The following is a 65,893-nucleotide window of genomic DNA, read 5'->3' as shown; positions in this document are numbered from 1 at the left end:
CAAATGTTTGTATTTACTTCATACTTGTCAACTTCTGAGATCTCCCATCCGGGACGGGAGATCTCGCTGACGAGTCCAAGGGCGTGGCCAAGTAAACAGGATCATTAGGCCCCACCCTTAAGCTGGGCATTACCATTTGCATCCTATTACAGCAGGGGGCGGGGCTGTGAATCACGTTGCTAAGCCCCACCCCTACCCACTTCACTAACGAAGTGGGAAAAAAGCGGGAGATTGCTCCTCTCTCCCGGGAGTCTCCCAGACGTTCCAGGAGCGTAGGCAACTATGACTTTTTGAATTTATTTTAATTTTTATTTTGTATATAGTAAATGTGATTTAAAATGTATTAATAACTGTGAATACACTATTCTCTCTTGTGTTTATGAGCATTATTTGATTGTATACAAATAGGGAACTGTAACATTAGCATTATCTACTAACACTATTAGCCACATCTCTACACTAGACTTCTGATTTCTTTACACATGTCTGACTTGTGACATAAACCTGGAGCACACGCTACTTATGTACAACTGAATGCATCTTGACATGCGCCTGACTGAACATATTTACGCAAATGTGCATAAGCAAGTGGCTTCAGTAAAGCAAAAATATATTTACATAACTATACTATAAAAAGTCCTATCCATCCACACAGGGGCAGGTTAACATACCTACCAACATTTAGATTCCCGAAAGTGGGACAAAATAAGCTCCACCCCTGTTCAGTCAAACTCCACCCACAAATGGGGACATTTATGTAAAAACCGACACACTTCCCTGTGTAGCCACACCCCTTTTGCGGTCTGCAAATCGGGACGTCCCGCCAAAATTGGGACCACTAGCAAAATAACACAGATTTTTAAAAAGTAAAGAAAGGTAAAGTACACATCACAAAAAAAAGTAATAAAGAGACCAATCTAAGTGATAAATTAATTAAAAATGAACCTCTAACAATAATACCTGTATCAGCTGTAAATTAATAGTAAAACCAAGGTGGCAAACCAACACTACAGTTCTTTGAAGCCCAAACAGTTCTATACCTCGTGATTCAGCCTCATTTCAGATCAAAATTAGTTAATTTCATTCAATTTGCATTGTGTAATTTGCAACACAACCAGGGCCGTCTCTTCCATTGGGCACGATGGGCAGGTGCCTGGGGGCCCTGCAGGCAAGGGGGGCCCGTCCGAATCTTTTTTTTTTTTTTTAAAATACTTACCTTGCGGTCACATCAGCGGTGATCCAGCTCTCTCCCTGGTCCCCTCTTCCGTGCTGTGCTCGCAGTGAATGCTGGGCGTGATGTCACATTCACTGCAACCACAGCACGGAAGAGGGCAGAAGAGACTCAGCGGCGCGGAAAAAAGAAGAGGATCGGACTTAAGGTAATTTAAGGGGGCCCCTATATATATATATATATATATGTGTATATATATATATATATATATATATATATATATATATGTGTATATATGTAAAAAAAGTGATTATATATATATAGTCACGTTTTTTTTTACATACATATATATTTTTTTTACACACACTATATATATATATATATATAATTATTTTTTTTTTTTCAGGGGCCCGGTACACTGCATTGCCCGGGGGCCCATAAAGTTGTTAAGGTGGCCCTGAACACAACATAGCAAATAAAATCTAGGTGCTTAAAATTTAGGATTTTGTAGCGTCTGCCTATAAAGAAGGTACAGCTTTGCCTAAAAAAATAATATCGACTAGGTATTTGCCATCAATTCATGAAATGATGTAGAGTTTACAAACTTGAAATCCATGATTTCTAAAGCTATTCTTTTTTCCTATGTGCGCAGCTTCAGTGCAAGAAAATCAACATGTACATCATCATCAACAATTAACATGCCTATTTTTATTTCTGGAACTGCCGTTTGGTTTGTCAATCACTAGGGGGTGTATTTACTAAACTGTGGGTTTGAAAAAGGGGAGATGTTGCCTATAGCAACCAATCAGATTCTAGCTGTCATTTTGTAGAATGCACTAAATAAATGAAAGCTAGAATCTGATTGGTTGCTATAGGCAACATCTCCACTTTTTCAAACCCGCAGTTTAGTAAATCTAGCCCTAGATGTTTGTCCCTGTGAAGGAGCCACAGCTCATATATATGCCCTCATGATGACATCATCACAGGGGGTGGATTACACGTGGGGGCATGATACACATCCCCAGGTGCAAGTCGTCACATTGTGCAATGATGTCATCAAGCATACGTGGGTGTAAGGAGCGGTGGGAGCGCAAGCACTCCACTTACTCCCTGGTCTTGCTCTACACTGAATGACCTCTCCACTTCTCTTCCCTGAAAATATATTTTGTACTATGTAGTTGTGTGTCCATGAAAACTGAGAGAAAGGATGTTTGAAAAGTTTGTCTTCACATACATTGTGATTATGGTGATGATAGCTTGCATTCATATAGCAATTAACACGTAATGGTGGGTTGCTTAGTGGACTTGCTTAGGGATGTGTATAATCTTGGGTGGATGTGCCTGGTTGAAAAAAGGAAGTCATGGGAGTAGCTATCACAGGCTTCTTGTTAGGACACATTATGCGTATAAGTGGAAACTCCATGCCTGCTGGTTTTTGCCGTATAAGATGATAGTTAGAATGGCTGCCTCTTAGAAAATTTGTATTGCATAGCTGTGGATCTGTTTATGTGATAGGACTTATAATAGCGGAAAATGTGAAACTTGTATTATTCAATAATAATTAATAAGTATATAAGTTTTTAATAGTTATTATGAATTTACCTTATTATTTTCCTATTTCACTCCCAAATGTCTCTGGCTTAAGCACAGTTTGTCACGTTTGTTGGGGTGGCGGCAAGGCGGAGAGGGGGGATATTTTTCTTAAGTTGTGATTCTCTATATAGGAACTGGCAGTCAATACAAAAAAATGAATATTGGGTCTTCCCAATACAATAGGAGCTCTAATTAAAGGGGATGGAAAGGCTGACTACTAGTGATAGTGGCTCATCCAGAATCAAATATTATTTTTGTATGCCAGCAAGTACATTGTAAGAAATACAATAGTTAAGATGACTATGTATTGCTTGGGTATTTTTCCATTTGTTTTTACTTCCATGTAAATGATGAATAAGATGCTAACAAGTTGGTTATCTGGATTTTATTTTTAAAAGCACATTTTCATACTTAATTAACTGCTTAAGATACATGTAAATTACACTATTAAGGAACATCAGACTGAAACATTTCTGATATTTAACTGCTTCATGATTGGCAAGTTTACCCCCCCTTTCGTGACCAGGTAAATATTTAGATTTTCTGTTCTTTTTATTAGGTTTAATAGTAAGAGAATAGGTTAATATAAATCTCTTTTTAACTTTATTTATACACAGTAGGTACAAATGCATATCACATGTAAACGAAGTTAATGTGCCATTTTAGTAGCGTTTTAGATCTCACTGTAGCCTTCCCGTTGAATTTACTATAGCAAAAAAAAAAGGACTGAGCTACTGAAGCACTTTAACTCACAAACACGCACACATAAGCACACATAGGTCACAGAAAGGAAAAGCAGGATACAATAATTGTAGGAAATAAGAGAAAAAGACAATACACTACATTCATTAACCCAGACTCATATGACAGGAAGCTCTGTATCTGCACAAACAGATGTAAGAGCACTAGAAAATAACATCCAATATGGAAAATAGTGTATAGGAATACACTCTATATAGTTGAAGTAAGAGAGAATTGCACTACAGAAGGTTACTCTAGAGGGGAGATTCAATTTGGTGCGAGGTACCTCCAGAACGTACGTGGAGACACCTTGCATAGGTGTTATGCCAGGAATCCTACAGTAATGATGCTCAGCCGGACATCGCGGTTATGTCCGCGTGCCACATCGTTGGCAATTGATTCTCCTTCCTGGAGTCTCGAATTCAGTAATTACATTTTATTTTGCTTCCTTAAAACATAGTAAGTAGAGACAGGCCATAATCCATTGAACTACTTGAGCTTTTAATCATAGTTACAAGCACATTTTGCTATTCACAATAACTAGATTAACTCCCATTGCCTCACCTATGCACATAGGAGTGTGGAATTTAAGAGCAATCGTCGCTCTGGGAGAATCCCAGGGCCTCGGTGCGCTCAAATGTGATTGGCTGCCAGTGGGAGCTACATTCTCCAGCACCCTGAGAGACAGGAAATGTGTTGTGAAGAGAAGTTCAATGCCCCTGTGGAAGCAGGTATTGCTTCTCTATAGCAAGACCAGCAATGAGTGAGGAGCTGGAAGGACGACCTGCAAGAGAAGAGAGAAGAGAGATGCAGATCAGTAAATTGTAACAGTATATATATATATATATATATATATATATATATATATATATAAATGATTAAAATATATTGCAGCGCACGACCAAGGAGACAGACTGAAATAGATTTATATTTAGTAAACCACTACTTCCTTCGTCCGTAAAAGTGTCTGTCTTCTCTGACGACTGACCTCCCCAGGTGTAAAAAAACCTGTTCTAATGAGAAGGAAAGAGAGGTGCCCTAATACTATAGTTTTTAAATGAAATATGAATGTAAGCACGAGCATAATGCTATGGGCTACTGGACATTTTCAACATCTTATTAAATACCCCCATCATTGTCTCACATAACAGTGGCAAATTAAAAAGTATTCTTTTATAATATCTTAATTATTACTTAGGTTTTAGGTTTATGTAATACCAGAGAGAAAGTCTTTACTTGCAGGTTATTAGGTAACTAAACTGTAACTAATCTCTATGGGCCTCATTCAAATCCCGATACGTGACGTATTTTGCATTAAATTTCTGTGTGTATGTCCATAAAACGAACTATGCGCCAGAGATTGTAAGTGTATCCAAGTAATCTTCGAGCACAAAGGACCCTTACTACAATCTGCGCTTTTAGGGGCACAAAGGGGCATATGCACGTAGTCAATGTACAGTAATGGAGTGCCAAGCTCGAGCATGCGCAGCAGTGTCCCGATACAAGCTTTGTGCATCTCTACGATACATGTTTTACAGTCGTATCACTTGCACCAGCTACAGGTAGGGTATAAGTGCTGATACCTGACGGGCTTGTTCGCTAGATACAATTAGGATCAAATGTAAAAATGCATTGTATGTAGACATTCATAACATCCTAATAAACATTTTTTTAAAAAAAGTTTTGACATTAATTACTATATTATTATTAACAGGTGAAATTAATAGTTTTTGTGTTTTACTGTTCATTCTTTTATGACTTAATATTCCACATATGTTTTGGACGTATTCTGCAGTGTATTGTCTGTTAGTGGACCTAGACCTGCATTCATCAACAGATGTATCTTCTGATCCGCTCCTTGTTGATCACGGAAGTGTATGAGCGTTTTTTAAAAAAAACCTCACAATACGTTCGGTTTGTGTGTCGGAATGAATCAGACCCTATATTTTCAGAAAAATATCCTTTTTACATTCTCAGAAATAAGTTTATTCTGCAAGGTATATCATACCTAAAAGTAAACCGACAAGTTGTACTTATTATAGGAATTCCTTTGCTGCAAACACATGAATTAAATTCCTGTTAATCCTCAATTTAATCTCTGTTTGTTCTGAGGGGGTTATGTTAATCACATTTTTAAATGTATTGTAAATAGTGTTTATTCCCTTCTATGCTCTCAGCTTTGCCCGGTGCTCTGTTCCTGAGTAGCTTGTGATACTTCTGCTGGTATTCAGAAGTTGTGCTACACACAGTTTTGCAGAAGCACAGTGAGCCCCTGTTCTGCAGTTTGCCTGAATACAACTCAGCACACGTACACATGTCATGCATCAGACCACACTGTGACAGCTCCTCCCTCTGTGGGTGTTGATGCACAGCACTTGTTGAAGAAGCCCTCGCCCCCTGAGTGCGGGACAGCCCCGTGACAGCTGCTACCTCCTTACCGGGGCCCTAGCACCCAGCTCTGATCACTGTACACAGAGCTGGGAGCCCGGTGAGTACCAGGTTAATGAGGGGGAAGAGGGTGTCTTAGGGAGGCACATAGGAAATGTGACAGCTCTGCACAGTATACGTCTGTGTGAGACTTAAGCATGCATGTTTTATATTGTGCAAAATCTTGTGCAAGTTTCACCAAATCCTGCTCATGTCTTCACAAGACAAGCAGGATGACAGTAACGATTCTTCTATACACTAAGACAAAACTTTGATTAGAGCACTTAGCTGACTTATTCAGAGTGCATTGAAACCATGGTAACATGGAAACTCCATGAAAGCCTGTACTTGTTCCACTTACTCTGACACTTGTCCTGTCAGCCTTCCCTCAAAACAGCGTAATTGCCGGAATGCTGGAATGATTTGGCTCCCTGAAGCGCCCTCTGCTGCTTGGTGTCTTGAGTGAAGCTTGTTGTGTTTTCTCTCCCTATATAGTGCATTCTGTTCTGCTAAACAGATATGTTCTCTGTAATACAACAGATTCCACATATTATATTGCATATATATTGTATTGTGTGCATGTGTATATATGTATAAACATATATGTATAAACATATATTTATATATATTTCTGTAAATCGTAGCTATATATTGTAGTTATCTGTTCTGCCTGCCTGAATGTATGTCGGAATGGAGCACTGAGCGCATTACCCATTCCGGTTGCCAGAATGGGTCTGGCAGTACCTTAACCATCCATTCCGCTGCCGGAATGGGTCTGCAAATACCTTACCCATCCATTCCGGGTGCCGGAATGGGTCTGTAAGTACCTTACCCATTCATTCTGGCTGCTGGAATGGAGCTACGAGGACCTTAACCATACATTTAGGGTGCTATAATGGGGCTCTGAGCACCTTACCCATCCATTCCGGGTGCCAGTATGGGACTCTGACCACTTTACCCATCCATTCCTGGTGCCGGAATGGGTCTGCCAGTACCTTAATCATCCATTCCGCTGCCGGAATTGGTCTGCGAGTACCTTACCCATCCATTCCGGGTGCCGGAATGGGTCTGCAAGTACCTTAATCATCCATTCCGCTGCCGGAATTGGTCTGCGAGTACCTTACCCAGACATTACGGGTGCCTGAATGGGTCTGCGAGTACCTTACCCATCCATTTCAGGTGCCTGAATGGGTCTGCCAGTACCTTTTTCATCCATTCCCTCTGCCGGAATGGAGTTCTGAGGACCTTACCCATCCATTCTGGGTGCTGGAATGGGTCTGCCAGTATCTTAGCCATCCATTCCAGCTGCCGGAATGGAGCTATGAGGACCTTAAACATCCATTCCAGGTGCCAGAATGGAGCTCGGAGCACCTTACCCATCCATCCCAGGTGCTGGAATGAGTCTGCGAGTACATTAGCCATCCATTCCGCTGCCGGAATGGGTCTGCGAGTACGTTACACGTCCATTCTGGGTGCCGGAATGGGTCTGTGAGTACCTTACCCATCCATTCCGGGTGCCGGAGTGGAGTTCCAAGGACCTTACCCATGCATTCTGGGTGCTGGAATGGGTGTGCCAGTATCTTAGCCATCCATTTCAGCTGCCGGAATGGAGCTCTGAGCACCTTACCCATCCATTCCTGGTGCTGGAATGGGTATGCGAGTACCTTAGCCATCCATTCCGCTGCCGGAATGGGTCTGCGAGTACCTTACCTATCCATTCTGGGTGCGGGAATGGGACTCTGACCACCCTACCCATCCATTCCTGGTGCTGGAATGGGTCTGCGAGTACATTAGCCATCCATTGCGCTGCCGGAATGGGTCTGCGAGTACGTTACACGTCCATTCTGTGTGCCAGAATGGGTCTGTGAGTACCTTACCCATCCATTCCGGGTGCCGGAGTGGGGTTCCGAGGACCTTACCCATGCATTCTGGGTGCTGGAATGGGTCTGCCAGTATCAGCCATCCATTTCAGCTGCCAGAATGGAGCTCTGAGCACCTTACCCATCCATTCCTGGTGCTGGAATGGGTCTGCCAGTACCTGAACCATCCATTCCGCTGCCGGAATTGGTCTGCGAGTACCTTGCCCATCCATTCCAAGTGGTGGAATGGGTCTGCCAGTACCTTTTTCATTTATTCCAGTTACCGGAATGGAGTTCCGAGGACCTTTCCCATCCATTATGGATGCTGAAATGGGTCTGTCAGTATCTTAGCCATCCATTCCAGCTGCCAGAATGGAGCTCTGAGCACCTCACTCATCCATTCCAGGTACTGGAATGGGTCTGCCAGTACCTTAACCATTCATTTCGGCTGCCGGAGTGGAGTTCCGAGGACCTTACCCATGCATTCTGGGTGCTGGAATGGGTCTGCCAGTATCTTAGCCATCCATTTCAGCTGCCAGAATGGAGCTCTGAGCACCTTACCCATCCATTCCTGGTGCTGGAATGGGTCTGCAAGTACCTTACCCATCCATTCCGGGTGCCGGCATGGGTCTGCCAGTACCTTAGCCATCCATTCCGCTGCCAAAATGAGTCTGTCAGTATGTCTGAGTACCTTAATCATTCATTCCGGCAGCTGGAATTGATGGCTAAGGAACTGGCAGACCCTTTCCGCTACCCGGAATGGATAACTAAGATATCGAGACATCCATTCCGGTAGCTGGAATGGATGTGGAATGGAAGGCTAAGGTACTCATACATTCATTCCCACACCTGGAATGAATGGCTAAGATATTGAGACAGCATTCCGGTAGCTGGAATAGTAGCTAAGGTACACTGAGCCCCATTCCGACTGCCAGAATGGATGAATAATGTACTCAGAACCTCTTTGCGACACCTGGAATAATTGTCTAAGATACTGAGAGCCCAATTCCGTCAGCTGGAATGGATGTTTAAGGTCCCCAAAGCTCCATTCCGGCAGCCGGAATGGATGGGTAATGCACGCAGAACACCATTACGACATACATTCAGGCAGGTTGAATGGTTAACTAGAATATATAGCTATGATATACAGAAATATATATAAATATATATATATATATATATATATATAAATATATATATATATACATACACACACACAGTACAATATATATGCAATACAATATGTGTAATAGTTCCACATATTACAGAAACCATGTCTGTGTAGCATAACAGACTACACTATGCATGCAGAGAAAACGCAGCAATCTTCACTCAAGACACCAAGCAGCAGAGGGCGCTGTAGTAAAATGACGATTTCTGGCAGTTACGACTTTTACCTAATCCCCTCAAAACATTGTATGCTTGTCTAGGGGGTCAGGGCGGAGCTGATGACAGGTACTCTACATATATGTGCTGTACTCCACAATAAGTAGAATCTATCCCACAGCTCCAAACAGGTAACAGAATCACCTTGCTTTATTACAGTATCGTAACGTTAAGTTTTATACACACATTATTATATATTTTAATATTTTAGATTGTTTATGGCAAAGATTGATATTTATCGTTCAGTAAATGCAATTATTTACATTTATTGTTTAGTAGATGCAATGATGGATATACAATAATATGTAAATGGTGTATTAATTATATATTTAATATTTTTATTTCAATAATAGTTTTTATTCTCTATAGCAAATGATGCCATCATTTTTGTTTATATAGCGCTGGCCTGGCATTATACCATGATGAAGTGTATATATTATTCTGGGGGGGACAGTGTACCAAGGTCCACATTTACATGTACCAACCCAATAGCCATGTTGGCAACTATGATTATGTAAATACAAATATTTGTGTTCTCATCCAGACAACCGCTTAAAGCAACCTGGATGTACTTAGGCATCGAAAATCCTGGTGCTACGTTGCCAGATGAGTGTTTGTGTATGCCCTAAAACAGCCATGGGTATACAGTGAAACTCCAAACAGGTTGTGACATTACTGGTATTTGTTCATTCATTTCTGCACAGCTATGTTGCTACTTACAGTAATATTACAAATATGAAACCCTGCAAGATTTTTGCTTAGGCCATGAGAATATTTTCAAACATGTGACACGATGACAGGTGATTTCTGCCTTCATTTCCCCCAGCTTATCTGAAGATCGGTTTGCGTTTTTGCAGTCCCTACTTCCTTTTTTGTTCACACATATTGTGTTGCTGATGGAATGTATTTTCTTTCCTCTTGCAGAATCTTTCACAATGTGATTCTGTGGCTGTGGCTTTTGTCCCTCAGGTGGTGTGTATGTCAGAGCTATGTATGCTGCTCTATTTTTGAAGTTGTAATGGTGAAACAGTATAATCCTTTTTCACTTGTTGTTTGTGTAAAAGTTCTCTGAACTCTAGTTCATTATTTAGTATATAATAGTGCACGGCTGTATGAACATGATGGAGAGGGCGACTTAATATTTACTAATCCAAGGGTCATTAGTTACACTGACATAAGTTGTAGCGTAAGCTGCACTACCACCTAGGAAAATATATTAATAACGCAACCCTTCCTGTTGCCGGGGCCCCAATACAGAACTGTCAAACCAATAAAGCTTGTTATCTTCAAATGACAGTGTAGGGGGTGTGTGAACGGGAAGTATCAATCACAGGTGGAAATCCCTCTGTGTTTGTGAGGGGGAGGGGACATTTTAGTACAATATTTTCTATATATTTAAGGCAATGATGGGCAACGGTCGGGCTTAGGGCTGTATACGGCCTGCTGAGCCTTCATCTGGGCTTCATCAGCTCCTTGCTGCTTAATTGTGAGATTTCTTTGTTATAGCTTGTAACGCTTTTTTAAAATGCTTGCTGATATGATTTTTGAGGTATCTCTTTCTTTGACTAGATGTATGTTTTAGCTTATTAAGGGTGATGAAGCACAGAGGGCTGCACCATGCAGCCCTGGAGTGCTTAGGTTGTCTGTCACTATCTTATGGGTTCCTGCAAAGTTACAGTTTTTCCTTTTCAAAGAGGAAAAAAACTTTAAGCAAATAATAATACATCATTATTTAGCAAATATTCCACAGTTCAAAAATGTGGTATCAGCTGATTTTATTCCAGACTGAATGCAAAATCATTTGCAGTTTATTCCTCTTCTATGCCATGTAAACTGGTTGGGCCACTACTGCTGCACCAATAACATTGCTGCAATCAAAGGTGTAGCAAGGATGGCTCCTGGGGCAAGACCCAAATTCCACCCTCCCCTTCCTTTCAGGTGTTACCAGAAGCAATCTTTCTTTATTTTGTTTTATACCTCTGACTTTTAATTTCACCGTTGAAGAAAGTTTGTGGTATACAGAAAGTAAGATGGGAGAAGCTATATGAATACAGCAGCATACAGGCATTGTATACCAAACAAGAAAACAAACAGCAAGGGGGTGAAAGGTAGAAAACAAAAAAAACTATGCTCAAAGTAAAATAAATTCAGCACATACAGTATAGGCTTATACACAAATACATAAGTATGTAAATATAGAAAATAGACTTTTCTTAAAAACTGTCATGTAGCAGGTATTTTACTTAAAATTTGGTGGCATGTGCAAAAGGGAAAAATGTTATAGATTAAAGTGGATAAATTGTCTCAGCATATATTTTATCATCATCATCATCATCATTTATATAGCAACACTAATTCCGCAGTGCACTCACATCAGTCCCTGCCCCAATAGATCATGCCACTATTTACATAACACCACGGGTTTCCTTACTTGGCACAGCTATTAAAATATGTCAAAGTTTCAGAACATGTCAATTAAATATAATTGCTTAGCAGATGCATTAAATTGGCATTCTTATCATTGAAAATGTAATTAAATAGATTATTATTATCATCATTTATTTGTTAGGCGCCACAAGATTTCCGCAGCGCTGTACACAGTACAAACAGTAGACTATACAGGGTGAAACAGTACAGAACAATAAACAAAAAATACCAATACTTCAGAAACTCCAGGCAGGCTGATGCAATAAGCACGGAGTAGAAGAACAGGTGAGGAGACAGGAGGGAAGAGGGCCCTGCTCATGTGAGCTTACATCCTAAGGGAGGGTTAAACAGACCAGGCACAAGGGGAGCCAGAAGAGAGAAGTGACAGCGAGTGGAGGTGGTGAGGTGGTCAAGTAGATGGTTGGTAAGCTTTACGGAAGAGGTGATTTTTCAGTGCACGTTTGATGGAGCACAGAGTAGGAGAGAGACGGATGGAACGAGGGAGGTCATTCCAGTGAAGGGGGGCTGCACGGGAAAAGTCTTGGATTCTGGAGTGGGAAGAGGTGATAAGAGAGGAGAAGAGGCGGCGGTCGTTGGCTGAGCGCAGGGAGCGAGCAGGAGTGTGAATGGTAATTAAATAGATTAACAATACTTATGAGTAAGAACATTTGGCAAATGAGTACACGGATTTAAACAATATGTTTGATGTTTAGATATTTAGAAAATTAAACTAATATGCAATTTATTAATAATAAATCTCTTCAAACGTATATAAGCTGAAAGATGGAGTCATATTTACTACCGGCCTGCAAAATATTTATAGATAGTCAACAATTACTTGTACATTATAGATAAGATATATTCTGTTATGGGTTTCATTACTTTATTTTTTAAATAATCTTACATTTAGACTTTGTTGTATGTTTATTTATAAAAACTATGTATTTTGTAATGTACATATAAAAATATATATATTTTTAACTCAATAATCTTTTTAAAGAGCTTTAGGGGGGTATTCAATTGTTAGCGTTAACCGGAAAAAACGAGCGCTCAAAAAATATTACCGTTTATACGGTAATATTGCGCGAGAAAAGCGTTAATACGGTAGTTTACTCGCGGAATTTCAGCTCGCCGCTCAGGGAGCGGCGAGCTGAAATTGAGCGAGTAATTACCGTATTAACGCTAAGATTTTTTGAGCGCTCGTTTTTTCCGGTTAACGCTAACAATTGAATACCCCCCCTTAGAATACAACCAGCCATAACAGAAAAATAAAAGGGAAGCAAAAGGACTAGGAAAACCATCAAGTGGACCAGGAGGTATGGGAGTTACAGTAAGGCATTTTGAATAACAGCATACTTGCCTACTTAGGCACTGAAGTCCGGGAGAGCCCGGACAGGGGGCGTGACTAGAGGGTGGGAGGGGGCACGGTAAAGTGTGGGAGACCAAACTTTATTTCGGGAGTCTCCCGGACATTCCGGGAGAGTTGGCAAGTATGAATAAAAGTGAGACATTAAAGTGTTGCAAAAGGCTTAATATAATTGTTGCACAAGGGAATGTGTCGAGGATACGTGTCCAATGTAGTAGGTGTAGCATTGGTGCCATTTAGTCAGAGGAGAGGATGCTGATGAGGAGTACTTAACACCAATGCTTTCCATTTAAAAGCTTTTCTGTATTTTTGCTATGATCTTGGAAAGAGTGAAACGTAAGGATTTTCTTGGTATTGGGCACATGAGCATGTGTCCAGTTACATAATTATTATAAGATAGTAGCTGTGGAGGGTGATGGAAATGTGCCATCTCGGGTGGATTGCAAGTCTTCAATCCAGAGTTTTCTTATTATCGGGCAGTTTCAAAATACATGAAAGAGGTCCCCAAATTCGTCACAGTTCCTTCAACAGAACTGAGAAGCAGAGAGCCAGATTTGGTGAATTTTGTCTGGCATTAGGGATAATCTGTGCAAAAGTTTACTAAAATTTCGGAATGATTAATACATTTAGGCATATTAGAGAAACTATAAAGGATTACTCCCCAATAAGGATCGGCCAGAGATATTTGCAGGTCTGTTTCCCATTTGTTTTTTTGGTTTGGACTGACAATTTATTCATCAGTGGAACATAGTAAGATTTTATACTAGAAGGATATGCTCTCTATGCTCTCCTATGGTTAAGTGATGTGAGTTTGGATAAGTGGGGGGGGGGGGGGGGGGGCTTAGTGTGGGAGTTGAATTATCCTGGGCTAAGACCCAGTGGTGTACTTGTAATAACTTGTAGATGTCTTGAGAAAGGATTTTGTGCTTTTCTTGTAGCTGAGCGAATGGCTTGAGTGAATTATTTTAGAATAGGTCTTGAATTTTGAGGACAGCTTGGTTATACCAGGTAGCTAGTTACATATCTCGGGTTAGTTTTGAAAGACAGAGGTGGGAAAAGGGAAGGTTAAATTATTGGGTGCAGTTTAGTATTTTATCCTAGGCTTCAAGGGTATCAAGCAAGATTTTTAGGGTAATGCTTCTTATTGGTCAGTGCGTTTTGCTAATCAAAATAATGTTCTCTAAACGAAAGGGTTTGGTCAGGTACCTCTCAATATCTACCCAGTGGTTTGGGGGGTAGGGGGCAAGCCAGTCTTTACACAGACCTAGTACAGGTGCAGGTTGGTAGTTCTCTAATTTAGTTGCTACTAAGACACCTTACATTTTGGATCTACACATTTGGTTTGTGGATAATATGCAGAAAAACTTTAATACTATGGTGTACTTTGTTAAGTTGCTGTGGGGAAACAGTATTAGGGATAGATATGAACAGGTATAGGATTTTTGGAAGGAGCATTATTTTCGCTACCACAATCCATCTAACCACAGGAACTCATAGTTGGACCATGATTTAGTCAGATAGTAAAAATGATTTAAGAGCATTGAGTAATTACAGTCTATAACGCATACTTGCCTACTCTCCCGGGAAGCTCCCGAATTTCAGGGAGTCCTCCCAGACTCCTGAAAGAGTAGGCAACCCTCCTGGATCCTAAAAAAATGTCAAAATTCACAGCATTGAATGGTGAGAGGCGGGGCTTTATTTGTGTCATTAAGCCTCAACCCCCCCCCCCCCCCTGCTATTCAATGCCGTGAATTTAGGCATTTTGTAGAGGGGCCGTGGTTATGGTGACGCAAAGACGTCATCGCCCCCCCTCCTATCCCTATTATGTGATCTGTCCCCCCGCAGAGGACAGAATCAAAAAGTCGGTAGCTATGCTGTAACGTCTTGCGAATTTGATGGGATTGATGGGATGCGTATTGCTAAAAAATGAAAAAATTTATTTATCTTTGAGTATTTGAAGCGAGTTCTGCTGCATTTAGGCCTTCTGATTTAGACATGTTTGGTTTGATTCATTAAGGAACATAAATGCCAATATGTGATATATTTTGCGTAAGATAGATCTGCGCATGCCAGAACCGGACCAAACGCCAGTGAATGCAGCAACGTCCAATTCATCTTCGAGCGCAAAGGACCCTTGCTACAACATATGATTTTCATAGGCGGAACGGGAAGAGGAATGTACGTAGTTTATGTACATCAAGGGCGTGCCAAGCTTGAGCGCAGGCAGCGTCATCTGATTCAAACTATGGGTATCTCAATGGTTTGGGGCAGCACGGTGGCTAAATGGTTAGCACTTCTGCCTCACAGCAGTGGGGTTATGAGTTCAATTCCCGACCATGGCCTTATCTGTGTGGAGTTTGTATGTCCTCCCTGTGTTTGCGTGGGTTTCCTGCGGGTGCTCCGGTTTCCTCCCACACTCCAAAAACATACTAGTAGGTTAATTGGCTGCTATAAAAATTGACCCTAGTCTCTCGGTCTGTGTGTGTGTCTGTGTGTGTATGTTAGGGAATTCAGACTGTAAGCTCCAATGAGGCAGGGGCTGATGTGAGTGAGTTCTCTGTACAGCGCTGCGGAATCAGTGGCGCTATATAAATGGTGATGATGATGATGATGATGGTATGCGTTTTTCTATTGTATCACTTGCACCAGCTACAGGTCAGGTGTAAGTATCGATTATTATTGATGACAGGCACATTTGCATACTATAACATGTGTTTGCTATCAGGAGCAACAGTAAAAATGCATTTTATGTTCAGTAGACATTCATAACATCCTAATAAATGTATTTTATGGAAAAAAAAAAACAACTTTTTAAAAATATTTTGTCATTAAATATTATATTATAACAGCTGACATTAATAGAATAGTTTTTTTTGTGAGCTCTTTTTTTATTTATATTCCACATATGTATTGGATGTATCTTGCAATATACTGTCTATTAGAGCAGAGCGAACCTAGAGCCCCATTTAACAACAGCTGTATATTTACATCTGCTCCTTGTTGACTACAGACATGCGTATGCCCGATATACGTACACGTGCATTTTTAAAAGAAATGCACAATAAGTTTGTATTGCGTGCCTTAATGAATCAGGTTGAGTTGATAGTAGGACGTCTCAGAGTACTCCTGGAGAACTTTATGTAGGTACAGTAATGAGGGCTAAAATATATGTTTTGAAAAAAATTGGAAGTTGAAGCATCAGTTCAGAGGTGTCCAAACTCCGTCCTCAAGGGCTACCAACAGTTCATGATTTCATGATTTCGTTAATCATGCACAGGTGAGTTCATCTATTTGGCTGGGTCAGTAATTATCCCACCTGTTTCTACAGGCAGAAATCGAGAAAACATGACCTGTTGGTATCCCTTTAGGACTGAGTTTGGACACCTCTGATCTAGGTGACATTAAGGTCAGGCATTGAAAATAAGCCTATTCTGACCCCAAATCATTGGTGTGATTCATACCACATGTAGTTTATTCTCAATAAAATTTGTCAATTTTACATATACTTATGTTTTGCAACCATGATAGAGACAAAAAAGATTCACACACTAAAGCAGAGTTTCCCAAACCCAGTCCTCTGGGACCCCTAACAGTGCAGGTTTTCCATATCTCCTTGCTGGAGCACAGGTGTATCATTAATGACCTGTACATTGTAACAGATCCACAGATGGTATAATTATGGCACTTGTGATCTGGAAAACTGCACTGTTTACTATTTACTATTTTATGTTTATTTTTATGTTTATATTTTTTGTTTACTATTTTATATTTACTCTTTACCATACTTGCCAACTCCTGGAAACAAGTTTCCGGGAGAGGGGGCATGACTGGAGGGTGGGGCGAGGCCAATCGCGGCATTTTGTCCCCGCCCCCTGCAAAAACGTAATTTACATGGCGGGGGTGGGGGGGGGGTTGGGGGGCCAGAACGGCGCCATTGGCCTTGCTGATATCCAGGATCCGGGAGAAATGTCAGCTGACCCGAATTTCGTGAGTCTCCCAGACTTTCCGGGAGAGTTGGCAAGTATGCTCTTTACTGGTATGTGCAATAACTAATATTTTATATCATTGCTTATCACAGTGACGGGCACAGGGACAGTTGTCTTACTGCTTTGCCAGCCAGTCCTGCATGTATCTGCGCATGCATAATCTGGCTTTGTCGATTCACACTTGTGTAGTAGAACTGAAACTCCTGGCTTGGGATTCTAGTTGCACCTTCAATAAAATAACGTCATTGGTCTGTGTTGTGGGAGGGCCTAATATCTAACTGGGGTTTCCTGCTTGTCTTTGTTCCTCTCTTCACATTACCATACCTCCCAAAACTGTAATTGTGTAAGTCTGGAAAGTCTGTGTACTCTGCAAAAAAGGAGCCATCATGGTCACACAGCGGCATAACTGCATCATGTTGCCTAGCACTTCTGAAGAGCTAAGCCACCACCCCCCTAAAAATACCTCCGCATAGCAATGGTGTTCACGGCACTCTCTCGCATTGGTGAGCGGAACACACCACCCAACAGTCCAGTCATTTGGGGACAATTACTGACCGTCAGGATGACAGGACAGTACCATAAACTGCTTACTACCCCACTTAAATTGAGACATGTATGTATTATGGCACTTCCAGTGTCATGTGCAGCTCTGTCCTCACTAACATTATCACATGTATAGGAAATCACTGCTACTCACTAGATCAGCTCATTTATCTCCTGAAACACTTTGTGCTGATGTGAACACTCTCTGCTTGTATAGTCACCTTTAGGATAAAGGATTGTTTGTGAACCATTCATGGTTATTAAAGTTGTCAGAGGCTGGGCCATATATAATAAGAGATTGCAAGAACTGGTTTTATTTTAATCAAACCCGTTTCTCAGCTCTGGACAAAAGTATTTAACATTTGTTCTCATATATGTATGCATCTGGTTACGCAATCCATAGCTTTAGTAGGTAATGTAATGATATTCACCCTAACAGTGGTTTTCTAGAAGTGTAATTTCATCTCAGCGAGCTTCCTAATAGAAGTCTATTATGCTTTCTTGGGGAATTGTGAAATGTGGGAATTTGATGTTGCTGCCTTAAGTTCTGCTTTTGTTGGCTGTAATATAAAATTATTCACTTTGCAGATCAACACATGGCCTGTTTAATTGTTTAAGAGAAGGTCATATATTTTAAAGAGACACCTGGGGGTAAATGTATCAATATGCGGGTTCTTCAACACCCGCGTGTTCAGCCTCTTCCGCGATTAAATTTCAAGTGGCGCTGCATTGTAAAGGGTTAACTTCCCTTTACAATGCAGCGCCGCTTGAAATTTAATCGCGGAAGAGGCTGAACACGCGGGTGTTGAAGAACCCGCATATTGATACATATACCCCCAAATCTTAATGTACTAGTGGTGGCACTACAGCATACTTGCCAACTCTCCCGGAAAGTCCGGGAGACCCCCGAAATTCGGGTCAATCTCCTGGGCTCCCGGGCAAGCTGGCATTTCTCCCGGATCCCGGATGACGCGATTCTCGGTGAATCATGCCATTTTGGAGGGCGGGAGGGGGTGGGGCGAGGCCAATTGCGTCATTTTGGCCCCCTGCGCCCCGCGATGCAAATTACGGTTTTGCAGGAGGCGGGGCCAAAATGACGCAATTGGCCTCGCCCCGCCCCCTCCCGCCCTCCAGTCACGCCCCCCCCCCGGGAGTTGGCAAGTATGCACTACAGCAGCCCAGAACTCTGAAGCGGAAGAAAAAAATAGAGCTGACAAGTACCTTCAAAGAGCTTAAAATATTGTAGCAGGCTCTATACCATACAATCTGTATCAGCTATAAGATATAATGGAGCGGCATTTCCCAGGCATGCGTATGACACCTCTTAAGGTCCATTCCTGTCAAATCCATACTGCCCATACAGTCCAAAAAGGAGGCGTGCCTAATAAAATGGCCACTAAGTCTATCTGTGGCAACCCAAAGAACGTGAAGGAATTCTTCCATTACAGTTTTGCTGGCAATATTTGTTTGACTTTAGATTTATTTGCCTATATACAGGATGTACCATTATGTTTTATATAATACATACTAAGAATACTGTCTGCGCAATGCAGTCAGACTGGCGGATACTGTCCCTATTAAGTCATGTTTACCAAACTTTAGCCAAATTCCAAATGTACAGCATTTTCCTTATCAGTGTTAGGTGCACTAGAATCTCCACACTCACATATGGTTGTGCAGATAAACAGTTGAGACCGATTAAAGTATGTCAGCAAAAATATGTTTACAAAGTATGTCTACACATATGATCTCTGTGTAGTGGAAATCTTTTTAGGGTATGTGACCAGTGTACCCAGATCATATGTGTAGGGACACTGGATTAATATTTCCTTACTCATTTTCTTTTTAAAAGGGTGTTTCCACACTGCATAAGTGTGTACCCAGCTTTAGTATTTGTCAAATGTAAATTGTAGAAGTTACATTTTTAATCATTATATTTTAAAATAATAGTAATTATATTTTTCAGGATTTTATGTATCTCATACAAGAATTAATTCATGTTCTTGTTGGTTTATTCCTTACTAGCGTGTCATTGTCTTTGTCTTTATCCCATAAATCGCCCATCACTTTCTCCTGTCAATAACATATATGTGTGATAATCCCACCTGAAGAGAATGGCTTGGGGGTGTGGCCTTGTGTTAGAGGGCAGATGTAGAATCACTGTGAATATATCATCACTGGGTGAATTAGGTCTTGGAGGTCCAAGTAAATCTACACTTTATTTGCTGCTTGTGACATGTGTCACTGTGTTCTGCTCTGTCAGACTAGCTTTGCTGAACACAATGAATAGGGCTTTAAATAAAGCATAACAAAATAAAATAAAAACAACCTTTACATTTTGACATTAATGTAACATATTCTGCTTTTTAACAAGTTTACTTAGCAAATGTCAAACACATAAAAACATATTATATATGGAGTAATGCTTTCCCTCCTGTAAATTCTAAAGCTAAAAGAAGTTACAGTTGTGTTCTTTAAACATATAAATACAAGGCAGAAGTCCGATAGCCATAATATTTTCCAATAGGAGGTGCATTATTCCTTATAATACACAAGTTTACCTAATGACTAGTGAAATAATTACATGAAAACCCACAAATTATAAGAGAAAATATCAGAACTCACCATATATATAAATATTCAACTATAGTTTTATGTCTTAAATAATAAGATGCTAAACTGTCAATACAGTACAGAAGTTCAGCTTGTGCTTATGTGACTACTTTGTTTTCATTATTATTTCTTATTTACACCTATATCAGGACCCCAGTCTAGTGTAGCTCATACTTGCCAACTTTGGCAGTATGATCTCCGGGAGGGGCCCCCGTCATGGGGGTATGGCCACACGGGTTGTGTAGTTAGGCCCCGCCCCTGTCAAACGTTATCAATATCAGCCTATCACAACAAGGGCCAGGGCCAGGATGCCTTGTTTAGCCACGCCCCCACCCACTTCACCAACGAAGAGGGTACAATGCGGAGGTTTTCCTGCTCTCCTGTGAGTCCGGGAGAACTCACAAAAATTTGGGAGTCTCCCGGACATTCCGGGAGAGTAAGCAACTATGGTGTAACTTGTTGAGTTGAGTCTGTGCTTATTTTATTACTGTGTTATTCACAGTATCACCAATAGGCTGTTGAAATGGTGGTGTACAGGGCGAAGGGAGCTATTATTATGTAGTTCACTTGTATATTGTTGCCAACTTTTAAGTTTACATTTCATTTCATTTGACCCCATAGTCCTTGTGTTCATGCTGCTCAGCATGGTATAACAACCAAATATGTAGGTAATTAGGGTACACACATGCATAATGTATTTAGAATTGGTGTTGCCATAGGTATTGTGAGTGAATACGCCCTAAATTAATGCTGAGGATGCTTATTCCCTTTTATTGAACGCCCTTTTCCTCTGTCTTTTGTAATTGGTACTTAAATAGGTCATTGTTATACAATATTTACCATACAGAGAAATTTAAATGTACAAGTGAATATAAACCAACTTCTATGCTTCCTCTGCCCAGGGCCGGATTAAGGGAATGGTGGCCCCTCGGCTAAGGGGGCCTCCATTCCCCCATGAGGGCCCCCCGTGATCCGGGCTGCCCGCCCCCCCTTCCCCCCCGGCACTTACCTCCTTCTCCGGCGCGCTGTACGCTCTTTACTGAGGAGATCTCGTGAGAGAGTAAGACTCACGAGATCTCCTCAGTAAGGAGACTACAGCGCGCCGGAGAAGGACCGCAGTGAAAGTGCTCAGCAGCACTGATCGCGCCGGGGGCGCCCCCGCCCCTGACCGATCAATACTGCTGTTGAGCACTTTCGAGGGCCCCCTGGATGCCATAGGTCCCTGGGCTGTAGCCCAGTTAGCCCTATGGTTAATCCGGCCCTGCCTCTGCCCAAATAATGTTTTATTGTCCTATGTGGTAAATATAAATACAGTGCTTAGAAAATAGAACAAAAAATACAGAGCTTAACATGTTATAAACCACATTCCACTGATCCACTTGTCTGGTAAATCGGGGTTGTTGCATAACCTTGATTTCCCCACATAATTAATTGAATCTGCATACTGTACCTAATGTACTTAGAGTGCACATAGGAATTACATCCAACATGCTATACAAGAGAAGTTCTACTGTGTATTTTAGTGATGCACTTCAAGTGATATAACCTTAAAAACAAGGAGTGCCCCTTAAAAGAAACTTCCAGGCAAAATATAATTTTAAGTTTTAGACCCATCACCGACCCCAAACTAGTGGAACAGTTAGGTCCCAGCTATGGGGTTTTTATGGTTTTAGAGTCACTAGAAACTGGCACCTGGAATGGATGACCACTGGTTGGGGTAGCGTGGTTCAGATTTAAAATGGAGATTTTTCTTTATTGTTTACATGTAGTGTATTTGTGGGATTACTTCACAGTGACAGTAAGATTATGATGATGGATAGGGGTGTATTTAATGGTTTACTTCTCCATTCTTCTTACATTGATCCTTGTTCCTAACAGAGCTTCTTCCAAGTACATGTAGGAATTGCTCTCCCTTAAGCTGGGTACACACTACACAGTTTTCATCCAATAATCGGCTAAATCAGCCGACATACGACCACTCGTTCAAAAGTCGGGTCAGTGTGTGCAGTGACACGATGGTTGAAAGTCTGCCCAAATGTACGATTGTCGCCTCATTTGGTTGGTCGTACCGTTTAATATTTTCGTTCCAAACTCATTGCCGTTGTGTAGTGTTTATAAACTTCCGACCGATCCACAACAGTGAGTACGAAATTACAGTCATTGCTCACGACAACATGGCTGTAAAAAGTCGCTAAAGGGACGTCCGCTCTTCCCTTTATCGTCCTAAACTAGTAAACTAAGGCTAGTGTGTATGCAGTCCATGGACCGAGTGATCGGAACATCGATCGCATGTAAAATTGATTGGCATAAAAAGTTGGTGGAAAATTCTGTAGTGTGTACCCAGCTTTAGTCTGCAATTGGAGGAACACTCCTTTATACCTACACCTGTATATTCAACCTATTGGTGCCAACTCACCAATCTCTCCTTGGCAGTTTGAAGGGCGCATTTCAATTATTTCAGTAAAATATCAGTGTAATGTATACTGAAAACTTGACCTCCATAGTGCACATTGGTAGGACTAATTCAGTTTCTTTATTCCAAGCCGTGACCTAAAGCTACATTTAATAGAAGTATACCAATATTATTAAAGTTACTACATTCTGCCACATAATAGTGCTGAGCTAAATTATCTTAACAAACCAGCCCAGAGATTTCTTGCTGACACAAATTAGTACAGGAAACACCCAGTTATGTTATATATGAAGGCTGGTGAGGTTGACAACAGAAGACCTGCCTGGTAGACTTGCACATAATGTTTATTTCTTTTGAAGCTTTTAAAATATTTTAAAGCCAGATTGCAATTGAAACCTACCAATTGCCTTGTCAAAACGTAGCCGATACATTGTCAAATATTATTTCTAATAATTAACCGATTGGGCTCATTTAATATTACTTAATGACTGGTTTTCAGTCAGTGGCATTTACATTCTTGTACACATGCTGTTTTTCTGTTACAGCTTAACTAGGTAACAGTGGTTATCGTTATTGTGGTAGCAAATATTGACACTGTATTTCTCCGCCCTCAGTAACATAGCTTAATATGGGTACTCATGGAGTTTTATTTCTATAATCTTGGCACTTTGTGAAAGGTTACTTCAGGAGAAGAGCGTAGTTTGAGTGAAAAACAAGGAATCAGTGTCTTGTGGTGGAATTTTTAATGCACTGTAATAAGTGGTACAGTGTTACTTCAGATTGGCAATGCTAGAGAGTAACATAAAAATATATGTAATTTATTTATGGAATTTGTTTTTTGGGGGGAGGGTGAGTTGAAGGGGAGTCATTGCATTATATTTTTTAGCTTAACTTAAAGCAGCAATTCCATAAAAATTAAGTGTTTTTATTAACATAGATCACTGTGGCAGACAATAAGAAAAGTTTGTTTTTTTCAGGCTGTTATTAATTATTTATAAATAAATCCGCATACTTTCCACAGTGTCACGTGACTACCATGGCACCCACAGTCACATGACACATGATTTGGAGAGCATCCTGAGCTCTTAAGCTCTCTCTGTCATGTCTTCTGTAAATTTCTCACCCTCATAACCCCCCCTTTACCTGACATGCTGAGAGTCTGAGTGGGTTTGTGACTGGCAGCAATACTGTACTCCCCTGCAGAGATTTTAAAGATGAGGTAATGATCTCTCAGAGGAAGAAAAATGTACTTGCTATTTAAAGAAGGAAAAAACTACCTACTGTTGTAGCTTTAAGGCTTTTGTCATGATAAAGCTTTTATGTGTCAAATAATGCTACAAATCATTGATCACAGTACATTTTAATTCTTGTTATAGTTCATGTCATCTAAAATGTAGAAATTATTTTTCTGGGCTAAAGTCCCCAGTACAAGTCATCTTTATTGTTCCAGCCATATGTGTAGACAATGTTAAGCTTGCCATTAAGCCTAGCCTGAAAAATGTAATTTGGTGCCAATGATATTGATGGGGCATGATTATAACAAATATAGGACGACCAGTATTTTTTTTTTACCAAATAGGTGATAAAAACAAAGGGAAATTCCTATTTTATTATCCATAAGATGTGGTACAATCTAGCAATAGAATTCCAGAATTTTTTTTTTGTATGTCTGGAAACATATGGGGCCTTTATTATTTGCTGCTCAGTATGGGACATACTATGTTACTCTGAAGCACCATACTGACAGCTGTTTGGCTTAAAGGTTAATGAAAACAATGGTGATGATTCATGGCCTTACGTCTGTCACTGCAATTAATAGTTTGGGGCTGTGTGTCAAGGGTTTGTTTCTCAGGTATTATGTAAGTTATGTAGCTGCTATTAAATAATACATTTTAGTTATCAGCAATTTAGCCATTTAGAGTAATCAATGTTATATTATATGTTTAGTTGTTTAAGTTTATGATTATAATACATACTTGCCAACCTTTTAAAACTTCAATCCTGGGAGATCCCGGGCAGGGGGCATTTTTAGAAGGCGGGAGGGGTGTGGCACGTTGATTTGTGGGATTTTGGCCCCGCCCCGCAACAAAATGCCATTTTTGTCTCGGGGGCGGGGCCAAAATGACACGATTCACCGCAAGTCGCATCATTTTGACAGCAAGTTGCCGTTTGCGGGATACTTGCCTGCTACCCGAATTTCAGGAGTCTCCCGGACATTCCGGGAGAGTTGGCAAGTATGTTATAATATGTAAAATGCAATTAAAATGTTTCAGTATAGCCAGAAGTTTCTGGCCCCTAGTATAATATGTGCAGTTGAGCCCCTGCTCACAGCAATTCAGACCAATGTAGGGAAAAATAACAAAGGTTTTATTATTATTATTGCATGTACAGCACATTGTTTCGGTTCCCTGTTGAAGATTGCCACATAGCTGTCTGATCCACTGCACCTATGGAAATGTTACACTCGAGTTAGTTTTATTTTGTTTGTACTTATTTAGATTGCATTTTTCCAGACAAACTCTGTGAATGAAAGATTCTCAGGCAATATCAGATATATTTTTCATAGTACCAAAGAGGAAAATCAATCTGTTTCAGTGGCGCACGCAGGGGGGGGTTTCTTAGTCTCTAGAAACCCCCCCCTGCGCTAACTAAGTGGCCACTGTCCTATACAGCAGCCGCGGCGCTGTCAAAGAAGCGTCCGCGGCGGTGCTGTATTGTATACAGCACCGCCGCAGACGCTTCTTAGACAGCGCCGCGGCTGCTGTATAGGACAGCGCTGGCGAAACGGAGCTGCTGCGCATAGCAGCTCTCTCTCTGTTTTTTTTTTTTTTTGGGTCGGCGGGGAAACCCCCCCCCCCGACAATCCTCCGTGTGCCGCTGTGTTTAGGATACTGTGATAACAATAGACCACCAAATGTTAAAGAGCTCTAAAGATTGTTGTACAATGGGCTTCATATGCAGTGTAAAAATGCTGCTGTGTGTGCACACATATGCCCAATGCCTGCTGCCGACCCCAGATACTGCTTATTTGATCACTCATTTAAGTAACGGAACTAAGGTGCAGTGTTTCATCAAGTAGCAGATATTAATGTGACAAGTGTTTGGTGCCCTGCTGCATAGGAGTTGCAAGGCTTGCATATGGGTTGGCAAACAGTTTACCTTTGAACCTTCAGAGCTAGGAGTAGGAGCCTGCTTGCCATTTCCAAAACACATTTTGCAATCGCATATCAACCTCCCTGATCTGCCATTGTGAAAGCTAATCCTTTGGAGAAAGAGTTAAATGAAATGGGGAGGTTAGTCTCTAATAAAGTGATAAGCACAGTGTGACTGCATTCAAGAAGTTAATTTGGAATTTGATATATGAAGGAAATGGATTAGATTATGGTAAATATGTATGAAATTAATTTGCTTTTAATGAATATAAAGGATATGAGATACTTTAACTAAATCATGGTTTAGAGAACTGATCATGCGTAGGATAAGCCTACAGACATATAATTGCATTATCTGTACTATGTATTTCCGCTTCAGCATTAATATTGTAAAGTAAAGTAATATAGACTCTACAGCATTCACATGACTTAAGCAGGCAATTTATTTTCTGCTATTTTAGTGTAGCACAGCCTAGATTTTCAAGAATAGTACAGATGAGTCATTTTTTAGAGATTTTGCTTTCTTTTGAACACATCTCTCCCTAAATGAAAATGTCTGCCGCATATAGCATATTGGGGGTCACGTTACTGGAGTCCTCCTGTTAGAGCTGACTTGTGGTAATTACTGGAAAACCCCGCCCCTCCCGTTTGCCATACTTGGGGCATTATATTTAAGTGGTAAATGGTTATCTGAAGTGGGCAACCACATTAGCCTCTTAAGTCAATGATACATTCTGCCAAATGATTGGCTAGCATTCAAAAGGGGTATATTTACTGAACTGCGGGTTTGAAAAAGTGGAGATGTTGACTATAGCAACCAATCAGATTCTAGTTATCATTTATTTAGTACATTGTACAAAATGACAGCTAGAATCTGATTGGTTGCTAAAGGCAACATCTCTACTTTTTCAAACCTGCAGTTTAGTAAATATACCCCTAAGGCTCTCTTTCCAGCTGTACCAAATGATTGATAGGATCATTAAGTGGTCCCCTAACACCAACTCAATTGCTTCTGTAGTAGTCCAGTTCCAGGGATGATGTAGATTATCCATACTTACCAACTTTTTTAAGTTGGTGTACGGGAGACTCTCTGTAGCAGGTGGGCGTGCGGGGGACAGGGTGCCGAAATCGCGTCATTTTTGCCCCGCCCCTGCGACGTAATGACGCAAATCGCTTCATTTGACAGCGGGGGGCGGGGCTAAACGGCACGATTCACCGGGAATCGCGGCGTTTGGGATCTAATTCTGCCCACTTCACTAGGAAGTGGGGCACTTCCTAGTGAAGTGGGCAGAATTCGGGAGATTGCCACACTCGCCCGGGAGTCCGGGAGAGTCTCGCAAAATGCGTGAGTCTCCCGGACATTCCGGGAGAGTTGGCAAGTATGAGATTATCTGGTGCTTATGTACAAATATTTAAATTTTCGAGTATGAAATTCTATTTAGGCATTTCTTCTGCTTAATTTCTGCCACCCCCGAAAAAGAAACACATGAAATACATTGATGCACCTAGAAGAAATTGCAATCTAATCGTTTCATGCTATTCAATTTTCATATTTTATTTCCTCTTAGTATATACCACACAGAACCACCCACCTTAAGAGAGTGATCATCATGGAAACTCCCTGTTGGTAAAATCTTAGATTGTAAAGTTAACAAATACCAGTTTATTACTTTCACATATTTCAGCAGCTGCCAAGAACATATACTACTTGGACAGGGGTGTTCCAGTTTTCTGTTTCAGAAATCTTGAATCCTAATCTTATACGACTTGGAAGTGGGTAAACATCATACAACCATCACATTCTAAAAACATTCTTAGACAAGGGCTGTCATGCAAATCTTTCATCTAGCTACCAGAACGACTCTCGTAAAGGAACTCACCATTACCACTACAACACAACAAATCTTATTGTTGGCTTTACTGACTGTTTAGGGAAATATCTACTAAGTTGTAAACGATTTTCAAGCTATTTTAATATGTGTTCTTTTTTCATAGAGCAAGTTTTGGGAATCTACCCATGCCATGCTTTCTCGTTTAAACTTTTTGTCCAATACCACCATGATTTTAGTCATTGTCTAGGGGTGTAGTATGAGAAGAAATGCTCAATTCTACTTTACCTAATAAAGTTATAGTGGAAATCAAGGGTAAGACTAAATATTGCATTTTGCCTTCATAACTCCTATATGAGAATTTGTTTAGTTGTTGTTTATGAAAATGATCCTAAAATGACTGGATACATTTCCGGTTAAGAACCGCTCAATCAATGAAAGGGCTTTTGTGCCTAGTCATGCCAGGCTTGAAAAATTATATTTACTTTCATATAGCAAAAAAAGTATTGTGAAACTGGAGTATAAATGCATTTTATACCAATTAACAGTAACCAGAGAAAGCAATGTAATTCATGGTGTAGATCTGCTGCTGACGTTTAGACTTTTGGCAAGTAAATGAACAAACACATTGCGCCATGCCAGACAAAACATATAAACAGTGAATGTCTTTTTTTGCACCAGTTATAGCATCACTCTACCCAACAAATATAGTGTTTCATAATAAGTTAGAGCTTGCTGTTTATTGACAATGCAGTTCAAAGGGACTGAGTTCCTGACCTTTTTAGCCTTCCAGAATTATCTAGACAGTTGGGCCATGGACAGGTGCTTTATGGGGCAGATGAAGATGAGGTTTTATGCAGGGCTGTCAAGAAAAATTTCAGGCCCTTCCATAGCCACCGAAAGAGGAGGGGCCCCACCAGGTCAGTAGCTCCTACCACTACACAGGCAGGCCTGGGCCCCGTACTTTGTTCATACAGTATGCCTGGGATTTCAATATACTGTATGAACAACTATTTGGGGTTTGGGACCTTTCCCCATGGTCTCTTTTTCCCTGAGGCAGCAGACTCACTATCTCTATAATACTCCAACCAGAATATTTGCCCATACTTTGTACCTGCTCATATTCCCTCTCGGCACCCCTGGTTTTTGTGTAGATAAATGAAAAGTTAGGCATATACAAGTCTACGCTCATGCTGTAAGTGTTACAGTAGTAAGTAAAATTTTAATGGATGAGGATCTGTGAGTACTAGTACGCAATAGATTTCATAAGAAGCATAGCTGGATCATCCATTAGGCAACCTAGGCTCCCGCCTAAGGCCCAGTGAGTGCCCAGATTACCCTAACCTATTTTTATGTTTTGTTTTGTTTTTTTTACAAAAGGAGGGAAGGGAGTATATTGTGGATCTTAATAAGGTTCTCATAAGAAGATTATTTCCAGAATTGGAGAAAGTCGAGAGATGAGTAAAGGAGGACATAAGCTATGAAAATAAGTTGTCAAAGTTTGACTTTGTTTCTTGGAAAAGAGTCAGCTATGGGGAGCCCATATAAAAAAAAATCTCTTATGTAACTTTTTTCTACACAGGACTCAAAAACCACGGGGTCATCTCTTGTGTCTTTTTTTTTTTACTATAATAGCAGTGTAGTTATAGGAGTAAAGCGATATAGTATGTTACCTAGAGATCATTTAGCCTGTTTTTTTTATCTTCTATAGAACTTGAAGGATAGCTATGTTCATCATGGTGTGAAAGTGACTTTACTCTAAATCTAAAGGCAATTTATTGCTTCTAATTCTCCTGAATCTGTCTGCTGCATTTGGCACTGTTGACCATTCCCTTCTCATACAAATGCTCCAATCCCTCGGTCTTTACTACACTCAGTTGGAGTGCCAGAAGGCTCAGTTCTAGGCTCTCTGCTCTTCTCTATTGATACCACTTCTCTTGGAAAACAATTAAGCTCCTGTCTCACAGGAGCAGCACGGGAGAAGTATTGTAGGCGGGAGTGAGAGGTGGTTGCCAGAGATGAGGCAAGCTGCAAGTCAGAGGTAGATCTAAGAAGGTAGGAGGGAAAGTATTTTGAGATATGATATGAGATTTGAGATGTATGCAGGGGTAGTGTTGTTGAGTGCTTTGTAGGTAAGGCTGAATAATTTGAATTTGATTATGGAGGACACAGGGAGCCAGTGTAGGGAATTGCAAAGTGGTGCAGCAGTGAGAGAGGAAGATCAGTCTTGCAGCAGCATTTAGGATGAATTGAAGTGTGGCTATATGGGTGTCAGGAATGCCAGATAGCAAGAGATTGCAATAGTCAAGATGGGAGATGATGAGAGAATGGATAAGAGTTTTAGTAGCATGTTGAGTAAGAAACTCTGGTAATATTTTTAAGGTGGAGTCCACAGGACTGGGAGAGAGTCTGATGTGAGGAATAAAGCAGAGGGTGAAGGGCTTGGGAGACTGAGGAAATTGTGGTGTTATTGACAGTGAAGGGGATTTGAGTGCAGGTGATGACTCTGGCAGGAGGAAAGATAATAAGCTCTGTTTTGGACATATTGAGCTTTAGGTAGCGTTGGAACATCTATGTGGAGATAGCAGATAGACAGTTGCTTACATAAGATAGTACAGAAGGAGAGAGGTCAGGGATTGATATATAGATTTGGGTGTCATCAGCATAGAGGTGGTATTGGAGGCCGAGTGAGGGAATTAGAGTTCCAAGAGAAGACGTGTATAATAAAAAAAATAAAGGGCCAAGAACAGAGTATTGTTGGACCCCGACAGATAGTGGGAGTGGAGGGAAGATGTGCCAGCGGTAGAAACACTAAAGGAGCGGTTCGATAGGTAGGAAGTGAACCAGGAAAGAACTGTGTCACAAAGGCCAATGGAGTGAAGAGTGTGTAGGAGAAGAGGGTGACCAAAAGCAGTAGAGAGGTCCAGGAGAATGATTGTGGAGAAATGACCCTTAGAGTTTGCAGTAATTAGACCATTGATCACTTTGGTGAGAGCAGTTTCAGTGGAATGTTAGTGGCGGAAGCCTGATTGCAGAGAGTTGAGAATGGAATGAGAGGAGAGAAAGTGAGACAGGCGTTTGTACGCTAATCGCTCAATTTGTTTGGAGGCAAAGGGGAGGAGAGAAATAGGGCGGCAGTTAGAGATAGAAGCTGGATCGAGAGATGGTTTCTTTAGAATTGGTGAGATGAGTGGATGTTTAAAGGATGGTGGAAATGTGTCAGTGGAGGGAGACAGGTTGAATAGGTGAGATGGAGGTGGACATACAGTGGAGTAGAGGGAGCGGAGAAGTTGGGAGGGAATAGGGTCGAAGGGACAGGTTGTAGGGTGAGATGATGAGATGAGTACAGACACTTCATCTTCAGTTACTGGAGAGATTGAATTAAGGGTGGATTGGGGAGTGTAGGTAAAGGTGGGTAGAGTGGGTGGAGTGTGTGGAATTTGGCATGTGGAAATATCTTGTTGATTTTGTCTTTGGAATAGGTGTCAAAATCATGGGTTGTGAGGGAGGAAGGGGGAGGAGGTACAGGTGGGAAAAGAAGTGAGTTGAAGGTGGCAAACAGACGGCATGCGTTAGAAGACTTTGTTAGAGACTTGAAGAATGTTTGTTTGGCAATTGAAAGGGCAGTGCTGTAAGGCGAAAGAATGAATTTATAGTGGAGAAAATCGGTATAGGAACGAAATTTCCTCCAGTGGAGCTCTGCAGTGTGGGAGCACTTTTGCAGGTAGCGGGTCTGTTTGGTGTGCCATGGTTGGGGTTTGGATCATCGGAGACTATATGTAGAAGCTGGGGCTGTATTGTCTATGGCTGAAGTGAATGTTTTGTTAAAGAAAGAGGCAGCCTGATTAGGACAGGACAATGCAGTCATTGGAGAAAATAGTTGTTTTAATCAAAATGAGAAGTGGATTGGGTTATGAGTACTTAGGTTTCGTTGTGTACTGTGGATTTGGGAGCAGGGGGAAGGGCTTGAAGTAAGGTGAAGCTGACGGAAAGGAGGTTGTCATCATAGAGTGGGAAGGCTAACTTGGAGAAACCAGAGATGGAGCAGTAGCAAGAGAAGACAAGGTCATCTCCCACCCACAGTGGGTGGAAGATGAGATCCATTGGGACAGACCAAAGGAGGAAGCAAGTGAAATTAGTTTAGTGACAGAAGAGACAGTGGGATTATCAATGTATCCAAACCTCCTTAGTACGATTGTTACCTCCTCCTCCTTAGTTTAATTGATTTTCAAAAACCCAAAAGGTAGCATGGCAGATAAAAAAAAACAAATAACTAAAATGAAAATAACCCTAAACACGTTTAAATATTTTACAATCATTGAAGAGTACTCTAAGTTTTCAGGGTGTCCTTGTTATCCATTAATTATGCCACTATCTTCAATCAGGAGGGACTTTTTTAATGTCAATATTCACGCAAGTAGGCAGGGAAAGGTACAATTCAATTATCATTCAGCAAGTTGGTTACAGAGTCATAAGACAAAGACATTAATACCTAAAAAGCATTTACTTCTAACCTGTCACATTGTTGTTTTTCATTACTGATTAACTGTTTATGCCTCACAGCACATTGCACATACACCGACTAGCCACACTATTAAAATCACCTGCCTAATATTGAGTAGGTCCCTCTCGTGCCGAAAAAAACAACTCCACAAGACCTCTGAAGATGTCCTGTGGTACCTGGAACCAAGATGTTAGAAGCAGATCCTTTATGCCTTGTTATTTGTGAGATTTGGCCTCCATGGCTCAGATTTTTTTTCCAGCACATCCCAAACATACTCGATCAGATTGAGTTCTGGGGAATTTGGAGGCCAAGTCAACACCTTGAACTGTTTGTCATGTTCCTCAAACCATTCCAGTGTGGCAGGGCGCATTATTCTGCTGAAAGAGCCCACTGCCATCAGGGAATACTGTTGCCGTGAAGGGGTGTACTTGATCTGCAACAGTGTTTAAGTAGGTGGTACGTGTCAATGTAACATCCACATGAATGCCAGGAACCAAGGTTTCCCAGCAGTACATTGCCCAGAGCAGCACACTGCCCCGCTGGCTTGCCTTCTTCCAATTCGGTGCCATCTCTTCCCTAGGTAAACAACACACATGTACCCCACTATTCACCTGAAGTAAATTAAAACGTGATTCATCATACGAGGCCACCATCTTCCATTGCGCAACGGCCCAGTTCTGGCGCTTGTGCCCATTGCAGGCACTTTTCGTGGTGGACAGGGGTTAGCATGGGCACTCTGATCAGTCTGCAGCTAGACAGTCCCATACGCAGCAAGCTGGAATGCACTGTGTGTTCTTACACCTTTCCATCATAGCCAGCATTAACTTTTACAGCAATTTGTGCTACAGTGGCTCTTCTATGCGATTGGACAAGACTGGTTAGCCTTCGCACCACACACGCATTTATGAGCCTTGGGTGCCCATGACCATGCTGCCAGTTCACTGGTTGCCCTTCATTGGACCACTTTTGTTAGGTACTAACCACAGCATGCCGGGAACACCCTTCAAGTTGTTTTGGAGATGCTCTGACCCAGTCGTCTAGCCATCACAATTTGTCCCTTGTCAAAGTCGCCTAGACCCTTACGCTTGCCCATTTTTCCTGCTTCCAACTCATCAACTTCAATAACTGACTGTTCACTTGCTGCCCCGAGGCAGCTGAACGAGATAATCACTTCACATGTTAGTGGTTTCTATGTTGTGGCTGATCTGTGTATCTCCCTTGTAACCTGTTATTCTGTTTGGGTTGTCTGAAACCTAAGTCCTTTGCTTGTTATACAAACATTCTTGTTGTTGGCAAACAAGGTCTTCTATAGTGTATTGTCTTTGGTTAATCTTTAATTAGACACAGAATAGTTTAACCCATTTTATTCTAACTGCAAGATTTTTAATTAAAGATACAGAACCAAGTATATTGGACCATAAACACACAAAATGGTTACTCTAACGGTAACAGTGCTTAGCATTATTCTACTTTACCAATGCAATTAATACATTCAATAAAATATAACATTAGAATTCCACTTAATGGAAATTGCAGAACATTTGCTATTTTTGATCTATATCTCCTCTAGACTAGGGTTTATTAACTCCTTACTCAAATTCTGGGTGGGGGGGGGATCTATAGCGGTCCTAGAAAATATTCCAAAAGTGGCTTCATATGGTAGGTGTGACCGAATTGTTACTAGGTGGGGTCAAAGCAACAGGAGGTTGATTTGACCCCACCAGTGTGGGTGCCGCAATGCAGCAAGATATGGGGGAACATAATTGGTGTAGCTATTGCTTTACACAGTATTAGGCCATCCTCCAATGACTTTCCCTTCCAACACACTGGCAATGCTATACACACTACTGTTATGTACATGTGGCTCACCCTTAAAGTAGACCAGTTAGAAGATAAGATGCAGACAGAATAAAGTCCGGAGTCATTGAGACAGTCCCACCACAATCGAGGCAGTCTCTCTTCTATCCTTTATTGCAGCTTTCATTGCCTTCTATTTCTTAAGCTCAGTTACATTAGTATAACCATTAAATCAGCTACTTACCCCATGCACTAATTCAAAACTGCCACACAAACATACACACACCCTACAGCAATTATCAGTACACCTTCAATTTACAGCAATATCCCCACATATTACAACACTACACCTCAGCCCCTCCACATTATAGCAATAGAACCTCATCACAGCAATATCACTGTCACGTCCACACCAGAGCAATACCCCCGCCAACGCCACACCACAGCAATATCACATCCTCTCATCCACAATACACTAATGCCTCTAATTGCAACAGGATTAACTGATAAACACCAATCCAACAGCAGTTATAAATTCTCTTTATTACTAGTTAAGTATTAGTACAACAAAGGTAAGTCAAACATTTGTGTCTGTGTTTCTATGTGTTTGTATGAATTTAAAAATAGTGGTGTTTCACAAATATTCCAGGTTGACCACAGCCACCTCTCCACCAATTCCACCCACACACATACTACAGCATTGTCACACATACACACTACAGCACTAACACACACATACACCTCATCACTGGGTTGGCATCTCATGCAGTATCTTCTCCTTAGCGGCATCACTCTGCACTTCTAGTTTAGGGAGGAAGGGAGCATCAGAATTCCCTTTCCCTCTGAGCAGGTTCCATGCTGTGTCAGCGGTCACACAGCAGGAAGCATAAGCCCTTGATACTGACCATCAACACTGTGTGTCATGCACATTTCCAGCGCTGAGAGGAAGGTTGATTGGATTGGGGGGGGGCAAAAAGGGAGGCAAGGAGCAGAAATGGGAGGGATGGATCAGTGCAGGGCTAATATATACGGCACATGTAATCAGGGCCTGATTAAGGGTTCTGGCCGCCCTAGGCTAATACGGCCGCAGCGCCCCCCCCCCCCCCCTCCTCCGAATATATAGGTGTATAGGAACACTCCTGAATATGAATGTTCAGGTGTATTCTCCAGCATTCAAATTTAGACAGATTGTGCCATTGTCTCTTACCTGTCCTTGCTGTTCTCTCTTGCAACTTTGTTATCCTCTCGCTGGCTTCTGGAAAGTTGGCGTCCTGTTTTGAAAATGCAAAAATGTATTATAATGCAAACCCTGAATGATTAGGCCCTTTAGTTAAAACAAAACACTCCATTATGGCCAGCTAAAAGTACCCCATTGGACAGGCATATATAAGCAATATCTGAATATTTGTTGTCAATCAAATACAAACCTCTACCAGCCCCATCTCACTAATATTTAGTATTCTAGTGATTGCTGAGACCACCCATGTGACCACCACACAATCATGAGATTCTGCCCCCCAAAGCTGCTCTATTTTTTAAATACCCCCTGCAGCCATTTTCCTTAACCACAACCCCCCCCACAGCCATTTTCCTTAACCCCTGCTGCAGCCATTTTCTTTACCTCCCACCCTGCATCCATCCCCCTTGCAGCTATTTTCCTTACCTCCACTCTGTAGCTATCCCCCCCGTCACATCAAAACTCCCCCAGTCACATATATCAGCCCCCCTCCTCTGCCCTCCTTCATACATATCAACCTCTCTCCCTCCCTATAGATTTTCATGGCAGCCCCCCCCCCTCCCACCCTATAGATTTGTATGACAGTCCCCCTCTCCCTCCCTATAGATATGCAGGGTAGTCCCCCCCTCCCTATAGATATGCAGGGTAGTTGCCCCCCTCCCTATAGATATGCAGGGTAGTTCCCCCCTCCTTCCTATAGATATGCAGGGTAGTTCCCCCCTCCTTCCTATAGATATGCAGGGCAGTTCCCCCCCCTTCCTATAGATATGCAGGGCAGTTCCCCCCCCTCCCTATAGATATGCAGGGCAGTTCCCCCCTCCCTATAGATATGCAGGGCAGTTCCCCCCCCTCCCTATAGATATGCAGGGCAGTTCCCCCCCTCCCTATAGATATGCAGGGCAGTTCCCCCCCTCCCTATAGATATGCAGGGCAGTTCCCCCCTTCACTTACCTGTAGTTGTGCCAGCGTGGCTCCTCTCCTCAGATCAGCAGATAGGAAATGAAGACGTCCTGCTTCCTGTCTGCTGCACAGCAACAGGCAGCCTGGCGATTGGCTGTGTGTTGCTAACCACTGACCACCAATGCTTTTGATCATCGAGCCCTCCACCCCCCCGCGGTGGATGACGGCCTACCAGGAAACTCCTGGTGAGGAATATGGCCAATCGGCCCCTGCTCAATTTCCTCCAATAACCTAGGATTTCTCTGATATTCTGCCAAAGTCTGAGCCATGAGTCCTTTAAGAAAACATAAAAAGTTAATATTTGTACTATAATGCAAGTATTCCCATTATAATTGGCACAGAGTTGGAACAATGCTTCCTTTTCCCTCAGCTGAGCAAGCTATGCGGCGGCTTTCACTATAGAGTGTATACAGATATGCCGCTAAATAAAAGTATATGTGCAGAAGCAATATACCCATCTGTCTTACTGAGCAAGTATGGACAAATAACACAAAAATAAGCCTTGTATATAAATATGTTTTATTTGTACTATACTAATCAGTATTTTCTTTTTATTAGTTAAACCAAATAAATCAGGATGAAAAGCAATGATAATGGCAATATCAAAGCTACTCATAGGTGCCCCCTGCCTCCAGGGACCATGCTTCTGGAAGAAAAGGAGAAGAAAAGTATCTCGTTACAAACCAAAGTAACAGAAAAATTAAAGAAAACATGTAGCTGTTCTGCAAATAAAGCTAAAGACATGCTCTTCAGTTTCCTGCCTGTGCTGCACTGGCTACCTGACTACAAACTGAAAGAATATCTGCTGGGTGATGCCATGTCTGGCCTTATAGTGGGCATTCTTTTGGTTCCACAGTCAATTGCTTATTCACTTTTGGCTGGTCAGGAACCCATTTATGGCCTTTATACTTCATTTTTTGCCTGCATTATTTATTTTTTAATGGGAACCTCTAAACATATTCACGTTGGAATATTTGGGGTACTATGTTTGATGGTGGGTGAAATTGTGGATCGGGAACTGCAAGCCAAAGGGTACGACAGACTGGAAAACCAAGGAAGCCAGTCTTTAGCCGTCAACGAAACACTTTATGTCAACCAGACTGTAAGAATGATGTGTGATAGAAGCTGCTATGCAATTACAGTAGGAGCCACAGTTACATTCATGGCTGGAGTTTATCAGGTATGTTTTGGGATGGGTAAAATAAAAGATTTTATTGCTTCTTTTACTCTGCAGTACAGCGGAGCTGTTAGAATAAAAGTGTTTGTGCATTAGGTCCTGCCAGCCTCCCATGTTCACAGAACAACAACTAGCTGTAGTCCATATAATGTAAGGTGTATTTCATAAATGCATAGACAATGTTATTAACAAGGTATTTCCATCAGCAACTGCTGTTAAAAGTTAGTTGGAATATCAGCACTGGCTTTAAGTTAGTAGGATGACTAGATTAATTGATCAATAATGGTATGTGTTAAAGTACACACAACACTGACACCAGGAGAATCCATATATTTTTATAGCAATCAGTGCAGACTCAGTAGAGGAATGATTTATGTGTGTCTGTGATTTCTCAGTTAATCTAGTTATCTGTGTAATACTTGGTAGATATACTTATTCCTTAGTGTACTCATTTATGTAGAGCATGAAGACTAGCTGTTCCAGTTAAAACCTTAAAGTATCATCAAAAACAGTTTATGTGGGAGCAAAAAAAGCCAAGAACATTGTCATGTTATAAAATTGGCACCAGCCTAAAAAATAAACTTGCTTAACATCAAACCAGTGTGGACAAGATTGGGATATATGTTTTGTGACACATGTGATTTGAGACTGCAGACATGCCTATTAAAATATAGGCAAGACAAAAATGTTTCTGTGTTCTGATTAATCATGTACTACAGTATGTCACTGTGACAGGATGGACCACCTATGTCACCCTGTCTGCTGTTGCTGGGAACCGGCTGGGCTTACTTTGCCACCGTTCCCTTTCATTATCCCAAATGTGCCCTATTGCCGCAAGTAGGAGGGACTTACAAATGCTGCCACCACTGGACTCCTTACCAGCATCCAGTACTATGTTTCTTCTGGGTAACTGACGCTGCGAGTGTACCCCGTTACTGGTCTACCTGGGCTGGTACTCCTGACCTCTTACTATGGGTCAGGGTTGCTGTGGATGGATCCCCCCTGGCCTATCACACTGACCAGAGCTGCAGGATAGCTGGCAGAGAGGTGGTACCGGAAAAGCTGGGTCCAAACCTCAGAAACAGCCGGGAACGGATTAGATTTTGGGTTTAATCTGTAGGTCACAGGATTTTCAGCATGGAAGATATTTTCAAGCAGGTCTTTGAAGCAAGTGATGTTTATTTGCTCTTACACTGGTTAAAGGTACCAGTGATCAGGTCAGATGATATCAGAAGAACAATTTTTCAATACAAGCCAGTGCTTTTTATACAGTTTGGACACAGCCTCAAAGGGTAAGCCAGCCCCCTTGAAGTCTGAGCTATTTTTAAAATCCGGATGTCATATGTTTACACAAATATGGATTTACATGCATTGCAAAGCTAACAATATTTACACTTATCTGTGATATCTTAAAAACCTTGCTGTGATTTCCTGCATCTTATTTCAGAGCCAGGAAGTCTATTAGCAAGTCAAAAGCTCTAATTAACATGAATTTAGCATGAGTCCATTCTTCAAACAGTTGCAGAATACACATTTCAAAAGAAAGGTACAATCCCCAAACAAGTAATTTCCCGACATCACGATACACAAAAGACTTTCTAAACTAAGGCTCATTGTATCAGATATATACATCAGAAATAAGGCATTTCCTTTAGCAAGGTTAAAACAGAAAAAACAAATGTTCTACCCTGGTTTCAGAAATAATGATTTCCTAGATCAAAATATGCACAATATCAAAAATAAGTGCATTGGCAATTATATAAATAAGCGCCCTGCGCCATTTCTTTAAAATAAATTTATACCATAAGTTATTTATAAGTGATCCAGTCACAGTCACATTGAAGACACATAACTTTTGGCTTCTTACTAGACATTGGGGGGATTTGGGGGGATAAATACCAGACTATTCACTGAAAATGTTAAACATTATGACTCAAGCTCAGACACATGACATTTGCATAATTCAGAAGGTACAGTACCTAAGACCAGTATATGTATGCCTACTGGCATTATAATAAGATTCAACACATTTAAAAATAAGTTTATATAAAGCACCATTTTGCAGAAGTACATAAAGATAGTGGACAAAAATATGCAAACACCAATATAAAATGATTTAATAAGTTGTTGGGCCATCAGATAAGTCCAGAATGACCTGTATGCGCTGTGGCATTGAGCCTACCAATGTTTGAAATTTTGAGAGATGCAGCAGCATTGATCCTCTAGAATGTCACTTAACCGACACCTGGTAGATGGTGGAATTGCTGGCTCGGGTGTCCTTCCAGGATATCCCATAAATTATAGATTGGGTTCAAATCTGGAAACTGCTTAGGATAACATATGGGTAACTCTAGTGTTACATTCATCAAGCTATTGGCCAACCACACATGTTCTGTGGATGAGGCTATTGTCATCCTAGAAGTCACACCATCTGCAACATGTGTGAAGATGAAAACTCAGTGCCATTTAAAAAAGTGGTTATCATAGACCTTGAAAGACTGTACCAACCCCATACCATGAAAATGTGCCCCACAACAATACAAAAGCACCAGAACCTTCACCGATGGAAACAAGCACTCAGGGCTGTCACATTCTTTAGTTTTATGCCAAATATACAATTGTTTGTTTGTCAAAAACAAGGTGAAGGATGATTCATATGACCATAACATTTCTCCACTGCTCGGTAGTTCATTGCCTGTGCTCTTTGCACCACTGAACTCAAAGACATGCATTGCCAGGTGTGATGAGTGGTTTATGCACCGTAGCCAGACTAGGACATCCTGCTCTGTCGAGTACTTGTCAGACCATTTTTATTAAACTGGCTGAAATTGGACACTTGTTGAACTGTGCAGTCAGTTGATCTGCAGTTACTTGTCTGCAAACTCACATTATCATTTATCGGGGAAAAAGCAACAACACTGAATTTGAATGGTAAATTGCTAGGTCTTCTTAGAGTCTTGGGCTTGGCTACCACCCAATGCTATAACCTGCCATTGTTGCATTTTGCTTTTGTTTGTTTTCTAGTGAGTTCCAGGCTGACATCACCTTTGACACTGTTGCTTGTGCAACAATATTGAGTTGAGATGTCTTGGTAACTGAAGCTTCTGCCAAGTGTCCCGCCCAAAAATCACCAGCCTACAAGACCCTGACCACACTGGGATGATATTTGCTTAATTAACATATTATCCACATTTCCTTGGAAGCCCTAGTTTTCAATATGATTGGTGTTCTTTTTTTCCCTAAGTGTTTCCATGCTTTTGTGCACTAATTGTACGTTTGAATATTCTCACAATTTTACTGAGAGTAAAATATACAAATTAGGCAAGTCTCAATATAAGCTTGTTAAATGTATCATAATTTGTGCCAGAAAACATGTTGCAAAAAGTAGTAGGTGAGTCATTTTTGTCCTGGAGGGAAATTGTTAAATAATCACAATATGATAGCTCTAGTTGAAATGTTTAAAGGAGTTATAATTTGCAATTTACAAAGAGCATGCAAACATGGTAACCTCCTCCAGGCTTTACCAGGCTCAGGTCATTACACTCAAACAGGGAGCACCCCAGTGTGGGGTCCCTCTGTCATAATGTGAACTAGTGGAATTGTGCCCACAAAAAAAAAAGTGCCCCAATCCCCACTGTGGGGCTCTGTCTGGCCTCCCCCAGTGGCTGGTGGGTGCCATGGTAATAGTGAAAAGTAAAAAATAGATTCAATTCTATTGTGGAACTACAAGTCCCAGCATACCCTTTCAGCCTTGGATTACTTGGGCATGCTGGCACTGGAATGGCAAGCACCAGCATTCCTATGGCTGCCGTAGCATGCTGTAACTAGAGGTCTTCAAAAACCCTTGAATCCTTCACCCATGGGATATTGAATTCCAGAAGAGCATCTAATAAAAAAAAGCCACAGATATTGTAATTAAAAGTATTTCAACAAAGATAACCCCCCAGCCCCTTATGCTTAAATCCATAAGGAATCTTTTTTCTTCTTTCCTGAAGTGATACATATTGAAATACAATAAAAAAAAATCCTGTAAGACTAATGCTCATATGCGAGCCACAATAATGTGACCAGGCTGGGACTGGTTCACATTTTGACAGTGCAGGGGCATAACCTAGAATTACCAGGACCTATAGCAAAATTTCGTTGGAGGGCCCCAATGAATATCTATTTCTTGCACCAGCTCTGCTCTTCCACAGTGGAACTGAAAGCTCAAATGGAGCAAAGCTGCACATGAGCATTCTAGCGGGCCTCCAGAGTAAAAGGACATGTATTAGTCCCTTCCTTACTCAATTACTACAAGTCAGTTATTGCTTGTTGTCTCCCTGCGTTAGCAGTTACCAGCCCAGGCACTGGTTCTGTTTACTGATTTAAAGGGGATAGGGACTATGCTGTTTTTTTAAAGAAATTTGTTTTATTTTTGTTTAAAACAGTTAAGATACATGCTGATGCTGTTACCGTCCATCATCAACACGGTGGTAATCGCTTCAACGATTACGAGAACTCCGACACAGACAAGATCTACAATAAAAAAACGATGTCAGCAAAAAACGACAGCAATATTGAGAGACTTACCTGAAAAACGACTGTAGAGATATCCGATGGCATCAGAAGCCTGACACGACCTCCTTCCGACTGTCTAGGACTCCGGGCAGTAGTGTGTGACGTCAGTTCGACCTTCGTACATTTAAATGTCGGGACCCCTGTTTAAACAGTTTACCTGCGAGGTCCCGACATTGCCGCTTTAAATTTAAATGTATGAAGGTCGCACTGACGTCACACACTACTGCCGAAGACCTGGCCAGTCGGAGGGAGGTCCTGTCAGGCTTCTGATGCCATCGGATATCTCTACAGCCGTTTTTCAGGTAAGTCTCTCAATATTGCTGTCGTTTCTTGCTGACATCGTTTTTTTTTGTAGGTCTTGTCTGTGTCAGAGTTCTGGGAATCGTCGACCCGCACCCAACCCCATCAACATATTTCTTTACACCAACCCTTAGGTATGGACCAAATATATATATGTAAAGAGGCATATCTGTCTAACAACGCCTCTCCAGGTGTAAGAGGCAGCAAGTGCGCAATATCTAAATCTGCCCACCATGCCAACTTATTATTTCATATTATTACAGTATAAATTGGGAGTGTGATGACCTAGTGCGGTGGTTTTTTTCTCTTTTTTACTTATTAATGGGATTTGTTTCGTGCATCAAATGATGCTACCACTCCTTACCATAAGGGGCCTTAAGTTTTCTTGTATTTTGAAAAGTAGCATTTAAAAACATAATAAAATGTATTTTTGCTAATGCAAAATTAAGTATTTAAAAAATGGAGCTTTTTCATTTTTTCACAATTTTAAAAATGATGCAGCAGAATGTACAGCTGTATGCTCTATAGTCTTACATTTGTCACTAAATACTCCTTTATGACACAAGGTAGAGTCCAAAGCAGGGAAAAACAATAGCACACTATAATCTTTTTTCCCCAAAAATATTCCATAACAAATATGCAGTACTAGACTTTATGCTGGAATTGGATGAAAAGTTTCCAGAGGTCCTGTAATAAAGATCAGCAATTAAACTTAATATTGGCTCAACTCTCCATTAGGTTACAAACAAAAGTTAACAATTTGATTGTAGATTGTATAGTTTAGACATTAAAACACTTTAATGCCAATATATATATAACGTTATCTTTGCTGTTAACATCATTGTACATTTTAATTAAATCCAATGTATTTGTTAAGCCAATATAGATCTTACCAAGATTATCTTTTAATTACATAAATGTAAACCCACAAAAGAGTTATCATAGCTCTTTCTGCAATGCGGCTGAGGATGTTTTTCACAGAGAAATACAATGTTTTTTCCAATTGTAATGTTCTGTCCCAATACTGGTATTATTATTATTATTAATCTTTATTTATTGGACGCCACAAATGGTCCACAAAGCCGTACAGTGGGCAAACAGCAAAACAGTACATGGTATTATAGGACAAACAGTAAACATAACAATACAGATCTCAGCACAACTAATAATATCTTAAATTTGCAATGGGGTGCAAGGGATATATCCAGTGCAAGCTGAAACGTGCCCATGAGCGTGGGCGTGACCAGCAGGATCAGAGTCACCGATCGAGGTGCAACAAGAATGGAGGAGTTGAGTCAGAGGCAGAGAGTCCAAAGAGGAGGTACAAAATATAACTGGTGAGCAGAAGTTATAGTTAATGAAAAGAGGAGAAACGGGAGGGAAGAGGGCCCTGCTCATGACAATCTAAATGGAAAGGGTCAAACAAATGGTTGACACATTGGGTCAGTTTAAGGAGCTCTGGCAATCAGAAAAGTGGAGTTAAAGTAAGAGTGGGTGAGATGGAGGATTCTGAGGTGTATTGCAAACTATACTAAATTAACTCCACCTATGAAACTGACCTTTCCAGGGTGTTCAGCAATAATATTTTACAAAATGTAACTTTACTGTTAATATGTGCCACAATATCAACCCTATAGCCCTATATTTTGGAAAGACAGCAGCCCCCAGAAAGGGCAAGGCTTATTGGGATGTAAGTTTGGTTTCTGCTAAATGGCTTGTGTTTGGGTAGATCATTGTCATGGCTTGGACAAATCAGGAATCATGGCTATTCTGTCCGGATATTTTTCTATTTTACTTTCAGGAGGTTTGCATTCAGTATGCCTTTTTCTCTGTGGTGAAACGCCCCAAAATGTGTCCAGGAGTGTAAATTACTTTTGGGAATTCAACATATGTTATTTTGCTAGCCGGGTCCACCGCCCTTACATTGTGCAGTTCTCGCAAGGAAATTTTGAGGGAACTGGAAAGGGATTAGAGCTAGAAAACAACATCCCAGCATCTTCCTAAATATATCTCAGTATCTTCCTAAATATATCGGTGTACCTGAGGTCTATGCTGAATAACTTTGTTCTAATGAAATTACTAAAACATGCTGTTAGGGGAAATCATTAGACATATAATGAAAATGTATTAAAAATAAACATGTTTGAAAATAAATAAAGATTGCCCACATGTTATGTTGAGTAATCACACAAATGGCTTTACTAAATAGCAATTACCAAATGATATTTGGGAAGTATGATTATTGTGATTCCCAGTTTGCATGTGAGTGTTTTGTGTGATTTGTGATGCAGATATTATAACAACAGTAATGTGAATAGCACATAACAAGTCCTGTCCTGTTCCATTCTCCACAAGTACCTGATGATATTGCTGTAATCTCTTTCTAGCCCCAGAGTGACCTTCTAATAAAAGCTATCCAGCTAAGACCCAGCATCCCCCTCTTACCAACAGACGAAAATCCCCTGCTTGTTTTTATTCAAGTAGCACTTTAATCAGCATAATCCACTAATTACAAAACTGGTCCAAAGGACAGTGACAGAACAGAAGGGAATCACTGTTACGTCACTGGCTTTGCAATCTACCACCAGTTCTGTGTTTCATCAGTAGCTTTCAGGAATGCATTTTTACATTCTTGAAGGGGTAAATAAAACATTGAAAATAAATTTGCACATGTATTATTGCTATTTAGTTATTATATAGTATGTTTGACTGAATTATCCTGCTATTTATTAGAGATGTTCACTGACCCCCGTGTTCTGGTTTTGCTTTTGGATCTGGATTAACTTCGTGTTTTGGTTTTGGCAAAACCGTCCTCCTGTGTTTTGGTTTTGGTTTTGGATCTGGATTTTTTAGAAAAATTGCTAATATATGCTAAAATCGCATAATTTTTCTCTTTTTTTTGTCCCTACATTATTATTAACCTCAATAAAACTAATTTCAAGTCATTTGCAGTCATTTTGAACACCTCACAGGTCACAATATTATTTTCATATACTTTCGGACAAAGACTGCAGCGACCTGGCTGAATGCTAAGCGACAGAACAACGACAAAAACACACAGCAGTTCAAAACACATCTAGGAAACATTGCCACACAGAAGTGGCGGAAAAGTAAAGTGGTGCAAGATGCAATTGTCCTTGGGCCCTCCCATCCACCCTTATGTAAGATATTGAAAAGGACATGTACGGTTTAACAAAACAAGCACTCCAGCAACAAGCAGTGCTACTTTTGTGGCTGAAGTGCTTGGTTTGTTTGGACCTCCACAAAACAAGCTACCAATAGCTTAGCTGCCTTAAGCCTAACAGTGCTGTCAATGAACTCTACATTATTAAACCATGTCTGCTCGTGCTGCATCTTTAATCTCCTTCTCCTCTCTGGATACCTCCCTCTCATCCCTGAAGAACTGCCAAACTTATGTAGACACAGGAATGAATATTACAACGAGAGTGGCATTAGATCCGCTTCAGACAGACTGTGACATGGAACATGTGGGCAGCATGGAATCTGTCATGTTGGAATACGCTGCATTGAACAGAGATTTAAAGCATTATATAGATGCAGTTGACACCGCACTTAAGTTAAAACACGATCCACCGGATGAGATCCCGGATTTATAAGAGCTTGTACACGAGAGATGCACTGCGCATAAGAAGAATAATACAGAGGAGGCCCCCGATGATGCAGATGACTCAGCACAACATTTTGACATCTGGTCTTATCTACTGTAAAAGATTTGACCAAAATTAGTGACACCTCTGAGGTAACTCCACCTGATCCTACTATCAACTATCAACATCCAAATGGTGGAGGATTATTTTAAATTTTTTGGAACTGTATAACGACAACAGTTTTATTAACAAAGAACAACGTTGCTCGCAGAAGTAATGTAAGCATGGATATCTAATTAGACGTGTATCTGTATTACTCAAACCTTCTACTTTGCTGCTGTTTCATCAGTATTGCACAAAGTGCTTGTAATCTGCACCTTTCGTCAAAGGTACCTAACTATATTATATTTTTTGGGGAATTGGGGCTGATTCGAAGCTCAGTGATGACCTTGTATTTTGCTGTGAATTTCAATGGCTCTTTTTAGTGCATTGTCTGGCACCCTGGATTGGTCTTAGTCTGATAAAAGCACGCATTCTGGGGGAGTCAGCGCTCGTCGCCATGTATTAGCTGTAGAATTACCACAGTTATCCAAGGAGCGGGTGGAGCGATCAAATGAACCATAACTGATTTCATGACCCATTATCAGTTTCACTGTAACGGCCGTGTGCTCAGGGTGATGACAATCTCCTCGTCTTTAACCTTCAAAACTTAGTCTGCAGGGGCTGGTGACACACCCATTTGTTTTCTCAGGTCTCTTAGCTAGTGATCGGAGTTAGTCCTGCATCCAAGTTGCTATGGCTACATGACTTCTCCCCTATCCAGGATTACTCTGAAGAATTCTTGAGCATTAGTCGAGCTGCTGCTGCTGCTGCTGCTGCTGCTGGGGGTGGATCTTCAACCCAGAAGTAGACCAGGAAGAAGACTTCTAGTAGTTTACAACAATTGACTGTTAAACAATTCTTTGCAAGAGGAAGCAAGTATGAAAGTTGTCACCCAGTTGCAAAGTGGTTCACAGACACCATTACGACTATGCTAGTATCAGATCTGCATCCAAAATCCACAATTAATGCAGCTGGTTTTAGACAATTAATTGAGGTCCTGTGTCCCCATTAGCTTTTTTTTGACATTTATGTTACAGACACTTCTGTAATGGTGGTTTCCTGCGGGGGTGAATTAATGTTGTTTTAGGATGATGTACACACTGATGAGGATGAGGATGAGGCTCAAGATGATGACAACAACATCTTGCCACTGTAGAGTTCATTGACAGGACTGTTACCTTAGCTACCTTAAGTCCATTGTTACCTTGTTTTGTGGGGGGCCCAAACAAACCAAGCACTTCTTGCCGCTGGAGTGCTTGGTTTGTTAAACTGTACATGTCCTTTTCAATATCTTACATAATGTGGATGGGAGGGCCCAAGGACAATTCCACCTTGCACAACTTTTCTTTTCTGCTATTGCTGTGTGGCAATGTTTCCTAGATGTACTATGAAATGCTGTGTGTTTGTGTCGTTGCTCTGTCGCTTATCAACTAGCCAGGTTGCTGCAGTCTTTGTCCGAAAGTGTATGAAAATAATATTGTGACCTGTGAGGTGGTCAAAATTGACTGGAAATGACTGGAAATTAATGTTATTGAGGTTAATAATAATGTAGGAACAAATAAAAGAGCAAAATTATGTGATTTTAGCATATTTTAGCAATTTTTATAAAAAAAATACAGATCCAAATCCAAAATCAAAAACACGAACTTAATCTCTATCCGAAACCAAAACACAGGAGTCAGTGAACATCTCTATTTTAAATGCAGTATGCCATTCAATCTGTCTGGTGGGAGACTGGCCTCAGAGGTCTCAGGTTATAGTATCTGATGATATACTAACATTTTGGGCTTGATTCATTAAGGAAAGTAAAGCAAAAAAAAATTAGTAACTTTTTACCTGGCAAAACTATGTTGCATTGGAGGGGAGGTAAATTTAAAATGTGAGGACAGATTTATAATTGGGGTAGAGTATATCCTAGATCAACTTTAATGTCAGTGTAAAAATAAAGCTATCAAGTATTTGTGTTCTGCATGAAAAAACAGCCAGTATTTTCCTTATATGCAAAATAATAAACTTATTTGCACCTCTTGCATTGCAACATTGCTTTGCCAAGGTATAAAGTTACTCATTTTTTTTGCTTTACTCTTCTTAATGAATCAGGCCCTTTATGTTTTTTTATTGTGGATAGTATTTTAATAAATGGGAATTTTAAGTGATTAGATAACGTGCACTAGATTTCCTTTTTATTTTCTTATTTTGTATAAATTTGCGGAGATATAAGAAAGAAAGAAAAAAGTTGTAATGGTGAAGATGATTTTACTGAAAAACAAAGCATTTCTTTATTGGAAAGTAAGTACAGCCACAAGAGGGTGCCATTTGGTCACATATATTGGAAACAATGGGCCTGATTCATTAAGGAAAGTAAGGCAAAAAATTGAGTTTTCTTCTGAACAAAACCATGTTACAATGCAAGGGGTGCAAATTAGTTTATTATTTTGCACATAAGTACTGGTTGTTTTTTCGTGTAGCACACAAATACTTAATAGCTTTATTTCTACACTGAAATTTAAGTTGATTTGAGACATTCCATAAACCAACTATAAATCTATCTCCACATTTTAAATTACCTTCCCCACCAATGCAACATGGTTTTGCCCAGGTGAAAAGTTACCACATTATATGTATAATTTTTTTTATGTTTGAGTGTATAATCATATTAACAAACTGTATTTCCAATGTGGAAAAATTTTCAATGAAAAGATAATTATTATGAACCACACGTGGACAGTTGTGGATATATTCAATATACATCGATCAGCCACAGCATTAAAGCCACCTGCTTAATATTGTGTAGGTCCCCCTGGTGCCACCAAAACAGCTCTGACCCATCGAGGCATGTACTCCACAAGTCCTATAAGTTGCGAAGTGGGGCTTACATGACTCAGACTTGTTTTTCCAACACGTCTCACACATGCTCAATCGGATTGAGATCTGGGGAATTTGGAGGCCAAGTCAACACCTTGAACTATTTGACATGTGTTCCTCAAACCATTCCTGAACAATTTTTGCAGTTTGGCAGGGCACATTATCCTGCTCATAGTTGCCACTGCCATCAGGGAATACCCTTGCCATGAAAAGGTGTACATGGTCTGCAACAATGTTTAGGTAGCTAGTACGTGTCAAAGTAACATCCACATGAATGCTAGGACCCAAGGTTTTCCAGCAGAACATTGCCCAGACCATCACACTGCCTCCACCGGCTTGCCTTCTTCCCATAGGGGCATTCTGGTGCCATCTCTTCACCAGGCAACTGATGCACATGCACCCGGCCATCTCATGATGTAAAAGAAAATGTGAATCATCAGACCAGGCCACATTCTTCCATTGCTCCATGATCCAGCTCTGGCGCTCATGTTCCCAATGTAGGTAGACAGGCATAAGCATGGGCATTCTGGCCGGTCTACGGCTACGCAGCCCCATACGCAACAAGCTGCTATGCAGTGTGTGTTTTGACACCTTTCTGTCATAGCCAGCATTAACTTTTTCAGCAATTTGTACTACAATAGCTCTTTTGTGGGATTGGACCAGACGGGCTAGCCTTCGCTCCCCATGCGCATCAATGAGCATTGGGCTTCCATGACTCTGTCACTCACTCACTGGTTGTCCTTCTTGCACCACTTTTAGTGGGTACTAAACACTGCATAACGGGAACACCCCACAAGACCTGCTGTTTTAGAGATGTTCAGACCCTGTCATCTAGACATCACAATTTGTACTGTTGTTTTTTTTGTGAATAATTAATGGTAAACGGAAGCAGTACCAACACTGGAGCACACACACACACACACACACACACACACACACACACACACACACACACATATATATATATATAGATCCGGGGCGCATGGAGCTCCATTTCGGCAGCACTGTACTATACAGCCGCGGGGCTGTCAAAGAAGCGTCTGCGGCGTTGCTGTATACAATACAGCACCGCCGAGGATGCTTCTTTGACAGCGCCGTGGCTGCTGTATAGTACAGTGCTGCTATGTAGGGCACTTTTTTAGCGGAGGGGAGGGGTTTCTGGAGACCCAGAAACCCCCCTGCGTGTGTGCCTGTAGATATAGATATAGATATATATAGTATATATATATGTAAATATATAGTACAGCTTAAAATTACTGGAGTATTTATACCTAAGTATGGTATATCTACATTGTTGTTTTTTACTTCTTTACTGCAGGTGACAATTTCAGAGGGAAGTGTTTCTCTAGCTAAAAAGACATATTATGACTGACAGCTTGGTAGACTTTGTATTCATACCCTGGGCAGTGCTAGTCATGTCACAATTCAAATATTCGCAGAATCAGCTTTTTGACCTGCATGATATTTCAACTGTCTAAAGTGAAATGAGCAGTAAGTCTTTACTTGTAACATAGCTGCAGTGGAATGTGAGGCTAACACTGAACATTGTATTTTACCTTTAGAGTTCATATCTGAAATCTTGGAGGGGTGATCGAGTGGCTAGTGCAGGGGAGAAAGGCGCCACAAATCCCATCTTTTTGGCCCCAATAACAAAATGCTGCAATCGTATCCTCACGCAACAAAATGACACAATTCATGGCAAATCTCGTCATTGAGGCCCCCTTCCTAGTGAGGAGGAGAACGGCCTGCGGCCTGCGCTCCAGGAGGTCCGGAAAAATTACCGAAAATAGTATGATTTTAGGGTACAGCTGAGTTCCGTTGAACTAGTATTGTCCTAGAGAATAGATATATATTGCAATATTTTTGTACAATATCCCATTTTAAAGCTAAGCTGCATTCTGCTACTTGAGAGGTTAAGTTTTCATTTCAGTTACCATGCTTTGGATAAGTAGTCTCATTCCACTGCCACAAGGATAAGTAGTAGTTAGAGTTTGCTACCCAAACAGTAACATTTGTACACCTCTGAAAATGTTGTTTGAAAATGTCTAAATCATACTTGCCTACTCTCTCCAAATGTCCAGGAGACTCCCAAATTTAGATTAGGTCTCCTGGACAGCATCTCATAAGGCTATGCATGTCCTTAATTTTATCCCTATAAATTAATGTTACTAAGCTATATATTTCCCATACATAATCAAATATTCATGTTAAGATTTGCAATCATTTCTATTTTAAAATTATATTTACAAATGTATATTTAAAAACAAAAATGAACTGGACGTACTATTAAATGAAAGCCATTTGTGATGCGCATCAAATGTGCTTTATTACATACCTCCAATTTTCCACTGTCTATAGGAAGATTCTGTATCAGTATATTATTGTTGTTGACCATACTTTATATAACTATTTTTCTACATTGTCTTTAAAGTTTTGCTCATGTTGATCTATGTACATTGAGCAATTGTAGACAAGCCTGTTTTGTTTTATATGAGGATCAGGTAAAGAACAAGACAACTTTGCATGCTAATACAGTAATCTGGCTAAGTTACTTTGGTCTTCTATATATAGCCCACAAATCATTTAATCAACACTGTACCTTCCAGCCTCAGCAGTGTTATAGTTTGTGTGTATCTGGAGTACTGGATTTAAGCCCACAAGGCACAGTGAATACGCCTTCATGTGAAAGCTCTCATTTATTTGCATGCATATTGCTTTTCCAATTAAGTTTAATAAAAAAAAGGCCACAGCTTATGTGAATTAATAGCAATTTAAGGCATGTGTTGGCAGCAATAAGAGAGGGAAATCTGTATAAGATTCTGCTTTTACTCAGCAATCCAAGACAGTAAGGAGATTATACTTGGGGAGGGTGATTAGTTATTAAGTAAAACCCCATCTATAATTCATTTAAGAATTCATTTTGCAAGCATATTCATTAAAATCACTGCTCCACATGCTTGTTTACTAGCATTTCTGTCTTAAATTAACTATCAAAATAAAACCACAGGAGACATCTGCTTATATATAGGGGTTACAAAGAGTTTTAAATGATCATATTATGTTAAATAAATATATATATATATATACATATATAGCATCAAACTTGTTTTTCAGGTTATTTACAAAAGTCAACACTATGCAGTACACAAAACAAAATAGCGGATCTTAATTACACTGATAATTAAAAGGCTCACAAAATAAGAGAATGGGCTGTACGGTAAGTATGGAAATGCAGATAGCAGGTTTAATTTAGATAAATGACTGATACTGTGTATAATAGCTTGGTGAAAATATATATATATATTGTGTATACTATGTTTATGTCTAAATGTTGTATAAATCCCTGATATAAATCATATGTTCTGTGAATATGTCATTTTATATATACACGTGATGTTTTGTGATGTTTTTAAGGTATGTATCTTTTATGGGGAAGTTTTATGGTACTGGAAGTAATATTCCGGAGTTGTACCATATTAATGTGCCTGAATAGGGGTCTTTCAGATTGACATTCCAGAAGCTTGTCACCGGATATGACGCACCGCTATGCGAGACTCAATGCCGGTGTGTCATGTGGTATGATTGTTGAGTACAGACTACTTAAACCCTGTACGTCACAGTATGGATCACACCCTTTGATAAAGTCGTGGAAGACGAAACACGTTAGGGTGTGGCGGATTGTATTCTCCACGTGTGAGCGTTTTTTGGACTGTTTCATCATCTGGCCAGGAATTGTCTCTGTGAACTGGTGGATTACAGATAAGCTTTTATATGTGATGCTTATGTACAGGCACTTGCTTGTCTTTCTATGATATTAAAATTTTGGAAGTCGCTTTCTTTTTGAACCTTATTTTGTTCATATTGTGACACATGGTCTGGAACGTATTACACTATTTTTTGTCATTTCTTGTTTGAGTCCTAGCCCCCTTTGAATTCTATCCTGGAAGCTCGAGGACCTATTGCCATCTTACAAATCAGATAAGCCTGCTATTTTTATTATTTTGGTATGAGTTCAATTAGCACTTTTGCACTTTATTATGTGTCTGTAAAGATTAACACTATGTGTCGGCGCTTTCTCTTTATTGTCTGATCTTTTACATTGACATTTTGCAAACAAATGTTCTAAAGAGAAGAAGCTGCCTATTACATATATGAAATTGAGTATACTTTTTATTATATTTTCACTATTTCACTTATCGGTGTTTCACTTAGTGCCAATTGGCTTACTGTTTGGTTAATATATATATATATATATATATATATATATATATATATATATATATATATATATATATTGAACACTTCTTCATGGGCAATGGATACTTTTGGTATAAATATAATTGTCAATGTTAATTTTGTGTTTGTTTTTAATTCACAGGTGGTAATGGGGTTCTTACAAGTTGGTTTCGTTTCCGTCTACCTCTCTGACTCTCTGCTCAGTGGATTTGCAACAGGTGCGTCTTTCACAATCCTCACATCCCAAGTGAAATATCTTTTAGGTTTAAGTATACCACGTGCCAGTGGGATTGGCTCTTCTATCTACACCTGGATTTATATCTTCAAGAACATTCACTTAACCAATATTTGTGATCTTGTTACTAGCATTTTGTGTCTCTTAGTACTGATTCCAACCAAAGAACTCAATGAATACTTCAAGTCTAAGCTTAAGGCTCCAATACCTGTTGAACTCTTTGTAGTGGTTGGCGCAACTCTTGCCTCACACTTTGGCCATCTCAAAGATAAATATGACTCTAGCATCGCAGGTGAAATTCCTACTGGATTTCTGATGCCACGACCACCAGATTGGAGCCTAATTCCCAATATTGCCTTAGGGGCTTTGTCCATTGCAGTTATAGGATTTGCCATTACTGTCTCCCTCTCTGAAATGTTTGCTAAGAAACATGGATATGAGGTGAAGGCCAATCAGGAAATGTATGCCATTGGATTCTGCAATATCATCCCATCGTTTTTCCATTGCTTCACTACAAGCGCTGCTCTCGCAAAAACACTAGTTAAGGAATCCACCGGGTGCAAAACTCAAATCTCAGGAATCATGACCTCTCTAGTCATTTTGTTGGTTCTACTTGTAATCGCTCCTCTCTTTTACTCACTTCAGAAATGTGTTCTTGGTGTAATAACCATAGTCAATTTAAGAGGTGCCCTCCGAAAATTTTTAGATCTACCTAGGATGTGGAAAGTAAATAAAGTAGACACAGCAATTTGGTTGGTAACCATGCTTTCAACAGCATTAATTAGTACAGAACTTGGACTTTTGATTGGCATTGTTTTTTCTATGCTCTGCGTCATTGTAAGATCTCAGAGACCTGGATCAACCCTGTTAGGTAGGGTGGAAGCCTCAGAGGTCTATGAGTCCATGAATGTCTATAAGGATCTAAATACCACAAAAGGCATCAAGGTTTTTCGGTTTAAAGCCCCTATCTACTATGTGAATAAGCAATGCTTTAAATCAACCTTGTATAAATACACTGGCGTGGACCCAGTTTCTGTGGCATCAGCAAAAATAAAGGCAGCAAAGAAGAAAGAGAAGCTGCAGATGCAGATGGGCATTACAGAAACCAATATTGCTCAGCTGGAAACCGTACAATGGATCAATCAAGAGCAATTGTCTCTGCATTCCATAGTCATTGACTGCAGTGCCGTTCAGTTCATAGATACAGCAGGGTTAAACACCTTGAAAGAGATCTTGAAAGACTATAACAACATCGGTATTCGTGTTTTGCTGGCTCAATGCAATAGTTCTGTGAGGAATTCCCTTAGGAATGGGGACTATTTTAAGAGGGAAGAAGGCACAATGGTTCTTCATAGCATTCATCAAGCTGTGCAGTTTGCACTATATGAACAGGAAGAAGAAGATGCGTGTGTTAATGGGTCTACAGTTTAAGAATGGAAGTTACTGTTACACTATTATCTCTGTTGGTAGTCTACCATTATACAAATATATGCATCTCAAGTGTCCTGATTTCAGCAGGACAGTCCCGAATTTAGGGCTCTGTCCTGTCTGGTCTGCCCTGTGGGTGGGAATGTTGGGGGGAGGGGGGAGATATCTAATGGACAGCTTGGTGTTTTCCAGCCCCCTGTCCCGCTGCCAGGGTCTTGCGTGTTGGGAGGTATGCAAATGCACTATACAAGTGAGCAGTCTGGAATTGCCCACAATCCTATAAAACAGACATTTATGTATAAGACAGGATAAATTAATCTGTAGTGGAAATGTAGTCATTTTCTTAACAAACATTTTATTCTCAACAAGAAGGGGTTCATGTACACATGTAGTAATTAGAAGCTATGTTAAAATGTGTTACTTACTGCAGCTTTTATCAGTTATCAGTAATTTAATAATATGGGGAACACAGACGTTATTGCAGCAGTTTGGTGAAATGCAACCAAAATAGTCTACCAGATAGTCGTGTATGTGATCATATTTACTCTGGTTATTTGCTGAGGACTTTGTAGATGACAATATTTTAAATTTCACTTTACTTTATACATGTCTTTGTAAATTGATTGAATATCACTTATAATTATGTTATGAAACAAAATCATTGTACAGTACATTAATTTTGGGATCAAAGAGGTCAGTCTTTTTTGATTATTTAGTATAGCCATCTACAGAGAACTCATTCGCATCAGTCCCTGCCCCATTGGAGCTTACAATCTAAATACCCTAGCATACACAGACCGAGAAAGACTAAGGGCAATTTAATAGCAGCCAATTAATCTACCAGTATGTTTTTGGAGTGTGGGAGGAAACCAGAGCACCCGGAGGAAACCCACACAAACACGGGGAGAACATACAAACTCCACACAGATAAGGCCATGGTTGGGAATTGAACTCATGGCCCCAGTGCTGTGAGGCCCAAGTGCTAACCACTTAGCCGTCATGCTGCCACATAGATAGCATATTGCTAGTAGAATCTCTCAGCACAATATAGGAGTTCAGTTCTGGGTAGATCACACAAACAACTGAGTGACTAGTATTGTGAGATATACATAATCACTTCAAAACACTAAATTTTTATATAGACAAATCATACCTCCCAGCTGTCCTAATTTAGGGATAACCACCATTTCCAACTTCTGGAATGTTGGGAAGTATGTCCCACTCACTATGGGTGCAAGCAGTAATGCAGAGCTGCTTTCAGGGGAGGGGAGTTTGGGCTGGGGGCGTTCTAGCACTTTAGAATCGCTAGACATACCCCCAGGGAGTAGTGATGTGCCGCCATTGCGATGTGTCCATACCCATTTTTTCCACGGTGTCCCAATTTCAAGAATTGTAATATTGGGAGATATAATTAAAGACATTCCCTGTAGAGGATAGACTGTATTCTATCTATAATTATAACACGTTCGTGCCTTAACATAAACTTTTAAGTAAATGAAACATAGATGCTCTTGTTAAATGAAGCTCTGATATATATATATATATATATATATATATATACATACATAAATACATACGTGTGTGTGTGTGTGTGTGTGTATATAGTTGTGCTCTTGTAGCTTCTGTTATAATTTGATTTGTTATGAACAATTGGGTTGATTAATAATTATTGCTAAAAGAGAAATAAAAATAAAGCCATTGAAAATATTATTTTCAATAGCCAGGACCCTATTAAGAGGATTAGTCAGCTTTTTAATTTGTTGTGGTAAGAAGGCAGCCAGTCATGACATATATAAGTACCAATAATCTGCACACCTCCCGTGTTACACCTTTCCTCCCTGGGGTGACATCATTTACTATTTAATCCTTCACATCACAAATTACATTTCTCCGTTCTGTGACTTTGCTGTAATATCTCAGAAATGTACTTCTTTTATATTTGTAACAAACACATTGTTCAGTTTCAACCCCCCCCCCAAAAAAAAAACCTTAACAGAATTAATAATGGAGGCGAGGGATATGCAGTCATGTGCAGAATGTCATTGTACATTTGCTGACAACACATTTCTGTAATATGGCTGTATTTATAGTCAGTAGCTGGTGTTAGAATCGAAGCATCACCCAATCAGATCTTACTCATTATCATTCTACACCAACACAAGGAATGGTTTCTGTGCAGCTTGGGAAAAAACCATTAGGCATATTTACATGGACATGGGTGCAAATCAATTAGACACACTCATTAATCTGCCTTGTCCTAGACAGATCAAATTATAAATGCTGATTGATTGGTAGGAGATATTACACTTTACAAGCTTCACCTATATCAGTATGTTTTACTTTCCGTCACTGATTTCTTGTAGATACAACAATGTCCTTTCCTGTCACTGTCAATTATTATTATTTTTTATTTATATAACGCCCATAATATTATGCAGCGCTGCACAGAGAATATGTAATGTCACATCAGTCCCTGCACCATTGGAGCTTACAGTCTAAATTCCCTAAAACTCACAAATCCATATATACTAGGGTCCATCTTGTGAAAAATCAATTAACCTTCCAGTATGTTTTTGGTCTGGGGGAGGAAACGGGAGTACAACCAAGGGGAGAACATACAAACTCCACACAGATAGGTCCCTGGTTGGAATCAAACCTGTGACCCTTATTGGTAGTAGGTTTTCTAAAACTTCTAAAAATGAAAAGTGTAGGCGTTGCCCACAGCAACAATCAGATTTTAGCTATCATTTATTTAGTACATTCTAGAAAATGATAGCTAGAATCTGATTGATTGCTATGGGCAATACCTCTACTTTACCTTTTTAGAAGGTTTGATAAATCTAGCCCTAAGTGTCTTATTTCTAAGTTTGTTTTCCTGTAACACTTTATTTTTCCACTCTCTATAACACTTGCATAACCTCACTTGTCACCTTTAAAAAATACACACAAAATGGATTTCTATTTCAAAGGGTTTGAACTGCAGTGAAACTGGGCAACCCTTGATTGGATGTGATGTGATCACAGGACGCTGGCATCCAATTATGTGCCTTCTATTTGTCCCGCAGCACCAGCAGCTACAGTCTCTTCAGGCCATTAAATGATGTGATCGACCAGCCCCTTTAAGTAAAAGGGTTAATGGTGCTTGCTGAATGTAAATGTTCCATTTGCATGAGGGAAAAGAATATTTAAAATGATGGCTATTAATTGCACCACCAAAACAATAGATTTGTCAATAGCCTTGCACGTGATCATTTTACAATTATTGAAAATATTTTATAGCTATATACTTCAGTCTTTGAATACAGATATTATTGTCAATGGGACAGTAGAAGAAGCAGCTATTGAAAAAAACCTGTGTCATTTATCTCTATGTTGTATTTTATTTGTTTAACATGTAAATAATATTGCACAGATGCTGCCAACATCATCATATGAAATAGAGAATGTTACATGAAGAACTGCCCATTGCCAAAAGTATACCATGTCATCTAAAGGCGGTTGAGGCAGCCATTTTGTAAGCTGAACCAATATTTAAGCATACTTGCCAACTCCCCGAAAACGTTATTTACATCGCGGGGGCGGGGCCAAAATGACGCAATTTGCCTCGCCCACCCCCTCCCACCCTCCAAAATGGCGTGATTCACAGAGAATTGGGTCAAATGACGCAGGAGAAATGCCAGCTCGCCCGAATTTCGGGAGTCTCCCGGACTTTCCAGGAGAGTTGGCAAGTATGTATTTAAGTCTCATGATTTACAATTACTAGTGGCCCATATCATGGCTGCCTCCACTGTCTGTAAATAAAGGGTACAGTACACTTTAACCACATTGATTACTTTGGACTATGCACTATTTGGCCCTTGTTATATTGCAAGGTGACACTGATATAACGTACCACACACCTTGCTGTACATGTGAGACTTAGGAAAAACTGTGACAGCACTGATTTTTTGTAACATGACCCCAAGGCTTAAAAGTTAAACCAATAATAACAAGCTAGTTGTTAGCTTTGACCAGTTCACTCTAGTGTTCGTGTTAAGAGTTGTAGTGTCTTTCACAAAATATGTTATGATAAATACTGTAGTGCATTTAGGTTTATATTGGCCCCAATCTTTTAGAGTTGTAAACAAACAAACCTTAAATATTGAGCAAAAACACATAATAAATAAAATAGAACTTTCACCCACATGTAATGGAAGCATCTATTGTGTGTGCTGAATGAGTATGCAGCCTATTAATTTGTCAGGAACCAGTGACATGACTGACAAACAGACAGAACAAAAAAAGAGAAAATAGGTGTCTCAAGGACACATAGTGAAAATTAAAAGGTGTGTACTTTATTTCAGCAATTTAAATATTATATCATCCTAATCAGGAAAAGCTTGCCAAATATTAAAAACGGGAGGAATACAGTGAACTAATAGGATACTAAAAATTACAGATCAACCGCAATTGCTCTGTTGTCTGAAGTGTGTATAAGTGTTATAATAATATTGCCTTAATTTATTAATAATCCATATTGTAATAGTAGGGATATAGTTTCATATATAAACACAAGTTAACCCGTGCATGATACTCATGCATTCTAGTCAAATCAAGCTACTTAAGGTGTTAAAAAGGTTCTTGTCATGCATTTGGGGCTAGGCCAGGCCTCCTCAGGGGAAGAGCGTTACTTCCCGACGTAAGCGCCCTTTTTTAACGTGGTTTTGTCCACATGTCACCACCTCATCATTCTTCTCCATCACCTCATCCTTCATTTTCATCGCCACATCTATCCAGATGTCTATCCAGACACAGGGATCTCTCTAAGCGGTCCTGAGTATCACACTCCTCTCGCTCTGTCACCCCCGGCAACCACCAACCACTCCCCACTGTCACCCCCGGCAACCACAAACCACTCCCAACTGTCACCCACGGCAACCACCAACCACTCCCAACTGTCACTTCTCCTTCAAGAAATATATATATATTTTTTTTTAAAATCTTTATAAACACTTTTAACAATTAACAAATTAAATTAACAAATTAAAAACATCTTAGTATACCAAATTTCAGCCCTTTATGAATTTTTTTTTACACACACACTAAGAATTTAGTAGGTCAGTGTATAATTCCGGCCAGCAGGTGGTGCTGCAGCTTGGTTTTATTTTTTTCACACACACACAGACAGACTAACACACGCCACTAGACATTTATATTATAGATCATATAGTAATTAGCACAGAGCTGCATCAGATGAGTAAAGTACCATGGGTGCTAGGTATAATTAACAGATACAATATGCTATTCAATGTAGTCTCACAATCTCTGATTGGTATTGGAATCGAAAAGAGAGGATAATTAAAGATCAGTTCCTCTAATATAATTAATATATGGTATACTGATAACAATAATGTATTGCTCCACTACATATATTAATAATTCTGTCAAGTTCTAATGTCCTACTGAATAGCAGCCCACTACAATCTTACAGGGCTTAATAATACCTAGTTAAAAAACCCAGGAAAGACCCATTGCCTAATGCCTATCTAATAGTAGGCTAGATAGCTAGGGTAATTGTCAATTACTTCATATATCGCAGTGCATTGAAACTCTGACTCCTAGAATACGGCAGACAATCAGCTGATTAGTTTGTATAATGTGGTGTATAGAACCTTAGATTCCTTTAATGCAGCAGAGTAGAACACTTCCCTAATAGAAAATTGTTGGCCTATAGATGCCAAATTGTAAGTATATTGGTATCATGCCCCTTACATAGTAAATTCTAGTCAGACAAAGGGAGCGAATGCTAACACACGTTTTGCTATGTAGCTATTTCCTCTTTTTACTCATCTGATATTGCAGCTTTGTGCTAATTACTATATGATGTTATATATATGAAACTATATCCCTACTATTACAATATGGATTATTAATGAAGTTGTATTAAGGCAATGTTTTTATAATATATTTTGTTTGGGAGTGTTGGCATCTGATTCTGCATATAGGGACTGGGCTGTATTTCCCGCTCTTACGATTTAATGTGCACCTACAGATTTGTGTGTGACTGCGGATAATATATGGCCTTATTAACCACATTACTGTTGTATTTCATTGTGTTTTTGAAAGCTATTTATTTACATTTTTCAAAATAGATGGGGATTGTAGTTTATTAATAATTTACATCCCCTGCATCATCAAATCCTCCAAAGAAGGACAGTACCCCCCACCCCCATGATGCCACAGCTTTATCCACTGACAATAGAAGGAAAGATCCTCTTCCTTCCACTCACACAGGCAGGTGTTGCCTATAGCAACCGATCAGATTCTAGATGTCATTTTGGTAGTTTAGTAAATATACCCCCTGGAGTATTCCCTACGCATTTTTTGAATCTGAGGGCTGAGCATCTGTTAGCTCACCTGTCAGTGTAAGCAGACTTGTGATTGGCAGTTCAATTGTTAACAAATCACAAAGCTTGCCTGTGTTTCAATTGCGCATTTTTGGCTAGAGAGAGGGATGAGCCATTCGACTTCTTTATAAGAGCAGGAGACAACTCATAGCTTCTTAGTACACACACACCTCCTGTCCTAAGAACAGATCTGACAACTGTTTAATTAATAAAGAAATGCTTTGTTATTAAGCGCAGGGAGCAAGGCCAGGAAGGTCGATCTTCCACCTCCACCCTCCCTACCACTGTAAACACCAGGATTACAGTCTAAATAATTGACAAGCCAGCACATGGCATATAATTGTAGCATATAACTGTTTTGATGTGACTAACATCAGTCCAATTTGTCAGAATACTCATCATCACATGTGAGCTGTAGAACACAATAACTGATGAAGTTTCAATAGTTCTTATGTTGCTGGTTTACATATAGAACTATATGGTTTACATCTAGAACTATGGGCATAGGCGATTGTAGCACATTGTTCCCAAATGCAAGTAGCAGTGACTTTTTGTTATTAAGCAAAATTTGGGATATTTTAATATATAATTAACATAAAATTATTTTCTGTTTCTATTTTTGAAAAGCATAGACTATATAATTTTGGCAAAAACTTTGTATAAGAAAAAAAAAACATTTTTAGATTTCATCAGAGATATATATATATAGCACATATAGATATATTTAACACAACTGAAATGTATTGCAATGTAAAAAATACAGACCCTATTTTGTGCTGATGCTTAGTCAAATAAATTAGTAGTTTGCTTCCTGACTTCATTGAGTCATGTATCACACACGTATCACATTAATGTATCATACTGCTGTATAGAATATTTAGTACAACATTATTATGGAAAATTAGAAGGCCAATACATTGGAAAGGTCAGTATAGCATTCCAGGCAAGGAATAAATATAATTTGTAGAGCTAAAAATGTGAGTTTGTAAATAACATAGACACTTTCTTCATATAGCAAATATTACAAGAATTAAATTATTTAGCACTGCCAATGTTTTAGCGCAGCTGAGGGCAACAGGCGGCCGCCGAGCCTGCCCCCCAGATGGCTGCTCTCTTATCAGAAGGTACACAGTGCAGGGAGGTCACACGGCATACCTGGAGGAGGAGGGAGGGCAATGTGCTCTCGCTCCTATCTCTGTGCGGCCTCTTTGAAGGGGCCCTCCACCTCTGTCACGTTGCCCATCGCTGCTCTAGCACAAACATACAATAATATCTACACAAGCGTTGATTGAATATTTGCATTATTCCACACTTGGGAGCATAATTCCACACGTTTCTGCATCACAATTTGGCCTTAAGTGTCCTGCGTGGCACCCACCCATTCATATTATTATATTTGTTCCACCCATTTTCCCTGTCATTATTGCTCAACAAAGCAGAAAATGCTGTTACAATCGTAGCCCTATTTATAGGCTATAAATTGTGGAATCTACAAATACAGTGCCAATACCTTTTCGTGGAATAGTGAAGTAAAAGGGGAACGTGAAGATTGTATTTAATCAAAATTTGAATTGTGTGAAATTAGCTTCAAATTTGCTCATCTCTAACATGCAGTAAGGGATATATGTTACAATTTTCATTTCACTTGTGCCTTAAAAGTAATAAAGATCTTTACTACCTATTTGCATTGTTTTTCTGTGTGTTATATTCTGCTGTTATTATGAAAAATTTGTTGAAAAAGGTTTATCTAGATTACATTTTTCTGTATTTATTACTTATCACTCCCATCCCTAAAAGAAATAAAAGCTAAGCAACCTGTGGCTCATCAGCTGCTGGTAAACTTCTAGCCCTAGCATGACCTGCCGGCTGCAGAGCCACAGATTGCCTATCTTTACACTATAAGATTTGAAGCAACAAGACAGCTGGTTTCATTTGAAAGGATATATGTCACCTAGGGGTATATTTACTAAACTGCGGGTTTGAAAAAGTGGAGATGTTGCCTATAGCAACCATTCAGATTCTAGTTATCATTTATTTAGTATCTTCTACAAAATTACAGCTATAATCTGATTGGTTGCTATAGGCAACATGTCCACTTTTTCAAACCCGCCGTTTAGTAAATCTAGCCCCTAGTGTCTTATTGGTAAGACTATGACACCAGTTCAGTGTCGCCACCTAGAAGTGGCAGAGCTAATACAGGGCACCAGCTATAAACTTCCCTAATCAGGCTAAAGTTCTTTGCCTATTGGGTGTAATTAAGGGGAAGGTCAGAAACTTGAGACAACATTTACCGTTTTCAGATAAAAGGGCCTCATATAGAGTTGGGTATACATCAATTTTTGTAATGTTAATATATGTATTTTCATACTGCACATGCGCACCAAAATATGTCCTTTCTAGATGTGTATATTAGGCTTGTGGTCCCTTACACTTGGGGTGTCAGAAAAAGGCAGCAAGCATTAGTACAGGAAGTGAGCACGCCGCTTAGCAGTACTACATAATTAAATGTGAAAGCATCCTTTTAGTGGACCGGAGAGCTGGTGTAAAAATTAGGGATGTGCACCGGCGACTTTTGAGGTCTCGTGTTTTGTGTTTTGGATCCGGATTTTCGTTATTTTTGGGGTTCGGATTTGTCTCGCAAAACACTTGACGAAAGGTCTCGGTTCGGATTTAAGGTTTTGGATTCGGATTTTTTTTGAAAAAAACATAAAAAGTTTAAAAATCAAGTTTTTGGGCTTATTTTCACTCCTAGGCTATTATTAACCTCAATAACATTCAATAACAAGCATTTCCACTAATTTACAGTGTATTCTGAACACCTCACAATATAGTTATTAGTCCAAAACGTTGCAACAAGGTATCTTTCTGGACTGCGTAGAGGAGTGGGTAACCACAATATATATTAAAAACCCTGAACTTTTATGATTCGCACCAATAAATGTACCTGGACTGCGTAGAGGAGTGGGTCACCACAATATATATTAAAAACCCTGAACTTTTATGAATCGCACCAATAAATGTACCTGGACTGCGTAGAGGAGTGGGTCACCACAATATATATTAAAAACCCTGAACTTTTATGATTCGCACCAATAAATGTACCTGGACTGCCTAGAGGAGTGGGTCACCACAATATATATTAAAAACCCTGAACTTTTATGAATCGCACCAATAAATGTACCTGGACTGCGTAGAGGAGTGGGTCACCACAATATATTAAAAACCCTGAACTTTTATGAATCGCACCAATAAATGTACCTGGACTGCGTAGAGGAGTGGGTCACCACAATATATATAATAAGAAAACCATCAACTTGTTTGATTCGCACCAATAAATGTACCTGGACTGCGTAGAGGAGTGGGTCACCACAATATATTAAAAACCCTGAACTTTTATGAATCGCACCAATAAATGTACCTGGACTGCGTAGAGGAGTGGGTCACCACAATATATTAAAAACCCTGAACTTTTATGAATCGCACCAATAAATGTACCTGGACTGCGTAGAGGAGTGGGTCACCACAATATATTAAAAACCCTGAACTTTTATGAATCGCACCAATAAATGTACCTGGACTGCGTAGAGGAGTGGGTCACCACAATATATATAATAAGAAAACCATCAACTTGTTTGATTCGCACCAATAAATGTACCTGGACTGCGTAGAGCAGTGGGTCACCACAATATATTAAAAACCCTGAACTTTTATGAATCGCACCAATAAATGTACCTGGACTGCGTAGAGGAGTGGGTCACCACAATATATTAAAAACCCTGAACTTTTATGAATCGCACCAATAAATGTACCTGGACTGCGTAGAGGAGTGGGTCACCACAATATATTAAAAACCCTGAACTTTTATGAATCGCACCAATAAATGTACCTGGACTGCCTAGAGGAGTGGGCACTGGGCACCACAATAAAATATATAAAAAACCTTCAACAGGTCTGCATTACACTACACATACGGCTGCTCCTCCATCCTCTCCATCATATACATGTTGGAGTTTTAGCGTGTGACAACCTCTTGTTTTTGATAATGTCAGTGCATTTTGAATATTTTTCAATTTGCCCCACACCACTGAATGTACTTTATCTATGATACGCATCTATCTATCTTGACTGCGTAGTGTGGTGGCCCCGGTACACAATTTGGTACCGAGGCCACAATATAATTAAAAAACCCTCCACGTGTCAGAATTCCACCAAACAAGTATCTGGACTGCGTAGTGGGGTGGCCCCGGTACCCAATTAGATACCGGGGCCACAATACCTCCTCCAAACATGGTACAGACAATTCGTCATTGAGATCCCATCAAGTATGTTAAAGACAGACAGGGTCCAAGTGTTATTGGTTGACTTTGTAAACCAAAAAACTGTCCCTGTTGCACATAGTCGTGCAATGAAGACTGACTTTTTCATTTAAAGGCACCATCTTTCAAGTGTAGTGTTTGTAAGTCTAAGTCATATTATACTTTTGGTAAAATTGGTTTATTTTGTTCCTCTTTATGGTAACTACTAATAGAATTAAAGTATTAAATAGAAGCGGCAGTTCCTCTTTATGGTAATTAGTAATAGAATTAAAGTATTAAATAGAATTAAAGTATGAAATAGAATTAAAGTATTAAATAGAATTAAAGTATGAAATAGAATTAAAGTATTAAATAGAATTAAAGTATTAAATAGAGTGGTATAGAGTTGTAGTGTGGTATAGATAGAGTGGTCCCCACAATATAATAATAAAACCCTCAACTGGTCTGAATTCCACCAAACAAGTATCTGGACTGCGTAGTGTGGTGGCCCCGGTACACAATTTGGTACCGAGGCCACAATATAATTAAAAAATTGGGCATCAACTGTCACCGTTGTTTAATATCTGATACACCTAAATATGGACTGCACAGTGGAGTGGCCCCGGTAGTAAATTTGGTGCCGGGGCCACAATACCTCCTCCAACTTCCAAGTGTAGTGTTTATAAAGACAGACAGC

At 40.1% G+C, this 65,893-nt stretch overlaps 1 protein-coding gene across 2 annotated transcripts; it reads left to right on the top strand.

Annotated features, from left to right (window-relative positions):
• The first annotated feature begins 5,874 nt into the window (after nt 1–5,874).
• On the top strand, nt 5,875–62,582 carry SLC26A2 (solute carrier family 26 member 2). Of its 2 annotated transcripts, none has more exons than XM_075209601.1 (3): nt 5,875–5,993; nt 36,563–37,184; nt 52,995–62,582. In XM_075209601.1, exons 2-3 carry the CDS (start codon nt 36,582–36,584, stop codon nt 54,516–54,518), a joined length of 2,127 nt encoding a protein of 708 aa, XP_075065702.1. In that variant the 5' UTR covers nt 5,875–5,993; nt 36,563–36,581; the 3' UTR covers nt 54,519–62,582. The 2 variants fall into 2 exon arrangements, with proteins under 2 accessions (XP_075065702.1, XP_075065703.1); XM_075209602.1 differs by lacking the exon at nt 5,875–5,993 and adding an exon at nt 9,096–9,308.
• The last annotated feature ends 3,311 nt before the right edge of the window (nt 62,583–65,893 follow it).

The sequence above is a fragment of the Mixophyes fleayi genome, chromosome 4, assembly GCF_038048845.1.
Source record: "Mixophyes fleayi isolate aMixFle1 chromosome 4, aMixFle1.hap1, whole genome shotgun sequence".
Classification (NCBI taxonomy): domain Eukaryota; kingdom Metazoa; phylum Chordata; class Amphibia; order Anura; family Limnodynastidae; genus Mixophyes; species Mixophyes fleayi.
Note: the sequence above shows the minus strand (reverse complement) of the source record. Positions and strands in the feature narration are given on the sequence as shown.

What these genes read in the sequence shown, in the direction of transcription:
- SLC26A2 (XM_075209601.1), top strand. Translation starts at nt 36,582, where the DNA reads ATGAAAAGCAATGATAATGGCAATATCAAAGCTACTCATAGGTGCCCC. An exon ending in TCATGGCTGGAGTTTATCAG is followed by an intron (nt 37,185 to 52,994) that starts GTATGTTTTGGG and finishes TTTAATTCACAG; the next exon opens with GTGGTAATGGGGTTCTTACA.